Below are 72,089 nucleotides of genomic sequence, written 5' to 3'. Positions count from 1 at the left end.
AAGTGTGTGGTCTGGCGTTGTCCTGGTGGAACACTACACCCTTCCTGTTGGCCAATTCTGGACGCTTCTGGTCGATCTCCTGCTTCAAGCGGTCCAGTCGTTCGCAGTAGATGGTAGAATTAAGCGTCTGGCCATATGGGAGCAGATCATAGTGGATGATTCCCTTCCAATCCCACCAAACACACAGCAAAACCTCCCTGGCCGTCAATCCCGGCTTGGCCACTGTTTGGGACGATTCACCGGCCTTCGACCACGACCGTTTTCGCTTGATATTGTCGTATATGATCCATTTTTCGTCGCCAGTCACCATCCGCTTCAAGAATGGGTCGAGTTCGTTCCGTTTCAGCAGCATATCGCAGGCGTTGATTCGGTCCAGAAGGTTTTTTTGCGTCAAATCATGCGGCACCCAAACATCAAGCTTTTTTTTGTATCCAGCCTTCTGCAGATGGTTTAAAATGGTTTGGTGACTAACTCCCACAGGTCTCACAGGTCTTCCGCCGGCTGGCTTATCCATGGTGTCGTTTTCACCGGCTCTGTCTGAATCGTCGAAACCATTCCTCCGCGGTTCGAAGTGATAGAGTACCATCCCCCAAAGCACCATTAATCTCACGGAACGTTTCTCTAGCGAATTTGCCTTTAACGAAGGAAAACTTTAAAATAGCGCGAATTTCGGCGTTAGTGAACTCCACGTTTACACGTCTATAACTGTTGAACGCAATATCCAAACTAATCATGCATAGTCGTTTTGTAGGTTATGTCAAGACCTTTCAAATTATGTATAGTATTGCCAGATACAGATGCGAGCTCTGTAGCGCTTTGTATATAGCCGCGAAATTCAAAAGACAAAAAGGCGGAAGGGAGATATTTGCCAAACTAATATTATAATATTGTTATTTTGAACCTCTTTGACTAGTAGCCTTGGGACTTACTAGATAAATCAAACAGATCTATCGACCCTAACGCCCGAAAGCCGGCCAAAACTGTCACGCTCAAACTTTTGGAGAACCGTGATTACGTAACAGAACTTGCCAATCTGCCCCACAGTTCGTTACAAGACAGAATTCTTTAGGTCAAATAAAAGTCTTCGAATTCCCCCATTTACTTAGGGAGACTTTCGTCCAATAATTATTTAATAGCCAGTCTTCTAATCTTGTCATAGGGTGTTTATCAGGTATCGCATATTCCTATTACCTTTATTATCTACTACCCATAGTGGCGATGTTGACTATTGTTTGGCTATATAGACTTTTGAATTATAATATAATATATAGGATACATTGAATTTCATTGTTGACGACATTAGCTGACCCCATAGGATCAGGTTTGATCCTATTAATTTTTTGGTGAAAATAGTTTTTTAATCTAGATTCATGATGGAAGCTGCCACCGAAACATTGTAAATAACATAACCGTTGCAGTTTGCAAGGCATGTTTTCTGCCATTTAGCATTTTTTAATCGGAGCTTTTTGTTTTTAAAAGTTTTTGCCGGCCGAACAGAAGCACTGACCGACGGGCGAACATGGCTAGATCGTATCGGCTTGTAATCCTGATCAAGAATACATATATAATAACGAGTTCGCAGTTGCAAGTTTTGCAAAAAAAATATAATTTTTATTTCAAGACAAAAGTACAACTTTGATTCGGAGACAATTCACGTCTTAATGGTAAAGTGGATGAATTAAATCTGAAGCTGGAGTGCGAGTTGAACGCTTAGCTTGACTGTATTTGTTTATATGGCGCACAAGTGGCCCTCTTCTATGTTTAAGTGGACTGCGCTCTTTTAATAGAGTTGCACATGGAAAATTACCAGGCAGGGATTTGTGCTGCGTTAGCAATTTGGTTGCTTAGCGTGAATAACGAATTCGGTATCGGCGGATAAGTCAATTGTATATGTTATCGCGGCTTATGTGTTGCTATGCACACATAACATGTGTGTTTTTTTTTTTTTTAAATCAGGTTTTATTTGGGTTGATTGAGGATATACAAATATATACACGTTTGCTGGTGGTTGGGGAGGGAGGAGGAGGAGGGGTTCGGGTTGTTTGGAATAAAAGGAACAAGGTAGATCCTGGAGTCCCTGCGGTACTACCGCAAGGCTATGCTTCGCAGGGCCAGGGTGCGCTCTGTGTTACTCCGGTGGACGTATTCTGGCTCTTTCCCTCTCAGCTGCACGCAACCGCTTCATCGAGTCCGCAGCGAAATTGCTGAACTGGTCCCAGAAGCACTGGTCCGAGATCATGCGCTCCCCTAGGGTCGACGGCTCCATTATATTCCCCATTAAGCCTTCCCGGTCGCGGTCGAATCTCCGGCAATTAAAAATAATGTGCTCGGCAGTTTCCTCGACGCCGCATTCTGGGCAGTTGCGGTCCTCATCGTGGCCGAACCTGGTTAGGTAGCTTCTAAAACACCCATGACCGCTTAGGATCTGGGTCAGCCAGAAGTTACCCTCGCCATGACGTCTTAGGGTCCATCTGGTCACATCCGGGATAATCCTGTGGGTCCATCGCCCCTTCGTCGACTGCTGCCACCGACTCTGCCACCTTTCCAAGCTATGAGCTCTGGCGTTGGCTTTTATGGCTCGCCTCTGAGCAGTGCTGCACTCTTCTCCGATCTGCTTAATCGCGTCGAAGATCTCCTTTGCCTCTACCGCCAACAAGTCTATTGGGATGGTCCCAGCTATGACCTGGGCTGCGTCATCCGATATTGTCCGGAAGCCGGAGCACACTCTCAGGGCACACAGTCTGTGCGTCGCTTCCAGACCCCTGATGTAAGACTGCCTGTTGGTAGCTTCGGCCCATATGGGGGCTGCGTAAAGTGCTGTCGCCCTACAGACAGACTGTAGCAGAAGCCTGCGTCCCTGCCTAGGGCCCCTACAGTTGAGCATTATTCGTGCTAGGGCCCTAGCGACGCTCGCCGCCTTCCGATTTGTCTCCGCCAGGTGTTCTTTAAACGACAACCTGGTGTCTAGCATAATTCCAAGGTACCGGATTGCCCTTACCGACGTGATGGTGGCGCCACCGACTTGGATTGTGGCTGTCTCGACCTGCTTGCGGCTGGATATCAGCACGGCCTCCGTTTTGTGGTCTGCGATATCTAGCCCGACCGATGTGAGCCACTCCACTATGGTGCAGATAGATGCATTACCAAGGCCCTCGGCTTCCCGAACTGTTTTTGCCACAACTACTATGGCAATATCGTCGGCGAAGCCGATCACCTTGGTTCTTCCTGGTAGTGGTAATCTCAGCACCCCGTCGTACATTGCATTCCACAGCAGTGGCCCAAGTACTGAGCCTTGTGGGACTCCGCAGGTTACCCTGTGCTCCAGTGTGCCCCCTTCTGTGTCGTAGACTAGTACTCGGTCGCTGAAGTATGACTTAAGAATGCCCACTAATGCATCCGGTACGCCTAGGTTCCGTAAGGCTCCTATGGTGACGTCCCATCTTGCCGAATTGAATGCATTACGGATGTCTAGTGTCACCACTAGACAGTACTCCTTGGTGCCTCCTTGCCACCTGGTCCCTTGCACTGCCTTCGAGGCGATCTCCTTCACTGTAGCGATCGCGTCCACGGTAGATCTCGCCTTCCTGAAGCCAAACTGCATTGGCGAAAGGTCCCCTGCAGCGGAGATGGCTACCTGCAGTCTACTGCTCAGGCATCGCTCGAAAGCTTTGCCCAAGTGGTCAATCAGGCATATCGGCCTGTATGACGATGGACTCTCGGGAGGCTTGTTTGGTTTTGGAAGAAGTACCAGCTTCTGTCTTTTCCAGCGCTTTGGGAAAAGGCCTTCCGTGAGGCACTGGTTGAAAGCCTTTGCGAATGCTTCCGGGTGCTCGTTCATTCCTAGCTTGATGGCGATGTCCGGGATTCCATCTGGCCCTGATGCTTTTCCCGATGGCATATCCCTGGCTACCTTACGAATTTCGTCCGATGTGAATATCAGTGCCGATGCGTCCGCAGGAGCCGCGTCTGCAGCTTGCGGAGCCAAGGGCACTGCTGGGAACAGGTGTTCCACGATCGCCGTCATGTGGGCGGCGTCTCCGGCTTTCAGGGGTTTCGCTTGACTTAGCTTTTTTATTACTATTTTATACGCTGATCCCCATGGGTCGTGCTCGGCTGAATCGCATAGATCCAGGAAGCATCTCCTTTTTGACTGTTTGATGAGTCTCTTCAGGATCCGACGGTTTACCGCGTATTCTTGCCTCCGGAACTCGTTGTTGGGGAGGCCCTGCTCCCTTTGCTGCCGCCGTCTTGCCCGTAGGCAATTTCTGCGTGCCTCTGCGATCTCCTCTGTCCACCAATAGACTGGCTCCCGATGACGGTGATGGCTCCTCGACACCTTCATGCTGGCTCTACATGCCGTCTCAACTGCTCGAATGAGACACTCTACGCTGTCCACTGCGTTCCCGCCGATGACAGGATTCCCAAGTTCCCTCAGGAACGTATCCCGCTGGAGCGTCCTTGGGTTGAAGTGCCTTTGCGTTGGTGGGGCTGCGGTGCATCTTCTGGTGGTAAGTTCACAGATTATCGCTTTGTGGTCACTGGCCGTGTATACGTCGCTGAGGGACCACTGTGCGCGCTGGAATAGCGAGCTACTGCAAAAAGTGAGGTCCACTACCGACCCGGCTCCAGCTCTGCTGAAGGTGTGCTCCGATCCCGTATTTAAGAGAGCAACTTCCAGCGACGCGAACGCTTCCTGGAGGGTTCGTCCTCTTGCGTTCGTGTGGACTGAGCCCCATTCTTCCGCCCAGGCGTTAAAGTCCCCCGCGATGACCACGTTCCGTTAGCCAGATCCTCTAGGATTGCTGAAAACTCGTGAAGGGTTAGGCGTGGTGGTAGGTAACAGCTGTACAGGCACAGGTCACCAACCACCCCCCGGACATAGAATGAGCCGATGCGCAGGTTTCTTGGTCGGCTTACCCCGTTGGTCAGGATCGCGGCGCTCTTTGTCTCGTCGAGTATGTAGTCCATCCCCGGGGTTCTTATATATGGCTCGCTAATAAGAGCAACGTCGGCTTGAGTTTCGCGCATGGTTTGGCTCAGCAGGTGGTGCGCAGCTTCGCAATGGTTGAGATTAGTTTGGATAATCTTCACTTTCTCAGTGGCTTGGTACTCATAGGGCATCTTCTGCTACCCGCAATGTGCTTTGCGTCGGCTTTCCTGGCACTGGTGCATAGGAAGCATTTGGCCTCTTGTGTGCAGCTGGCTATCTTGTGCCCGGTTTGTCCGCACTTGAGACAGCAGTCGCTGCGATTTGCAGGGCTCTTGCATCGCACCGCAATGTGGCCGAACTCCAGGCACTTGAAGCACCTAGGTCTAGCCTCGCTCTCCTTGACTCTGCAGACTGTCCATCCCACCTTCAGCTTTCCCTTGGCCAGGACCGCTTGCGCCTCCCTACACGGCAGGCCTATTGTTGCCGTTTGGGTATCCCTGAAGGAGGGTCGAAGGCTTCTCAGCTTTATTGAGCTTGGGTCAATATTAAACTGGTCCGCCAACGCATTTGAAAGGTCCCCTGCAGCGACTAGTGGGTCCAAGTCGCTAACCGATAGGAACTGCATCCTCGAGTCCTTTGACAGCGCTCGCACAGTCGCAACTCCGTCCAATACTGCTTCTAGATCTCTCTTCATCAGCGTTGCTTTTCTGTCGCCATCCCTGTTCAGCTCGAGCAATAAGCTGCCGCTCGCTGTGCAGCGGACCTTGTGGACACTCTTTTCAAGCTCCTGCAGTTGACTGTCGCTTCGCCTCGTAACCAAAGCCAAGACCTCGCTGTAGGTCTTGCCTTTTGCTTCCACAATCACCGCGTCGGGTCTCCGCGTCAAGCGTGCTTTCTTCCTCGCCTCCACCTTCGTCCATGCGTCTAGCTTGCCACGACTCTGAGTTTCAGCTTGCTGTGCCGTTGCTTTCTCCGCTATCTTCGCCTGCCGCTTTGGAGGGCTGGCTCCCTTCTCCCTCGGCTTCACCCTCTGTGGTACTTGGGCTGCCCTGGGCTTCTTGAGTGCTGCTTCGGAATCTTCGACGGGTAGGGAACGTCCGTTTGTGCGAAGCTGTCTCTTTTTGGGCTGGGGTTTGTTTGTTGTAGTTTATCCACGGCTTTCGCTTTACTACCCCCGCACTTGGGGCATCCCTGCAAGGCATTCGTAGGTGCGTTGCCTGGTTCATACTCCATTTCCAGCACCCTGCTGGCGTCCTCCTGAAGGGCCTTCATTTTGGCGAACATCGCTTTCATCTGGACGTTGATGTGTCGCACCTGCTTGACATTGGTCAGGATCATAAGCTGGTCCAAGACCAGTCCGATTTCTGTCAGCTTACCGGCACACAGGAGCTGTCTATCGGCCTTCGTCCTTTTTGGGGGTGTTTTTCGACTCGATCCGGAGGGGCTGTTTGGGGTCCGAGCCCGCTTTGGCGTGTCCTGCATATCTACTCCCTCGGCAAGGTTAGCATGTGTGTGATGTTGTGTGTGTGTTTGTGGTCCTGTGGTACTCATGAACTACGTCTCTCTGTGTGTACGTATTTTTCAAGTTGTTCAATGGTACATATGTCACTATATACAGTTGCGGAGACATTAATAGCACCATAAGCACATTTCGTGTTTGTCCCAGCGTTTCTGTATTTTCTGACACTTTTTCATCATTTTACTCACTAAACTTAAATTCTACAATGACTTTCAATCGAAATTACAAAATTAGTAACAGATCTAAGGGTTTTTTTTTAAATAATTGGCAAAACAAAAAGAAAACCTTCAAATTTAGGCGATAACAAAAATAGCACTTTTTTTCGTAGTTTGCTAAAACTAAGCAAAAAAATAAGAAAAGAATTCAACAAATGGATTATATCTTAAGAACTATGTTTAAAGAATCTTAATATTTGGTTGCGTGACCTTTGTTGGCGATGACAGCTGCGCATCGTCCTGGCATGGAGTCCACCAAGTCCTGGCACCGTTTTTGAGGAATTTTGCTCCATGCATCCTTGAGCACACCCCAAAGTTCCTCGATATTATTAAGTTTGGCTTCAGAAACCTTTTTTTTCACGTCCGCCCAAAGGTTTTCTATTGGATTCAAGTCGGGTGACTGAGCAGACCATTTCATTACTCTGATCGATTTCTGCTCAAACCACTTTCGAGCTTTCTTGCTCGTGTGTTTTGGGTCGTTACCTTATTGAAATGTCCAAACTAACGGCATTTCATCCTCGGCATATGGCAGCATCACATTTTCCAGGATATCTGTGTAAATATGCTGATCCATGATGCTTTGAATCCAATGGATCGGACCTACTCCATAGTATGAAAAGCACGCCCATACCATTATGTTTGATCCTCCGTTCTTTACCGTCTTAGAGGTGAAGCGAGGATTATATTCAGGTCGTGGTGGATGCCGAACATAAGACCGAGAGCCTTTTCCACCAAACAACACAATTTTGCTCTCATCTGACCACAAAATGTTGCGCCACTTCTCCACAGGCCAATCCTTGTGTATCTTGGCATATTCCATTCGCTTTGCCACATGCTTCACAGTCAAAAGCGGGACTTTTCTGGGACTCCACGCATTAAAGTTGTTTTGTCTTAAGCGTTTGCATACTGTTTTCACGCTTTCAGCTATCTGAAGCTCCTTCTTCAGTTCCGTTGCCGGCTTAAAAGGCTCTTTCTTGCTTTGCCGAACCAAGCGCTTGATCTCCACGTTGGAAATTGAGGGCTTTCTTCCACGTGTTTCGTTCTTTTCGACAAACAGCAGTGCGTTGCGGATCATTTTGTTTGAACAACCGAAAATTCGATCAATTTTAGCGTAGGTTTTACCTTCAGAGACCATGTTTTTAATCAAATTTCTTTATTCGACGGTACAATGCCTTCCGCGACCCATGACTAGAGAATTTTTGGTCTTCGTTTGGAAAAAATTCAATTAAAACCTTTAATGCAACTCCTTTTTTCAAAATTTGTCAAAAAAAAAACCCAAAGCAATCACTCCTATTAATTTTATTCAGCAAATACGTGGTCAGTGCTAGTTTTGTTACCGCCTCATTTCGGGCGCTTTTGCAGAAAGTGCCCAAAAACAAAAAGAACCGTTACATTGAGAGAGTAAAAATTTCTTGCTCAGAGAGACAACATAAGGTACTTATTATTCATGCAATCTGACTTTAAAAAAATAAACATTCAATCATTTTTTTTAGGAAATAAACTTTCCACCTGCAGTCGTGCTATTTTTTTAGCCGCAGCTGTATATTTTATACCAATATATGTAATTACCTACGAGTAACGGCTACAATTATGAAATAAAATTCTGTTTACTAATACCAAACATTACATATTTATAGTGAGACAATTTTAATTGTAAAGCTAGTATTATTAATTGTGTTCTAAATTAGAAGTAATAATACTTCTAATATACTTTCTTTATATTAAATGTTATATCGTTTTTCTTTTTGAAATAAATAACTTGTAATTAAAAATTACATAATTTTTACAGGTTAGCAAAAATGTATTATTCTTATTCAGTATAGACAACTTAGCTTATTCCTCCGGTCCGGAGGTCTTCTGCGTCTCCAGACGCTGGGAATGTCTTCTCCCTGAGTCCTCAGTGTGTCCGGATGCTAAGCCAGAGAGTGATGACTTCTTATGGAGATTAGGATGAAGGGGGTGACTTTGCCCCCTTGGTCGATCGCTGGCCTTTTCGCTCAGCGAGAATGTTCTATATAAACAAATGGTATTTTTTCGGCCAAGTGCCGGAGTAGCTGTTCTTTTTTGTTAAAGAGCTAGCTTAAAACTGAATACAAAGAATCGAGAAAATATGAATTTACCCTAGCTCCAATGCATCACGCCATAAACCCATGGTCGGCAAGCCGACTCAGCATTTATGCAGCGCAATTCGGTACCCCGAATACTGGGTGTCCGATTGCCGCTGCTGACCGTTCTTAGCGCGAAGCGCTGAACTCAGTTGTGGCGTATCAGCATTGTTTGTATGAAGCTACTTAGTTGCTAGGGAATTATGAACGAAACTATGTGGCTGCTGACTCAAATATTATATTGAGCGCTCTATTAGTTGTTAACTGACATACATTTTGTCGAGGTTTCTTTTCAGTCTTTTTTCTTCTAATTTATAAAATGCATATCTATTTCTCTATTTCTTCTGTATATTTTTTTATAAGTTTTTATCATGTTTACTGTTAAAATGCAATTATATTATACCTAGCAGTTGTATCAAATAAAGCAAATATTACGTACGCCATATTTATAAGACTTTGCAGCTTCTCAAATAAAACCAGCCAGAATCTAAAGCAGTGGAAGGGGTTCAACCATTTCGTTGAACACGCAATAAATCTCAAGATGGGCCGCAGGGAGACCAAGGCCTCCGACAATACGACCAATGTGATCAACACCGTGGAGGTGGTGTTGCTGGTGCTTATTCAGATTAGTAAAGGCCTACAAGCGGTCAGTGCAGCGGCAATACACTACATTGGAAAATATTGTGTCCAGCATTCCGCAGCTGTGAGCAGTGACACTGCTGCATTTTCCCATAAGTGGCTTAGATACTTTACATGTAATGCAATTTTTAGACATATTTTCGAATCAGTAATAACAATAGACTTTGTCCAGCGTCTTTTCCCATCCAAGATGCATAATAGCTTCATGGACGTGATTTATAACGGCCCATCGAAAACCCCTTGGTATTACCGGCAAACATTTGGTCTTACTATTTCGCTGTATTTTTCTATGTAGTTTTCCCTTTCGCAAATCATATGTTTTATCCAGATTTGCTGCTAACTCATTATTCTTTAACTTTAAAATTATTTCTTGTATCTAAGTATCTCGCTGTTGTTTTGAAACCAACCAGTTATCAGATACCTCGGTCAAATTGATTCGTGTTCAAGCACTGGAGCCAATCGACAATGCCTTTTCTATACTCTATTTCGAAATCAAATGCCTGTAAAAACGCCCACCATATATGCACCCTCAGTGTTAAATCTAGTTTTGTGCGGATGGTCTTTAAAGAATTACAGTCAGTATAAACTATAAATTTACGTCCCTGCAAATAATGTCGGATGTCGGATTAATAGCATTTACCACTGCTGACGTCTCTAGTTCGAATGAATGGTATTTAGATTCGGCGGGAGACGTACACTTACTGTAATCCTCTACAACATGAGGTTTATTGTCAATTTTATGTAACAGGATCAGGTCAGTATGCAGCTCTAGTGGGTATTGCGGATCGAATATGATTAAAACTGGTGTCTGAGTCAATATAGTTATTATTTTTATTCGTAGCTGTTCATGCACTGGTAACCAAACAAAGTCACTGTTTGTCTTAGATGTGAGAAGAGGTTTAAGTGTTTGGGAGAAATTTAACACAAATTGCCGAAAATAATTATGTGGCTAAATCAATGAATTGCCTTGGCTGTGAGATATTTTGGGGTGGTGGTAATGTTTTTAAAGCTAGCATTTTTCGTGAATTTGGCCTGACTTCTCCATTGCTTATTTCAAATCCGAGATATTCTATTTTAGTGGGGTGAAAGGAACACTTAGTGACATTAAATGAAAATCCAGCCTTACTTAATGTCTCCAATACTCTCTACAATCTAACTAGCGCATCTTCTTTGCTTTCTGCAATTATGAGAACATCATCAATATACACAATTGCATAAGTGTAAGCTAAAGCACCTTAGGGCCTTCATTATAGCCCGCTCATGGACTGGAATTTGGAAAAAACCGCTTGCCATATTTATGCACGAAAAATATTTAGAACCCCGAAGCCTAGCAATTTGGTCTGAGATGAGGGGCAATGGATACTTGTCAGTCACTGTGTTTTCGTTTAGCATGCGATAGTCCACACAGTCGATCGGTGCCATTCTTTTATTTCACTAGCATCATGGGAGTAGCGAAAGGTGAACAGCTTGGCTGAATAATCTTAGCTTTTAATAATTCGTCAACTTTACCCCGCACTTTGATTTTCTCTTCTTCACTAAGCCTATATGGCCGCCGTTGTACTGTATTTTGCTGATCTATTAATCTAATTTCCAACTGCCCTGTGGTGACCCTAGTCTTTGGTATTTATCAATAAACCAATCTGAATAACATTTTAGAATTTTTTACAAGGATGCCTTATGAAGATCATCAAGTTCACGATTTGATTCTATGACATCTTCATAATTGGTCATTTCTAACGATTCTACTATTTTGGTTGTGTAAATTTGAAATTTGTCAGCGTCCATGGTTACGCCAAAGCCCTGGCCTAAAATTTCACGACCAATTAGTACGTCATATTTCAAATATTTGTCCATACTAACATGTAACAAAATCTTAAAATAGCATTGATCAATATTTATATTACATAATAGTTGTTGAGTGCTGCATGTTGAATCATTACTTATGCCGTTCAATTTAACAATGTTTTTAATTCTTTTACCACTAAATTTATCGGCGACGCTTTCCTTAACCAAGGAACATTCAGCGCCAGAGTCGAATCAAAATGAAACAGACTCACCGGTTGAACTTCTTATTGTTCCTGATGGTGGAGCTACTGTACATATGTCAACACGTTTCTCGGTTACATGGTCGTTTCCTCGTGATCGTCGTTTTGGACAAAGCGGATGCGAAGTGCCCAAGCTCGTGGCATTTGAAAAATTTGACTGTTGACCGGTCTTTTGATCCTTGCGTTGAACTTCCGTTGTGACTTTTTCCTTGATTTTGTGTCCTCTGCCGAGCACGACATTCGGCTGATTTATGTCCAGTCTTTCCACAATAATTGCATTACACTTGAGGGAGTTACTTAGACTTTTTACGCCCCGTGCCTGTTGTAGATGCGTCATCAAGGTTCCGTTTTTTAAAAGTGTGCGCTTGTAGTAGTTGTTGCATGTCATTTCGAGTTTTAATATTGTTTGTAAAAACCCAGCGCGACAATTTTCCATCAATTTGTGCCATGTGGGCCAGAGTAAGTGAAACCGCAATTTCCTCCAGATCAATAGATTTAAATTTTGACAAAGTACTTTAACAAAGTAACTTTCTCCAGACTTTGGTCGCCCGTTCAAAATTTTCATTAGTGTGGCAGCAGACGTTTCGATGCCCACAAAGCATTGAACGAAGAGTTCTTTAAATTGTGGCCATGTGATGCCAGCAAAGCATATTTGGGACAGCCATTGCGATGCACTTCCCTCTAGCGCCTTACTTAAAGTTATCATCAGGCTGACTTACCTTCGGGCATTTTATCAGCAAAAATTAGATCCACTGTTGTACACCAAACTAAGGCATCTGCACCAGCTCCCTCAAGATGAAATTTTGGGAGAGTTATATGTTTTCCCTTTTCATCAGTTGCCGATGCCTTTGGTGTCTGCATATTTTTGATGATCTCTAAAAGGTTGTTGTTTTGCACTTGTAAAGCTGCCAGGTATGCATCGGTGATATTTGTAGGCAGTGTCGCAGTGTTGTTATTTTCTTGTGTATGATCTGCCATGTTGAAACACAAACTTCTCGAGTGAAGCGAATTCCAACCGGCGTGTGCAATCGTCTGCATGCAACTGCTCACATTTTCTACGCTAGCTGGACTACACTTGACGACAGCGCGACAACGCCGTCGCCTCTCTCGTTTCGGTACTTTGGCGCCAGTCATATTCTGCGTCGTAGTCAAATTCTAAGAATGATTTCACAATGTACCAAACTCATTGCGCAGCTGCGTCTTGCAAACGCGGTGGTCAAACTATGTTCATAATGTGACAGACACGTACAGTGGTTAAAATACATCCATAATGCGACATATACATATATTCTCGTGCCAATTTTGCGTTCCAAACTTTGTTTTTATGGTCCGCCCTTTCTTACACAAGGTTAAAAATACTTGCCGGCCTAAGGCTACTAAGTAAACCCCCATATCTAGATACTATTATCAATTGCAAGTTTATTAACTCATTAACTCATAACGTCTCCAAATTTTTTTTTTCCCGTAATCGCTATCGGAACTAAAATTATTTTACGGCTCGTCCGACGTGCGCATATGTGGGACGAAATTAAGGAGTTGCAATCTAAGGGAATTGCCAAAAACTCAAGCTCTATTGCGTCGCTACTGCCCTTTCTGGATGAGAATGACACTTTACGCGTTGGCGGCCGTTTGGAAAATTCGTCACGTTCATACGATGCGACCACCCAATGATTTTGCCCAAACACCATCCTATATCCAGTGATGCCAATTTAGCCTTTTTCCGGACAGATCTGTCCTGTTTTTTACTGCTTCATCCGCAAAAAATGTCAAACAGCCCCAACCCGGAAATCTGTCCTTTTTTAAGTTTTTCTATCAGGAAATCTGTCCTTTTTAGACAATGTTAGAATTTTTAAATTTAATTTGTATAATTCCACATATTTTTGTTTGCGAACTATGTGGCATCTCTTTTAAGCAACATTATGCTAGTGTCTAATCATATGAATATCGAACTCACTTTGTCAAATTGCCTAAATAAGAATACAAACAAAATAATATACAAAAGCAAACATTTTGTGATTTCTGCCAAAATGCCTAAAGAAGGGTATAAACAAAAATTTCGCGATTTCTGGCTTGACCAGCCAGATTTTAAAAATTGGTTAACAAAGAACCAAAGTGATAAAAACAAAGGATTTTGCAAATACTGCAAGTTCAGCATAAATGCAAAAATTAATTAAATTCGTGCTCATAAGGAGATCGAAAAGCAAAAAAAAAAAAAATACCTTTTTGCCTGTTACGTCCGATGAAGTGTGTGGCCAGGAAAACAGGAAACACCTATGAAATGCCCGAAACGTATTTGAAACGCATTGGCACAATGGCAACGTATGAATCAAACGTTGAGGACGAATGCGTCGTGGACGAAACATTTATAATATTAAATTCAAAGTTAACTAAATAAATAATAATCATAAAAAAAAATCTGTCCTGTTTTTTCATCCTTTTTTAGAAATTTTCTGCCTATTTTTTCCGTTTTTTTTTTCTTAATCTGTCCTTTTTTTCTCAAAAAAATATTGGCATCACTGTCTATAACTATGCCTATTATTCGGAGCTTTCATGAACGGCAGCTGCACGTTTATTTACGTTTCGAGATCTGGCCTATTGGCGGGTTAAAAATTGCCTCAAGAATGGTTCGCAAATGCGTTAAATGATTTAGGACTGAACGCCAGCTTATTGAGCATATCGCAGTTACTGGTTTCGACTATTCTGGTCATTTCTACTACAAGTCGCACTAGACCGCCCACAAAGTGCAACATCTCGGTCTCGGAGCTGCTTACCCTAGTCTGCCGAATTTCTGCAATCGTTGATTCTAGTCCTTTAGTTTCGGTTACAGAAAACCCAGGCGACCTTTCTTCTTTGCGGACCTGCTCTTATAGAGCCTGACATGACTGCTTTGAACAGCGCCCCAAATGGCGCTCAACAAATCGATCTCTTTGCATAGATGATTTGGTGCTGGTCAAAAACGAGAATCTTCTTCCAATGCGTTTTCCACTGGCTCGAGTAGTCGGTCTTACTCCAGGAAAGGATGACGTATCTCGAGTTGCTAAGTTAAGGACGGCATCCGGCATCATTTGTAGAGCGGTCAGGAAGTTGTGTCTGCTGCCACTAGATGCTTCTGTTGAAAGCGAGTCTTCCAACGAGGGGAGCATGTCGACAGCAGCTAACTCTTTATGGTTTCTTAACACCAAACTCGAATTTCGTAAATACTTAATACTAAACAATGTTATTTCTACGCCTATTATAATGTAAGGCCACAGCCGAAGCATTAACAGTTCTCTCTATAATAAATATATAAATAAAGCGATGCATCAAGTCACAAATATATATTTTGTGTTTGAATTAAATTAAACAATTAAATCTGGAGAAATCTGGAAATTCGCGCTCAGCGATAACACCAGCGACGAATTTACCTCCTACCTCGCACGCTGTGCAGCAAACAAAAACAATACTAGCGTAAAAAAATGCGGTAACTGTGGAGGTAATAACACGGTAAACTACAGAGGTTTCTTAATTTACAAGACCCACAGCATGGCCTATACCCACCAATAACAAAGTAACATTTGCAAGCGCCCAAAAATCAGAAATTATGTCTCCTATCTAAAATATACCTAGTCAAATCTGGACACACAACAAACAGCAAACCGCAAGAAACAAAAGCTGAAGGTATGATGCAAGCTTTAGAACAGAGAACACCATGCAAGACATGATGCTTAATCAGAATCTAAATAATGGCATCCTTACACATATCTACGCGGAACGCCTCGTCATAGCAAACTTGAGCTTGCTCAATTTCTATACGAGAAGCACATTGACGTAATGCTTCTTTTGAAAACGCATCTTACAACAAATAAAATTGTCATATAAGAGAATATTACATCTGTTGCACAAGTCACTCTGTCACACTGTAGTTATGAATAAACTCAATTGGAAGACGAAGCTCGAACATGGCAAGTGTTTAAAGGTAAGCACATTCCCATGACTTGAGCATAGTATGTTTTCCCATAGTCAAATCGCCATTTAAAAGCCAAGTAAAGTACTCGATACTTCTTAGACCGCCGATTCTTTTGCGAGAAGTAGAGTAGTAGTAGCTGTGTAGATCTTACAGAGAAATTACCAAGTAAAAAGAACAAGTGATTAAAAAGAACTTTGTAAATTTTAAAAAGAACATTAAAAATAGTTTTTGTCATTACCTTACCCTTCAAATTAAATATTTTCGTTTGTCCACCTCTTTAAACAAATTTTTTTTCAATAAAACGTTTTCGTACCTTTCAAAAGTAGTTTTATCGATTGTCCACCTCTTAAAATTAATTATTTTCAAGAAACAACGTTTGCCCACACATTGAAAATAGTTTTTATCGTTTCCCTACCCTTAAAATTATTTTGTTTTTCACCTCATAAAACTTATTTTTTCAATAAAAAACGTTTTCGCACCTTTTAAGAATAGTTTTATCGGTTGCCCACCTCTTTTTAATAAAAGAACTTTGTAAACCAGAATAAATACTCTTTATGTTTAAGTGTATCCTACCAAAATATTTTATGCGACATTAATAAATTCCTTCATATATACTTAAATACAAGACGGCCGCTGCCAACGTTTGCGAGCAGCGCAGCCGCGAGCTACTTTCTAGTAAGCCCTCAATATGTAAAGCCCAAGATCATAACATAAAGAGAACTCGACAAGAGCTGCCATAGCTCATGAAACTAAAAACCTTTTTATTGAACTGTATGGAATGGATTAATAATTTTCTACATAGCGTGTCGAACCTTTTGTACTAAAAGACTACCTGCCAGTCTGTACTAATTAACCTCCTCCCAAACTTGGATTGATTCCAAATACTCAGCTAGTGATAGTGCGAACAAGAAATTATCCAAATTTCCTGACATATTGATTGAGAAAACAAGAATTAAATGATAAATATTAAAAAAATGTAACAAAAGTGTGTTCGTAGCAGTTTTGGGAGATTTGCGGTCGTTAGAGTGGGCGTGGCAAGAAGTTGGATAGAAATGGCAAATGGATAGAAAATTAAAAAATAAAACAATAAATTTTTCAAATCTGTGGGCGTGGCAGTTTCGGGCGTTAGAGTGGGCGTGGTAAACTAATTTTTGGTCGTTATTGATCCTGATCAAGAATATATATATATTATAAGTACTTTATATGGTCGGAATGGCTTCCAACGCTTCAGTACAACACCCAGCATTCAATGCCATCACCAAATTTGGAGACACGTTGGAAGAAATCATAGTGAACCCAAAGCCCGGTAAGGATCATACTGTCCTTTCATCGTACAGACCAATAAGTCTTCTCTCATGTCTTTCAAAACAATTTGATCATATTGTTCTTTCATCGTACAGACCAATAAGTCTTCTCTCATGTCTTTCAAAACAATTTGAAAAATGCTTGCTTACTCGACTCAATCTACATCTGAGGGCCCACAACAAAATCCCAACTCATCAATTACATTGAGTAGTCAACTGTCATAGACTGTCATTAAAGCTAAAAGGAATCTTCCACCCGAGTCTCCGGAACCTGAAAGACTACCCAAAAAATTCATGCTGTAGACAAAAAAGGAATATCTGGTGCACCTCGAGAAGCAGCGATTCTAAACCGGAGAAGGTCATCAGTGTTTTCATTTTCCCAAAGAAAACTGCTAAGAAGATCCCTAACTGAAGAACAAAAGGCTTAAGATCATTGCCCTAATGCTGGATGATGTCCGCCAAGTTATTACAGCTGACAGCTGTTCTTCCAAAAGGAAACATCAGTCTACTACCCAAAGATAGCACCACATAGAAAAATTGTCGCCCATTTTGACAGCTTGCAATTAGCATTTAGAACATATTAACTGATAGAGGAGAGAGCGGTCCGAATAGTTTTAAAAGGGATACATTTTTTAACTTCGACAAGCCACATTAAAAACTCGTACACAAGGTGCGTGATGACAAAAATTCCCTTTTAAGATTGAACAAGAGCCCTATGGCGATATTCTTTGTCAACCTTGAACCAGCCTCCTATAACAAGGATGCATTCAAAATAAATAGACTGTGACATGCCGTAGTTACTGAGAAATAATAAATTTAACGAAGTAGTCCAGTGTCTTCGATGTTAGGCTTTTGGTCACACCAGAAAATTCTGTAAGATGCAATATACGTGCGTAAACTGTGGTTAAGAGCCACCCATGTGCGGTAATTGTGGCAAAGAACACACCGCGTCTTATGGAGTTTGCAAAGTCCCAAGCCAAAGGTCCCCACCAAGTCGAGCACCACAGCCAACTTCTCAGGCCCCCAGATATATAGCAAATCAGCATGGAATTATGCAAATCAGGACCAGAAATTTAGCTACGCCAACATCTTTTGGGAAGGACTTCCACAATCATTTGAAAACAACCAGTTCATCAATCGGGGGAGTCTTGGAGACGACAGGAACTTGGAGCAAAGGCTCATGCGACGCATGGAAAACATGATGAACAGAATGTTTATCCAGTTTAAAAACATGATGATGGCCATCCTCTCAATTCAAATAAATACCAATCCAATATCCATAAATATTAAAATAACGGCTTGAGTAGTAGTAAGCCTGAAGTGGAACATTTTATAAAAAACAACCAGTTTGACATTATGCTTGAATCAGAAACACACTTTACCACCACATCATACTTTTACATCCCTGCGTACTTAATTGATGACAGACTTAGAGAGAGAGGAGGAGTCTGAGGAGGTTCTGACAGGCCACCAAACGTCGCAGTTACAAAACTGCATACAATAGAGTACGCAAAGACCTCACAAAATGCTTCTAGACCTGAAGCTTATCTAGTCGACCTCGAGCCTAACAAAGCTGAACGCAATCTTTGGAACGCCACCAAATACCTCAACAGGCCAGTGAAGAGAATAGCACCAGTTAAAACCTCTACAGGTGTATGGTGTCGCTCTAGTCAGGAAAAAGCAATCACCTTTGCTAAAAACCTAGGAGGCAGCTTCCACCCCAAAAGACCTAGACGAGACAACGCAATTTCTGGATGAAGCTAGACTTTCCCATACCTGAAATTGTAAGCGATGAAATTCAAGAATATATCATCATTCTCCAGGTTACTACCGCATAGACGCTACAGCTATAAAAGAGCTGCCACCGAATTGCTCTTTTAGATGTATCACACGCTTTCGTTGGATTAATGTTTAAAATCAAAACAGCTTTGCCCGAAAAAAAAAACTTTTAAATCTTTGATTTCTGACTTCTGAACGGTTGTTCTCCGAATTTATTTTTGCTTTTGCCAAAACTAGCTTTGCTCTGATTCTTTTTACTTTATTTATCATCGACCTTCCATTGGTAATAAAACATTCGCGTGTAGTTATGTATGCAGCCGATATTAATTTATGCCTGCAGTATAAGAACATTTCTTGCCATTCGGACTTACAAACCGATCTAGATAGCTTTCAAAATATAATGCTGTGATAACGTATTAAACTTAAATGGCTCCTAGTGTGAAGTTATAACCTTTTGTCGTGTCAACCCAAGACACGCGACTTACACTCTAAGTGGGTGCTATTAGGACACAATAACACGTGTTATTGATCTTGGTGTTCTTTTAGACCCTAAACTAAAATTTACAGACCATATTTTGTCTATTGCCAATAAGGCTAGGGGTGTGCTTTGTTTTATAAAAAGGTGGTCAAAGGAATTTATTGTTGATCCTTACATGACCAAAACCTTATTCATTTCGCTAGTCCACCCGATTCTTGAGTATGGATTACACGTTTGGAGTCCGCAACTCGGAGTTCAACCTGACAACATTGAATCGATAAAAAAAACTTTTTACTGTTTGCTTTATGGCGGCAAAATTGACATGCAAACAAACAAACATACCTCCTTATTCCAGTAGACTAATGTTTATTAATTTACCTTCCCAGAACAATGCTTGGAATAGTCTTTATTTGTAATCTAATTCGTGGTGAAGTTGATAGCCCAAATTACCTCTGTCATACCTCTGCGACAGGAAGTCCGGTGCAACACTGCCACTTATGCTGACCACAAAATAGAGGCTGGAGTCCCTCAAGGCAGCTTTCTTGGGCCTCTATACATAGAATTTATATAGACTTTGGACTCTATATATCCTTTACACAGCCGTCCTCCCAACAAATATAAGCTTAACGCCTAACGCCTAATATACGCTTCCTTAGACGCCCAAGGTCTTTGACACAAGCTACAGATCAACTTGCCTTGCACCTCAACGACGAAAATGCAAGCATGTAACATTTTTTGCTAAACAGGCACAGGGATTGCCCACCACTTTCATTGTGCTCCCAATATAAGAAGAGTTAACTAACCTAAGAGTACAATGCAGAGGCATATTAAAGATAAAAAGACTCATCGTAAACTAAAGGTACCGTGACCGTGACGATTAACAATAGATCACTTCGCAAAAACTGATAACCTTAATTGTACCCCTTACTCGTAGAGTAATAGGGTATTTGAAAAATATGTACAAGGGGTTTCAAATCACATAAAATATACATATTCTTTATCAGGATCAATAGCCGAGTTGATCTGGCCATGTCCGTCTGTCCGTATGAACGCCTCAATATCAGAAGCTACAAAAGCTAGAATGTTGAGGTTAAACAGATTCCAGAGACAAAGGAAGACGCAGCGCAAGTTTGTTTCCAAATGTAGCCAACATTCCCACACTTAAAAAAAAAACGTGATATTTTTATCATTTTTTATATATCTTATAGAATTCCATAGATTTGCTTAAAATATTTTGCCACGGCCACTCTAACGCCCACAAGCCGCACGAAACTAATACGACTACACTTTTAAAGAATTGGAAGCTTTTTAAAATTATATTCCCAAATTTGACCGATATTCCGGAAAATGTTGAAATTTCTCATTCGCACCTTCTTTAGCTTAGTAACGGGTTTTATAGTCGCTGAAATCAAATATAGCAATCTCTCTTGCTTCAAATCAGGAACCAACTCTTGGCCATCTCCGGACTCCTGTGATGCGCGGTATATGTTCGCAAACGCTGAGCGTACCCCCGTCTCCGCTGCAGTGTCGCGTACGGAACTCTTCCTCTCTAGGAGCTCTTGGTCCTGAACAGCCACAGGTTCCCAATCTCTTCAAATATGGTTTTAAAATCTATATTTCTTAGCGAACGGTATTCCTGACGAGGAGCCGGCTGATCTTTAAGCCGACCAACTTGTCCACCAATTATCGGCTTTCTGGATGACCCGCAGTGAGCGACATAAGCCACAACCCGACCGCACCTTCGACATCTGTTGACCAGACTTCGTCTTCGTTAACATTAGGAGGATCTTGCGACCTCAAATGGTGGTTGTGCCAGCCCCAGAACGATCATTCGTCAACATTACTTTTACTAATAAGTTTCTAACAGCTAATATAAATAATTAAAAAATGAGACTCACTAAATAAATAAATCAATGTGAATCGCTTATAAGTATAAATAAATATGCCTAAATAATTGAATCAAAAACAAAAAAAAAAGTGAATGAAAAACAACAAATTTCCTTTTAAATTTAAGCTGGGGAGATGGAACTGATCACTCTCACTAACCGTTCGTCAACTGGGTGACATAGGGCGCTCGCCCTTGATGATAGCTGCCAGTTAACTCACTGTTTCTTAATTTCCCACACAGATATAAAAATTTAAGGTGCCCTAGCTGCAACTTGATAGCTCGACGGTATGGCTACGATTGAGCTATGATTTCCATTTTACCATGCTCCCCGCCATATTCCTAATCCTTTCCCGACTTAGCTCATCGGATATGATCCATGCCGTTTAAGAGTAATCCATATCCCAAAGGGGGGCGCCACCAAAACCATCGCACTATCGTCCTGCCTATCGATAAGGCCCTATCATCATCGGCTCCAACTGCAACAGCTACCAAAGATTTCGAGAAGCGCTACACGGAGTTTTAGCAGAACGATGAAATAGTTGGTAGCTTGCAGGTCTGTAGTAATCATCGCGGCACTGATGTAGTCGAGCAGTTCGAACGGCGCCTTATGTGGGCTCTTCGGGAACGCGGTCTGGTACGGTACGCTGTACGGGAAGTATTTTTGTTCGGTTCCTTGACATTGTATACTTTGTTCTTCCGTTCTGCAGGCAACAACCGAATGTCCTTGACGTGATACAACGCCAGCATGCGTCATGGTAGGTCCTTGCTTGTCGTAGCGCTTGTCGAAGCTTATACTTCGCCTGCATTCCTGCCATTTAATGGCCGCTCAGAGATCTCAGCTGTCTGGTAAGCTTCAGAAAGCTTCATTCAGATAGATCTGACAGCTGAATACGGTGAAAAACGAGTAGCCGAGTGGACAGTATTCCGTATGGCCATCTGGATCTCCCGCTGTTTGCATCCCACTCTCTGTAATCCTCTTCGAAGCAGCTATAAATGGCCGCCAGCACATTTCGATTTAACCTCTCTGCTGCGTTGCTTTCTCCAGGATCTCCAATTTCTATGCCATTCCACCATGGACAGACGAGGGGTCTAAATGAGCACTTTCTACCTAGCTGCGTGTAAATTTTTGCGGAATCCACAGCTTCCATTCCGCTTCTTCCAGCTCATTCCTCAGGTTTGGATTTCTGATGCGCTTGAAGATGAGCCAGTTGTCGACTTTGAGGTTCGTTCCCATTTTTCTCGACTTCTAAGTAGTCTTCGGCAGCAAATTCGGTCGTCTCAAACCCCAATAAATTTGTTGCATCTGTCAGGGGTTCCTCGACGCATCGTATCGGCGACAATGTTTTCGCTTACCTTGCGATGTTCGATGCTCAAATGGTATCCTTGTAGCTGAAGCGACCATCTGGCGAGTCGTCCCGGCAGATCTTTCATCGTCATCAGCCACTTCAGGCTAGCGTGATCGGTGATGCATGTAACCGGCATTCCTTCCACGTACGGCCGAAACACCGATTGACCCGACTTCTGTATGTAGTTCTATACGACTTATCCACGCTCACGTTCCCGCTGCAAGAGCACATGCTTCTTGTCGTGCTCAGTCTGGGGACCATGACAGTTTCCGTCTCCATCATAGAGGGTCGCAGCAGGGTCCAGCCATCCACCCTGAAGTGTCGCACATGCACCCAGTACCAACCGCGGGTTCGTTCAGTGAGCAGCACGTGAAAGTATAGCAGCCACTTCGCCCAAAGTCATCCTAGGTGACTTGGCTGGAACCCACGGTGGTGGCAGCCTGTATTTGTCGGTCCTTGGGCACAGCGCCTTGGGAATCGTGTCCTGGGAACTTCGGAATTAATCCGATGCTGCTAGCTATCCGAAAGGTTTCCCTGTGGAAGCTGAGGTTGCACTCTGCCCCGTCTGTGTCTATATACCTGCTAGTTTTTCAAAATAATTCCCATCACTTAAAATATAATAACGAGTAAGGTAGCATACTAAAATAAAAATAAAAAAAATAGTCGAGTTCCCGACTTTCAGATACCCGTTACTCATGTAATGGAACTGCGAACAAGATATTCTATAATTTTAATAACATATAGAAATTGGGAAAAGCAATACTAAAAGGAAAAGAAAATGTAAACATTTTCAAAAGTGTGGGCCTGAAATTTTTGGCGGTTTGTGGGCAATTGAGTGGGCGTGGCAAAAAGATTAGTGTGATATCGATATAAGTTGGCAAGACATATAATAAATAACAAAAAAAAAAACATTTTTTACTATTACTTACTATTTTTAAGTAGTTTCACAAAGTATCTTTTGTAGCATATTAATCATGAATTTAAATATAACTTTTAGTTTTATATTTTAGTTACTTCTGTTACTTCACGCCATTTATTAGACTGCAAAAAGATCCGTTTTGTGATTTAGAGTGGGCAAAGTAGAAGTACCGTTCGTAATGAGGAACGAATACAGACGCCGCGGGATGAGTAGTTTGTAATGGGCAAGCTTATGTGAACTGTACTAGCATGGGATTACTGCAATTGGTATGATTTGGGAAAGGAGTTTTCTGACCGATTACGAAATTATCTCGGAGTCCTTTTTACAGTATTCCAGGATGGTTTAAGGAACATTAAAGATTTTAGCTAATAAGTTTACTATTACTTTTTCACATCTAACGTCAGTTACCCTACTTGTGCTATCGATATCCCGAACTTGAACAGGGACCCTGAACTAAGTTAAATAAAGTCAATCGGACAGAGTCCATGACTGAATGTCTGACGGCCAGCGACGGCAAAATCACTGCATTTGATCCGGTCAAATTGATCGTGCAAGAAAAGGGCTAGTACTAAAAAGAGGATAGTTTCTGATTACGGTGCTACCTGACGGTTTCCCATCCCCCCCTGCGAACTACATTGTCATACTCTATCCCTGGAGAGCAGCGACGTGATTGGTATCCCAATCGCATCAACGCAGATTATCGGCGGTCGTTTCCTAGCTTAAAAAGGTGTAGCAGGTGTAGGTCTCGGCAGCCCCCTTCCACATCCACGGCCGTCTACCAGTTTAGCGAAACGCCGCCTACCAGCTCAACGCTTTACTTCGGCTATAGCACACAGCCCGACGATAAATTATATCCATTCGGCTTCAAGGAAGGGTTTTTACTTTTGAAAATTAAAGTTTAGAAAAAACACTTTAAATTGTGAACAGAAAAAAAAAACAAAGACAAATGCTATCAACACAAAATTGAAAACCAAATATCAAAGCAAAAGAGGAAAGAAAAACAAAAAACAAGACAGAAAGCTATAGTCGAGTTTACCGACTATCAGATAACCGTTACTCATCTTGTGGAAGTGCGAACGAAAAATTTCATAACTTTCTGGAATATCGGTAAAAATTGGAGAAAAAAATAATAAAATGAAAAATAACTTAAACATTTTTTAAAAGTGTGGGCGTGACAGTTTTGTGCGGTTCGTGGGCGTTGGATAGGGAGTGCCAAAATTTGTTTTTCAAATTTATAAAAATGTATAAAACATATACAAAAATGAGAAGATATCATAATATTATTTTAAACTGTTGTACATGATAACAACAATTTAAAATAATATTATGATATATTATTTCCGTAATTTAAAAATCATCACATTATAAAAATCATCAAAATCATTACATCGATTGCAGACCATTGATTATTGCAGACATAAAAGTAACACCAATTGACCATTGAACATTAAATTTCTTAAAAGCAATAATCTATTGTATCTACGAATATTATGATAAAGGTCTTAAAAAACAACAACCACGCACACAAGAACGAGACCGAACTAATTATAACGAATATCTTTGCGTGTGGAATTACTTCTACTTCGATAAAAAAATTATCTCTGTTTTAGACATCCAGCACCCATATTCAAAAGCTTAAATACTTTTACGAAATGTTCAGAACAAAAAGACAGAATCAATGGAGAAGCGTGGAAAAATTGAAAAAACACACACCAACCGTAGGTCATCAAAGTCACATATTCCAGAAGATAATAAATATTTAACCATAAAATAAACAACACAAGTACATATGTATGTATGTACAAACATTAAGGCTCTCACACCGCATATGCATCGCAAGGCAACACCTCCAATATTGAGGTATAGATAGAAGATATACCAACAACGACACCTCATCCGCAACTAGACCTACACTGTACTAATCGAAGTTCACTAAAAGAAAATAAGATCTATCAATCTTCATAGATAGTCTGATGCACCTATTTTAAACTCTCCAATTAAAAACTCAAATATACTTAAAAAAAACAAATATATTAGTTTGGCAAATATCTCCCTTCCCCCTTTTTGTCTTTTGAATTTCGCGGCTATGTACAAAGCGCTACAGTACTACTCGTATCTAGCAATACTATACATAATTTGAAAGGTCTTGACATAACCTACAAAACGACGCTATGCATGATTAGTTTGGATATTGCGTTCAACAGTTATAGACGTGTAAACATGGAGTTCACTAACGCCGAAATTCGCGCTATTTTAAAGTTTTCCTTCGTTAAAGGCAAATCCGCTAGAGAAACGTTCCGTGAGATTAATGGTGTTTTGGGGGTTGGTACTCTATCACTTCGAACCGCGGAGGAATGGTTTCGACTATTCGGACAGAGCCGGTGAAAACGACACCATGGATAAGCCAGCCGGCGGAAGACCTGTGACCACAAATACCGATCAAATATACATCGAGTTAGACCGGCATGTGGCATCTCGTGACATCGCCCAGGAGATGGGAGTTAGTCACCAAACCATTTTAAACCATCTGCAGAAGGCTGGATACAAAAAAAAGCTTGATGTTTGGGTGCCGCATGATTTGACGCAAAAAAACCTTCTGGACCGAATCAACGCCTGCGATATGCTGCGGAAACGGAACGAACTCGACCCATTCTTGAAGCGGATGGTGACTGGCGACGAAAAATGGATCACATACGACAATATCAAGCGAAAACGGTCGTGGTCGAAGGCCGGTGAATCGTCCCAAACAGTGGCCAAGCCGGGATTGACGGCCAGGAAGGTTTTGCTGTGTGTTTGGTGGGATTGGAAGGGAATCATCCACTATGAGCTGCTCCCATATGGCCAGACGCTTAATTCTACCATCTACTGCGAACAACTGGACCGCTTGAAGCAGGCGATCGACCAGAAGCGTCCAGAATTGGCCATCAGGAAGGGTGTAGTGTTCCACCAGGACAACGCCAGACCATACACTTCGTTGATGACTTGTCAGAAGCTACGGGAGCTCGGATGGGAGATTTTATCGCATCCACCATATAGCCCGGACATAGCACCAAGTGATTACCACCTGTTCCTGTCCATGGCAAATGCCCTTGGTGGTGTAAAGTTAAACTCAAAAGAGGCTTGTGAAAAGTGGCTGTCCGAGTTCTTCGCAAATAAGGAGGGGGGCTTCTACGAGGGAGGTAATATGAGGTTGCCGTCTATATGGAAAAAGATTATCGAACAAAATGGCGCATATTTGAACTAAATCCGATCACTGTAACACTTTTTATAAAGCATTGAATAAAGAGCAAAATGGCGGAAGGGAGATATTTGCCAACCTATTATTTTGATATAAAATCTAAATATAAACGCGACACTAGCATAAAACTTAAACTTAAGCTCCTTACATAGGCAAAACACGGAATACATGTACATACATATATAGGCGGAACAGAGCGGGAAGTGTTTGAAGACGGGCATGGCGTCGTTGCTCCCGGAAAAACTCCCAAATTTCGCACTGCGCCAGCGTGGACGCTTTAAGGGTCGATCCCCTATATTGAACCGACAGAAGGGATCCAGGTGCATCCCGAGCAGCACAAGATGTCGTGGGAGACGAAAGTGAGCCCCTCGAAACGACAGGCGAAGACAACGGAGCAACTCACGCCACAGCCAGCTAAAATCCTTAGCAGCTTTTAACCAACTACGTGGACGCGGACTGAGACGAGAACAAAGGCACGCTTTTTGCGGAGACCCGATTGAGTAGTAGTCGATGCTAAAGGAAACACCTACAGCGAGGTCTTGGCTTTGGTCACCAGGCGCAGCAAAGGACCTGAAGACCTGAAGTCACTTGCTGAGCCAAACCATGTGCAAAACTCAAACCGACGAGCATTATTAGCGAGCAATACAAAAAAAATTCTGTGGATGAAATACATACTGGACGAGTCGCGATCCTGACGAATGGGGCCGTCCTAGAAACATATGCATCGGCTCCTTCCTCGTTCGGTTGGTGACTTGTGCCCTTACCACAACTCCTTTCTCTTCAGGAATTTTCAGCATAACATAGCAAACATAGATGAGCTGGAAAATGACGCAAGGGGAGAGCGGAATGTGGCCATAGCTGGTGACCTTAACACTTGGGCAGAAGAATAGAGCTCAGTCCAGACGAAGGCAAGAGGGTGAACCCTCAAAGAAGCTTTTGCGTCTCTTTAGCGTCTCTTAATAAGTCAAAGAGGAAATGTTTCCTGGAACTATGCGATTCATCTGAGTCCGATCCATGGGGATCAACCTACAAAATAGTCGTTACAAAAATTAACCAAGCAAAAACCCTGAAACTCTATGTCGCCACCCAGATGACGGCGATCGTGGAACATTTGTTTCCATCAGTGGTGCAGTGTGATCCGCAGCTTGCGCATGCGGCTCCAGTAATCGCCGATAATTTTCCTGCCGCAAGAAATTTGCAAGGTCGCCAGGGACATGCCGTCGGGAAAAGCATCAGAACCAGATGGACATCGCTGTTAAGCTAGGAATGAACGAGCACCCCGAAGCATTTAATCAGTGTCTCATAAAAAGCATTTTTCCGAAGCGATGGAAAGTAGAGTCGTAGAGACTGATATACCTGATTCACCACATGTGGTCACAGTAGACATCAGAAATGCATTTAGCTCGACGAATGGGGCGTCACCGTAGCAGCTTTACAGCACTACTTTACTAGGAGTACCGGACGTATTGGTGGGCACAGTCAAGTCCTACCGCGTGTTTCTCTATGACAAGGTTTGAGAGGGAATGGGTGTTTCAGGAGCTACCTCATCAGGCTTGGTCGCGACGTGGACAGCAGCTGCCCAGAATGCCGGGTCAAGGAAACCGCTGAGACCTATATAAAGTATATATATTTTTGATCAGGATCAAAAGCCGAGTCAAACTGGCCATGTCCGTCTGTCAGTCCGTATGTCAGTATAAAACGCCTCGAACTCAGGAACTATAAAAGCTGAATATTGAGATTAAGCAAGTTTGTTTCCCACAAACCACCCAAAACTTTCACTCCCACAATTTAAAAAAGTGTTTTGATCTTATTTAATTGCTTATTAGTCTTTTAAATTTCTATTATCTTGACGAATAACTTTATGCCACGCGAACTGCAACACCCACAAACCGCGCAAAACTATCCCGCCCATACCGGACAAAATACTAACACACAGTTACCAATGTACCATCAGGCTCCACGACTCCATTGGCTGCCAAGCCATAAGCAAGACCAGAACCTATGGACGTTGATAAGTCCAAGATAAGTAAGAAGTGTTCAAACAAGAAAAATAAATTAAAAAGATCGCCAGACAAAGAAACTTTAGCAGTCAAAGAAGCACAGATGTACAAACAGACACAGATCATTCCAACAACACACTTGACGAATACGAATAATTAATTGCACGACCTTGACGAAAATTTTGAGTATTTTATCAAGCGCATTGAGGAAAGTGACAAGGAATATCAATGCGACTTCACTTTTAGAGTAACAAACTCCTCACTACCCTATTTTCAATGCATAGTGAGGAGTGGCCAAGTGGTTAACATATTAATAGATACCGGTTCCAATACAAATTACATCCAGCCCAAATTTGGCCCAAATCCATTACAAAACGAAAATACATTTCAAGCAGTCTCTCTAGGAGATAAGCTTGTAAAAAAATTTACTAAGCTTTTTTCAGAGCAAAATTTGTATGAAAACTAGAGATGATTTAAACATTGGCATGTCCTAGGATATCATAGATATGAAAAATATCACAAAAGCACCACAAAAACAGTGCAAATACCTTTTGCTAGTCCCCGGCCCTTTTACCTAAATATTTTGTCTTTGCATGTCACAAATTTAAAGTTTCTTACGATGCCTACGCGCTCGCCGACTGAGAGTGTCGGCTATAAATGAAATAGTTGATGAATTTCCTTCAAAAATCATTAAAGTTTTATCACTATGATTAAGTACATTATCATTGCCATTTCATCGCTATAAATTATTAGGAGACAGATCGCACGCGAGAGAGTCGGTAGAGCGTCGACTTTGCAGCCGAGGCTGTTGGCTCTACTGGCGTAGCCCATGATTTTATAATTTAAAAGAAAGCGACATAGGGAAAAAAGCATTTTCCATAATTAACGGAATATATGAATTTACTAGACTACCTTTCGGATTAAAAAACCAGGATTTTAAACCAGGACGAAGAAACACACTGTAGACATCTTGACCTAATTTTTGAAACTCTAAATGCAGCTAATATAAAAGGTCAACTAGACCTAGAGTTGTTATGGATTTGTTATATACAACAAAGGAATAGCAAAAGGAGAAACAATAGCCAGCCAACTATTCACAACAAAAAACAGTTAAAGAATTTAGAACATTTCTTGGATTATCGCGTTACTATAGAAACGCGCCGCGAAGAAGACGGTCGTATTTCCAAATTAGATTCAGCTAGAAAACAAATCCAACAAAACGATGAAGCCATTGAAGCGTTTGAAAATCTGAAAAGTAGCCTAATATCCGATGGTGTAATTTAACAATCTCCCGAATTTAATAAAGAATTTTATTCACAGCTGCCTCAGACTAGGCAATAGGATCAGTACTTTCACAAGACGATAGACCAATATCATTCCTATATAGAACCCTATCTGTAACAGAGGAAAACATTATTGAATGCTATAGTCGAGTTCCCTGATTATCAGATACTACTCGGCTATTGATCCTAATTATGAATGTATATACTTTATATGATCGGATACGCTTATTTCTGCTTATTACATACTTTTCAACAAATATAGTATACCCTTTTACTCTACGAGTAATGGGTATAATTATGAAACAGATAAAAAAGAAATGTCAGCCATATGCTGGGCCGTAAAAACATTCAAAGGCTATTTGGATGGGGGGCAAAAGTAAAAATGTATACAGACCATGAACCGCTTACACATGATTGTATCTGGAAAGGAGAGCAATTATGAGATGGAAGACGAATATTACAAAGAACTTCCCTATGGACCAGGAAAGGAAAATATAGTGGTCGACGCCCTGTCTAAAGCCCCTAAAATATTTAAAACAAATTCAATCACCACAACAAAACATAGCGCTTAAAGCTTAGACTAAAATCTTATCCCCAGTATCGTGGTTCCTATTACCGCATTTAAAAACGAAATATTTTTTCACAAAGAAAATCCATCCGACTACAAATTAATACTTCCATTCCCAACATCACACAGACATATAATGGGACAGACTCAAAAATTACAATGTTAAGTATGCAAGGAAGTGATATTCGATGGGCATCCGCCAAATTCAGAAATAACAGAAACACCAATTCTGGAATATCTGGATTATACAATTCATATGAGCCATTTTATTTCGTGTTTTTTCATTAATACCCCCAAAAGAATAAAGTAAAATTATTTATAGTAAAACACTATAAGAAGCCTTCTATTGAATGCTTCCAGCAATCTTCTTTCTTGTGGAAATAACATTTTTTCATTGTTCTCTGAAAAATGAATCGCCCTTGAACGCATTCCCGAACTTCCGACCGGATGGAAGACAGTATACTCGTAAATACAGAGTGCGAAAAGTTAACATCACCTGACCAGAATGCGGATTATATGCCGCTAGCTCTGGACAGATTCACCGGTCGGTGAGCAATGGTTTAGCATCTCTACATTAACAACGGAACCAACTTTATATGATGAAGACGTTCTAAGGCAAGCTCCAGGTGGATTACGAGATCATAGCCCCCAAGCTTGCTTCGCAGCGGACCATGTAGCACTTCAATCCTCCTCAGTCGCCTAATTGCAGCGGGCTGTGGGAGGCTAATGTAAAGTCAGTGAAACATCACCTTAAGATAATAACCTTTGAGGAGTTGTCAACAGTGCTTATAAGCATAGAAGCACGCCTCAACTCACGGCAGCTTTGCCCTCTCACAGCTGATGCAGACGATCTAGAGGTGCTCACACCGGCTCATTTTTTGACTGGGAACCCCATGTTGGCGCATTCGGAATATCGACTACAGTCCAAATCCTTCATGGAGCAGTTTCTCATTCATCAAAAATGATGCGAAATTTCTGGAAGGATACATTTCTGAATACGACATCTAAAGCAGAAGCCCAAGTGGTGCCAGGAGACAGAAGACTGAAGGTTTTCAACTCAACGACTTTGTCATCATCATCATCGCGTTGCACCCAGCGACAGATGCGTTAGTCCGAGTAGTAACGCTTAAAACCAAACAGGGTCATTTGACCAGTGTCAAATGTGTCACAGTCTAAACTGTGCCCACTACCAATCTGTTCCAAAGCGCTCTCACTAACACATAACACCCAATCATAATGAATTGCTTCCTGTCACACTTCTTGTCGCTTTTTCTCCATAATAGATTCTACCCCACCAACCAGAATAGACCGGACAAGCGAGATGTTTCATTCTAGGTCTTACATTGGCGAACGGCATGTTAAGCTTCCTGCTTGTCCTAATGTGCATATGATCAGCTGATCGCTCGTTTCTGTGCAGTGCCTACGGTGGGAAGATGGAGAAAGGAGAGCACAAAATCAGTCTGAATTGGCGAACGCCCACCTTCGGCCTAACGAACTATCTTTTTTTAAATACACACCCACAGGCGCCTGTACATAGCCATAATTTAAAGTAAATCAGTAAATAATTATAGCGACCTGTGTTTACTCTTGCTTGGGAACACCTCTTACAATGACCTCTTACTAACGATATACAAGGGAACAGAATTATACAGTTTTGATATTTTTTCATTTTTTGTTAGTCTTGTAAATTTCTATCGACTTTCCAAAAAACTTTATGACACGCCCAATTTAAAGCCCACACAAATCATAAATTTGGTGGGACGAACAAACAAACTCTCACAGCCAAGATTAAAGAGAGCAACGCCGTGTCCAAGAAGCAGGAGGAGACTCAGTTCGGAGACACGGAAAGTACGGCATTGTTACTTGGAGCTGGAGGGCGATTTCTGACGAGAGGAAGGGGGAAGACGATACGGGGTATCGTAACTCCCAGTAGGCGAGCAGAAGAAGGTGTCGAGCGCGGAGCAGAGGCCAGTAGGACGCAACCGCACCACGGGTACGGTCACCAGCCCCAAGGTAAGATAATGCACCGGCGGAGGTAAAATCTCAGTCATGGGGAATAGAAGCGAAGGCCTTGTAGACGAAAGCTGACGACGAGTTGTTACTGGCAGCAAGAGAGTACCACAGATGTAGAGTAATCCTTGGCGGGATCGCAAGGTGTGTCGTCCGTTAGGTCGAACCAGAGGTCTACCGTAGCAACACCCGGAAGCGCACGTTTGTTAAAACTGCTCCTGTCACTGGACACCAACCACTGACTCCACAATCCCTTCTGACCACACCAGGTTCTTGTGTTCTCCCGTGTCCCGTGGATTTCTGCGTTGCTCCGCTCCGTCACTTGCAGTGACCGTCCTTGTATGTCCGCTTTTGACACTCACTGGCTCTCTCTCCGACTGATTCCTTACTGCGTCCTGCGCGTTCTCACTGACCGGAATCTTTTCTACGGGTTTTGCAATTTACTGCGTTCCTCTTGCTTTCTGACTGTCTGTGCACGGCCGCGTCGGAACTGGGCGACTCGCGCCCGTACTCTGCCCGATTATCCTCTTGCATGTATGACCGCGTGTTGAGCTAACTTGTCCTGAGCTGCGCTTGTTTCGTCCCTTTATAAGCCGCGGCGATCCCGTTATATCCCTTTCTGCGCACGGCCGGCTCGGATCTGAGGTCCACATATGTCCCGTTAATTCACGGTGGGTCCTTAATTGGGCTTGAGGGTCCACACAGTTACCGTTCGACCTATCTGGCCTCTCCCGACTTGAGTCCAAAGTCCACCGCGGAACGGTTAGTTCACGGTCTATCCGCTTTGCCGTGGACCGCGGTCCATTATTTCCCGTTTGACTTGGCTGCCCTTGACTCCTACCGCTTTCCAGCCTTCATCGCTGTTGCTAGGCCGCTCTCCTGCACCTCGATGTGTGGGAAAATTTAAGACTCCTCACAAAATATATTCTTTCAAGTATAACACTCAAGAGGTCAATTAAATATTTGAACATGTGAAGTGCGCTCTCCTATTATTTGTGTATGAAAACTCAATAAAATAATCTTCCAGGATTGCTGGAATACAAGTTCACTTTTTGTATTGAAGTTTCACATAAGTCAAAAATTCCAACTGCCTCTCTGTTTCTCTGTTTCTCCCTTTGTGTCTGAATACTTTCCAGAATCAATTATCCGAAAAACTTATATTGAGTGATTCTGAATGTACTGTAACTAAACTATTATAACTAACAAAGTCCCGTTAATAAATAATTAATTATTTATTTTATTTATCTATAATAGGTCTGAATAAATGTCCATATCAGTTGGCGTATTTTATCTATGTATGGTTTATTTATTCTTATCGTGGTTAAGCAAAGGCAAACATCAGATATATAATGTAATTGTAATAGGAATAATTACAAACCAACAAGCATTAGAAAATGTAAAATTAAATTAGCTCATTATTTATAATTTTATAAGTTTTTAATGATGTTAACTATAAAAGTGGAGAAGAAACAATAAAATGAAAAGGAAATGAGTCGAAAATAAAATAAAAACGCATAATTTAAGTGAAATCAAATATGTATTTATAAATGTGTAATGTAGGTAATATTCTATTATTATTCAGAATTTTAAAAATGGTACAAAATATATTTGAAAACTATGCAAATATTTTTGCAAAAACTTGGTGTAGACGAAACATGATTTCAGCTTGTACCCTAAAATATACATTGTAAAGATATGAGCCATTTTATTTCGGATTTTTTCATTAATACCCCCAAAAGAATAAAGTGAAATCATTTATAGTACAACACAATAAGAAGTCTTCTATTAAATGCTTCTAGCAATCTTCTTTCTTGTGGAAACAAATTTTTTTCATTGTTCGGTGGAAAATAAATCGCCCTAGTAACTTTCATTAGTACCGCGAAAGACCGAAATAACAGAGATAAAGCATCTTTTCAATTCAGTGTTTGATTTTTCAGTAGACGACCTGTTTATTAATGGGTTCTTGCGGGCACTTGGGCGAGCTGTGATATAATGCGATCTTTTTCGCTCTCTTTGTTCTTCGTATATTTAGTAAGAAATTTCTTATTATTATATTCTATTTTATCAAAATTATATATTCTGTCAAGTATGACATACAAGATTTTAGTTATCTACAATAGGGCTGTATAAATGTCCATTTCAGATGGCGTATTCTATTTATATAAGGTTTATTTCTTTTTTTCGTGGTTGAGGAAACCAACAAAACCAACAAGCATTAGAAAATATAAATTTAAATTAGCGCGGTTTTTATAATTTTTTAAAAGAAAAACGCATAATTTAATTTAAATCAAATCCTTATAATATAGCGTCAGGCAATGTATAAAAACATACACGTACACACTATTATGGAAAATAATTCATATATACAATAAATGTATATGGTTCGTATTATGTTTATTACCACATTAATGAAAATTATATATAAACACATATTTATGAAATCATTTATATTAGGTATGCGTTACTAAATTTATAATATTATTCTGAATTTTAGAAATTGTACATTATAAAATTAAAATATAATTGAAATTGATGCAAGGTTTTTGTTGACAAAGCATAATTTCGGATTGTACCCTATAATAAACAATTGTAAAAATAAGAGGCATTTACTATGATGTGCTCATTTCTATATGATGTGCTCTTTGGGACTTGGATATAATCGATCTGTCAAAATCGTGCAGTTAAGCCCGAAGTAAATATCGATAACAATTTAAGGAAATTGATTTTAATAGTTTTGTGCATTCGGTAAATTATCAAAATTAACGATTGGAAACATTGGTTGAAATGGCTTCCGCAGGTTAGAAATTTTTTAATATCTTTGAGTTTAAAGTTATAAAATTTTGGTTTATGATTGTTGAAAAGTTATTGTATTCAATGCGTATTCATTTGTATTGGTCCACATGGTTTTTTTCTTGACACGTAATGTAACACATGTCCGCATGTATATGTTTACACATGCATATGTATAATCTTACTTTTCTTAATACCAGCACCTTACACGTATATTTTTTATTGTTTTTATATAAATTAATTTTCACGGGTTATTTTAGTCTATTTCTGCATATGTTTTTAAATTAAATATTTTTAAAATAATTTTTTTTAGGAAAAAAGGGAAAAAAGAATAAAGGAACTGTTATATCCTTGCAATCATTTCTGTGTAATTCTGATGCACCAGTCGGAACAACCCAAGTCTCAAAGAAAATTCGAAATTTAGATGGCGAAGATAGCGATGATGGAAGTGGTACATTGCCGTTGGTTTATCAGCTTCCAACCGCTCCGAGGGCAAATCGAATATTTGACGATAATTCTATTCCTCATAAAGCCCCATTTATTGCTTATATCAATAATTTACCATTTGACGCAAATGAAGATGACCTCTACGAATTTTTTGACGGTATTAATTTAATTTCGCTGAGACTACCTAGAGAAGATGGCGAAAATGGTCGCTCCAGAGGCTTTGGCTATGTTGAGTTGGAAAATCGTGAGGATTTGATTCATGTACTTAGTTTACCAGACCCCTCTATTAAAGGTCGTCGCATTCGTATTGAGCTATCGAATGAAAACGACCAGCAAAGCCGACAAAAAAGTAATAGGCGGTTTGATGGCTTTGGTAATAATGGAGATAATAGAGACTCTGGAAATTGGAGGCGAGATAGTCAAAATAATGGAAGTAGCTTTGGAAGTTCTTCCCATTTTGAAAGAAGCTTTAATAGAGAAAGAAAACCTTTACCAGAAAGAGAAGATGCGAATACTCCTGGATCTTGGCGCACCAACGCTAGACCGCCATCTATTGATTCATCCCCTACGCGGAGGGAAGTTGACCAAGTATCAGAAAAATATCGAGAAGGTCGCGGCAGAACAGCAGATCGATATTCCCGTGAAGATACATCCAAAGTTGAAGAAAGGCCAAAATTGAATTTAAAACCACGAACTTTACCATTGCCAGAAGTAAAGAGAATTGACTTTGAAAAAAATGATGTTGATGAGGTCAATTTGGATAAACAAGGCGGAACTTCATCATTAAACGTTTTTGGGTCTGCAAAACCGGTAGATACAGCAGCAAGGGAGTTGGAGATTGAGCAAAGATTGGCTCTCGCTCGAAAACAGGATAAAAGTCGCAGAGAAGAAGAGCTTTTAAACGAAAAACTTGCCGAACTCCAGGTGGATAAAAATGATAATGAAAGTGCAACAGTTAGTTGGCGCAGGAATCACGACTACAAGGAGAGCGACAAAATTAATAAGTGTTCAGGTAACTAAAATCCAGTTATTTGTCTGAATGTAAGAGTAAATGCGATGATTTAATCGGACATCTAAATAAAAAGCATAAGGTTTAAAATAAAACAATAAATCTTTATATGTCAGAGAAGGAAATATACAAAAATACAGAAAATAAATAAATAGCGTTATTCACATTTACGACAAGTCTCTGTTGCCATTAAGTTGGAAGCGTAAAAACCTGTTTTAAACACAATAAATAAAAAAAGAGAGAATGCTATAGTAGAGTTCCCCGACTATCAAATACCCGTTACTCAGCTATAAGGAGTGCGATCGAGAAATTTCTTCATTTGCTGGAAAAACATTTTTTTAAAGTGTGGGCGTAACAGTTTTTTTTTTTTTGCAAAATCGATAATAAATTTACAAAACTAACAAAAAAAAATAATTTTTCAAAAACCTTGCGGGCGTGGCAGCTTTTGGTCTTGTGGACGATGGAAAAAGTTTTTTTAGGCAAATCTTTAGAAATTTACAAATTAAAGAATATCAAAGCACTCAAGCCGAAATCATTCTTTATCGAAGATATGTGTTTATTTACCAAGCAGTATGTGTAAAATTTGTGGACGATGAAAAAGTTTTTTTTAGGCAAATCGATAGAAATTTACAAATTAAATAATTTCAAAACACTCAAGACGAAATCATTCTTTATCGAAGATATGTGTTTATATACCGTAGTTGAGCTCCGGTGGAACAAAAAATGCTTTACCAAGCAGTATGTGTAAAATCTTAATTAACTTGTATGATTCTACTAATAAATTTTGATTACCACAAATCATTAATTGTATTTTCATATCGAAAACTAAAAGTCAGTTCTTTGCACGTTAGATACATTCTATGTATATAATGTGCACATATTTTAAATTAAATAATATTATTAATAATATAATAAATAATATTTTGATTAAAATACTTAATATAGTTATTGCAGTTATTTAATATATTTTACAAAAAAAAACAATTTTTTCTTATATGCTTAGGACGTTTAGTTTCTGAAAGCAGTGCCGAACTACGGATGTCTCCATTCCATATCCTATCACTCACCCTCTCCATTTTTCCCCAGCTCTCCGCTCCAGGGCATCTGAGCTAGGCTTAAGTTAATTTGCATTTACAATTGTAAGCATTCGCACATCGCGGAATATATAGAAAAGTTTTCATCAAATTCCCAGCGATCATGCTACCTCCAGCCCATTTTGAACGTTCAACCGAAGTATTTTTTCGCTCTCGGATTTTCTCAGGAGATTGAAACATGGGGGCTTGTATTAGTTCCAAATATTTGAATTTCTAAGCATATCATACATTTACAACAATATAACATAATATTTACAGCAAAACTTAAATCCTTCGTCGGTCTGACCATATTCATAATTATGCATAACTAAGATATTATTTATATTAAATAAATTTCCAACTATAGATTCGAACAATAATTAATTTGTAAATCATACATCGTGTACAAGTGTGACCGCAAATGAAAATGATGAATTATATTTTATATTTATTGTATTATTCTTTGTGAAAATTTACATAGATTAATGTACATCATTTATGTTGGTTCCTAAGTTCCAAGTTAATAATTAACTAACGAAACTAATTTTCATGCCAATTAGGTAAAACAAAATTTGTACATCATAAGTACACCATAAAAAAATTACTTTTTGTCATGGCACCATCTGCAAAGTCTGCTTTAAATACATGTAGTACTGCATTCAAATATGTGACCAATTTTGGACACAACATTAAAAGACTCGGCGTACTCTTATAAATACAATAGTTGTTTAGGCAACTGGGCCGAATTTTTGTCGACATCCCTAGTCTTACCACTGTGAAAATGTTTTTTAATTTATATGCCAAAAATTATTATAATTTTTTTAGCACGTGCATAAGCTCATTTTCATACTTTCAAACGTCGCAAGCTGAATGATAAACTATCAGTTATTCTAACATGAAGTAATTCGTGAAATGTATTATTAATATGAAGTACATCATCCCAGCATGAACAAATTGGCGATAGGTTCGTGCATAAGCACATTTTCATACTTTCAAACGTCGCAAGCTGAATGACAAACTATCAGTTATTCTAACATGAAGTAATTCGTGAAATGTATTATTAATATGAAGTACATAATCCCAGCATGAACAAATTGGCGATAGGTAACATTGTGATTATTATAGCCGTTACTCGTAAAGTAAAAGGGTGAGAAATATGTAAAGGTATGTAAAAGAAAGCATTTCCGACCATATAAAATTTATATATGTAGCTCAAGTTTGTTTTTAAATGATGCCATGCTCACTGCCACGTCCACACTTAAAACATCTTTTATTTTTTTTCATTTAATATGCCAAAAAAATTTGAAAACTTCGCACTTCCGCTAGCTGAGTAACGGGAATCTGATAGGCGGGAAACTCGAATATAGCGTTCTTTCTTGTATTGTTTTTTTGGTTCGTTGTCGTTACAGGCGTGGGCTGAATGTTTTTGGCAGTTCAATAGAAATTGACAAGTCAAATAAAGTAATACACAAAATTCAAACCATTTTTCAAGTTATGGGTGTGATAGTTTTTAGCGTCTGCGGTGGTCTTCTGAAACAAACGTGCGTATTAGCTTTTATAGTTCCAAAGATCTCAACTTTCACGTGGACAGGGTGATCCTGATTTCCGCAGTTGAGCGAAGGAGAAATTTAAATATTTGGTTTTGATCATATTGATTCTTATTTGGTTTCTGACTTCTAAGCGAACGGTGGAAATTTTTTGCCAAAACCAGCCGTGGTTTTTAATAAATTCTTGATCTCTATTTGTATATTATTATAACTATTATTATAACTCAGTTCTGTGCATAATTTAAAATAAATTTATAAAACCTTTTGAGTTTCTTCTGTTTTGTTTACTCTATTTTGTAAGATGACTGTAGTGCTGTTTGGTGTTGTTTTTGTATGCACAGAAACTGCACTGTGCACCCGCTCTGAAATCACCCAAAATGAAATCATTCATGCGCCAAACTAGCTTCAAGGGATTGATAAGCAGTTTTGACATAGCAAGGATAGTTTTTGACGAGCTGGTGATCTCCTTTCCTTGCAAGACTCGCCACTAATATCCTTAAAGTGTCAACAGGATCAACAAGACTTCGTTGCGGATTTAGGTGTCGATCCCTGTAAACCCCCAAACGTTACTAAGATCGGAAGCTTTCAAGATAACTTTCCCTACGAGCTATTTTCATCTAGCTTTTTTATTCCCTATTTTCCGCGACATGAAAGACGATTTTGTTTGTAACGATTTTGAATTATTATGGTTTATTTTTTGTTTGTTCCAAGAGATTTTGCATCGATGCGCATATGCATAAGTAACGAAAGCGATTGATTCGAGCGACTTAAATGCAGAGCGAACAGCATATCGCTAACCCAACGTTGCAAGCGCGAGAGAGACGTGCTTAGATAGAACGCGAGAGAGACGAACTTAGATAGGGAAAGATAATCGCACAGCTGATGTGCCTCTAATGTTGGCAATGAAACCCGACATCAGTAATGTTTATTTTTGACGTAGATCAATATTTTAATAGTGTCTTAAATAAGAAAGAACAAAAATTTGTTTATCTTATCAATCTCAGTGCAAGCACGACGGCACAGTTATAAGCATACACATACAAATGCACTGCAAAGACATCGACCGCTATTTTTCTCAAGAACTACATATAACATCTTATTAGGCAATAGCGTGTCCCACGGCTAACCAACCAAGGGGCGCTGCCGTGTATTGTACGGCTCGATTCGCGAAAAGATAGACGGGATATAGCAAACAGTAAAGGAACAAGAAAATATATAAATATTAGTAAGATCTAATTATGTGTTAAAAAATTTAGTCCTGATCGCTTTAAGAGTGGCAGAGAGTGAGAATTAGAGGAATGAGGATAGTCTATTATAAAAGGTCATAACTTTACGCTTGGAGCCATATAAGTTTACTACGTTATCACGGCATCTAGTTTGAAAGAACATACATACATAGATCGGATTGCAACTCCGAATGGCAAGAAATGCGCGGCATTCTGCCGGCATAATTTAACATCGTCTGCGTATTTAAGTACACGCAAGTAAGTACGAAGCAAGTAAGCTTCAAAAGGTTAGGGGTTGTAATTAGTGTTTCATTATACAAAGGTGCTGCAAATGAGGAGTGATACAATTTTTAAAAAGATAAGATAAGATAAACAGTGAGAGAACAGAGAGAATACTATAGACCCCGACTATAAGATACACGTTACTCAGTTGGTGGAAGTGCGAACAAGAAATTTCTAAATTATTTGGAATATAAGAGAAATTGGGGAAAAAAATTTAAAATAAAATTTTCCAATAGTTTGGGTTTGACCAAAGACCCTAGAATGAATAATAAGATGCGTAACGGCCATACATTGGTTTTGCACTATGCAGCCACATTTTTGGTGACGGCAATAATTACTCTCTTCCGGCTCGCGTAAAATTGAGAGCATAAAAATCTAAAAATAGAATTCACTTGCTTGTGTGAGTGAAAACAGTAAACAAAAAAGTGTGCATGTGTGCGTAGTTGTGCTAGAAGACGATTTTCGGTCCGAAATCAATTTTGATCTAAGCAACGAATTTGATTAATATTTGGTCAATTTCATTGTAATATGAGCTAATAAAATATTATTTAAAAATTGATGCCCTGACTATTATTTTTTTTTAAGAAGTTTTAATATTCTTTAGTTAAAATCGCCGCTCGAATTAGCTACCGTTTACATATATTTTTATTATTAATTATCTGTAATATATGTAATTTTTGGTACCCAGGGAACACAACGGGGAGGCCATTACAATTGTAATAGGGTCGTATATTTATTTGACCTTCGAACCGACTTGAAATAATAAATGTTAAACATTAAAATATTGCCATGTTCCCCAAATAAGCTAGTTTTCTAACTATAGCTTTTCGATATAATTAGCTCCTTTTTTTTAAATTCATTTTATTAAATTTTTGTACTATATATTTATATATTATGTATATATTTATTTTTAGTCGTAACTAATTTTTCATTTATGAGATAGGATGCAGAGTTTTGCTTGCTTTTTTTGTATATCAATTTAAAATATCAATTTTATGCACATAACAGTCATTATTTGAGTGAAACCATAATGGGAAATCGCTACTTTCATTTGTGCACTTAATGCATTGCTCTACAATAAATTGTTTTATACACCGTTGTTTTTTATTATTTTAAAAAATATTTTTAATAACTTTAATGTGTATTTTGCAGATATTAAAAAAAAAATCAGATGGTGCCTTTAGTTTTCCGAAGTCCGATTCTATCGAGTAGTTTTTCTCATGTATGAAAAGCTCAGATGGAGCTGTTAAATGCTCGCTTCCTTTTAAAATAACCGATCTGCATTTATCGCAACAGGATCTCTTAGCAATATATCCAACAAAATATCTACTCAAAGTTAATTCAATGGGTACATCATTACACAAAAATCATCCATATTTTGGTCAAAGTACTTCTCATTGCCTTGTACAATTTCTGAAAATGATACAGAATAATCTTGCTGTATTTCCTTTTTTTCAACGCAAGGCTGATATATAATTGAATCGAACTCTATTGGCAACATAACATCATCATCTGATTCGCAATTGCACTTTTGTGAAAATTTAAAAATGTGTAGGGATATTAGTTTGGCAATTATTATATTAAATTCGTTAAATGAAGGATTTCTACAGTTACCACATTTTGCTCGAACGCACGCAAATCTATTTTCAAGGGGATCCTGGTTAACTCCTCTAGTTAAAAAGAAAAAATGGTCCGTGTGGTCCCTAAATATATCTTTGACGAGTCCAAATATAGCTTCAGTAGTTTGGATCAAACCATCAAGACAATATATACTATTCCCGTGGTATTTAACGCTCCTTAGGTATGCATTTCCTTCAGTTTATTCCAAACAGTGTTGTTAAGTTGAAGCGCACATTTCATGGGGTTTTTGTCAGTTAAAACTCTGCTATTCAAGCGATCAAAGTAATCAAAGTAAACTTTTTGGACAAATGCAGCAGTTGAGGCTGCAACTTCGGGACTATTGCGATGAAATTGCAATTAATTGCCGCTGCAACAGTGTGACTAAGCGTCTGAGTTGCCAGACATACCCGCATAAGCTCAAATCTAGTTGGATTAACGTGACTTCGTGTTAATTTAGTCATTCTCGTTACTGATTTCTGATCTAATTCGTATACCTCTCGGATGACATCAAAGTCAACAAGTCCGTCAGGGGTTTCAAAATTAGCTTTCAGAAAATTATTCCTTATAGGCTTGAAAAGATGCGGATTGTCATAAAACATATAATATTTTTTATTATTAAAGGTAAAGTAAGGTTTCTCATTGGTGACTTCAAATAGTGAGGTACATTTTCTATTGTTACCTCCTTGATCATAAACTAGACCCCTCACTTTGAAACCAATACTTTCAACAATACTAATTTTTTTATAAATAATTTTTTTAAGCAATCGCCTTTAATATTTGTTTCGGGGACGAAATAATTTAATATAAATTTCCATTTTTTTAAAATACTCCCAATAACAGATACGCAAATGTGACTTCCCATTTTATTAGAGCGATCAATTAAATGCTCTAGTCCATCTATTAAATCAACAGATACATTGTAAGTAAGGTTTTTTTTTTATTGCTACTTCATCACAAGTTAATATGCATTCAGATTCAGATTCATTCATTTCTTTAATAGTTTCGTTAAGGGCTGAGTACAAACATTCGTTGTCTCCCGGCTGTAATTTTGTTATGCTGTTCCACTTTTGTAACGATGATGGACTGGGAAAATTTAATTTATGCGAGTCCCTTAAAAACGTATATGTTGAAGTGGAACTGTAATATATGCTCTAGAATAAGCTCTAAGAAGCGTTTTCGCCAATATTTTTTCATTTCCCGTTAAATTAATTTTTTCAATTTGAGAAAGTAGGTTTTTTTCGGACTTTGATTCCAACCTAATTACCTTTCGTTTCAAATTTGAATTTTCTCTTCTCAGCATTCTAATTCGAATTTGTCTTTCATCAGACAATTTTTTATAAGCCAAATATTTTTTTTTAACATTTTTAATGTTTTTGTGTTTTTATGGCACTGACGACTAACTTCACCAGGGGACTGTGAACGAAATCTTTTTTGTGGAGGCGATCTTACAGCATTGAAATCTATATCATCATTTTTGCAACTCTCATATTTAATTTGGTTGCGATCTGGAATTGTTCCTTTCCTTAGATATTTTACTCCAATATCATCTGGCGAGAAATGATCTTGGCATAAAATGATCTTGATGCAGTGCTCGCCACAAAATCTTCTGTAAACTGTCACTTTTCCGACCATTTCATTAAAATTGTTGGATCCTTTTCAGGATCGCGCACAGATTTCTGACAGTGGGGAAGGCTGCACTTGTTCCCACTGATATTTGATCTTTTTTTGTCGGCCATAGCCAATTTTTTTACATAAAACAATTAATGTTAAATTCAAAAGTTCAAACCTTTATCAAAAAGCATCAGTATTAGCACAACGTAATATAGGCGCGACAAATTATGAAAATATGTACACTTCTAAAATTTTTTTTTTATTTTGTACTACTTGGGACAGTAACTTATCGCACTTTATCGCATATTGTGCTTTAATAAATCAGAAAATCAATTTTTTTAAATTTAAAAATGCGTTTATATTATTATAATTTGGAGAAACAGTAGCAAACGAGGAGAACTATGTATTTGTCAGCTTTAAGCAAACGAATTAAGAGGAACTAAAAGAAGAACGAATACATTTGGCGCGCTTTTTTACCCACCAAAAATTGCGAGGTTTTTACAAATATCAAATTAGAATATAACAGAAACATTCAACAAAATAATATTTGCATTTCAAATACTGAAAATTGATAATTTACAGAAGTATGATTATTTTTTTTACTTGTTTACTAGTAATTTGTACTAATAAATATACTAAATAGTTAAAAAACATCATATGCAACCTGTGCACTGCAAAATTGAATTCTTGAGGCAGGACCAGCGCACCCAAGAATCACTAACTTCAAATATATTTTCCACGTCGCGAGCTAAATACTCTAACGACATATTTTCTAGTATAAAGTAATTTATTTAAATAATTCGGTATTATTATATACATGTATTCACCTGTTACTATTTCTATGATTTATTTAATTAATTATCATGTTAAGGCAATGCAAAATTAGATTTTTTTACTTGGTGGCAATCGAGTACAGATTGAAAGTCCACAAACTTCTGAAGTGAAGGGCATATTTTGTCAAATTTACAATATATGAGCATACGTGTGCACACATACAGTGCTCGGCTGTCGCTGTATGCGTACCAGAGAGCTGCTGGCTCTAGAACGCTCTCTCTCTGGCTCTTGAACAAAAATTCGAGAGAGCCTGGAGCCACTTCTAGAGCCAGCCGGAAAAAATCGTGTGCAAAAAAATCGTATGGCGTTACGCATCATATTATTCTAGTGTTTTTGGTTTGACACTTTTGGGCGGCGTGTGGACGTGGCAAAAAGTTTTTTGTTTGCAAATCTATTAAAATTTTTAAGATATATAAACAAATGAAAAAATATCAAAATATTTTTCAAAAGTATGGGCGTGGCAGTATTTGTCGGTTTATGGGCGTCAGAGTGGGTGCGGCAAAATGGTTCAAAAAAAGTGCGCTGCGTCTATGTCTCTGGAAGTTTTCTAGCTTTTATAGTTCCTAAGATCGAGATGTTCATACGGACAGACGGACATGACCAGATAGACTCCGCTATTGATTCTGATCAAGAATATACATACCTGATATGGTCGGAAACGTTTTCTTATGCGAACTGGAACTTACAGTGTACGGTATTTATACGATAACACTGATTATTAAGAACGGTAAAATCTTAACCGAGCACTTAAATATTTAGAAAAGATATATTGAGAGCCAGTATCTATATTTTCTATAAAGTCTGTACTTTACATAGGTGTGTCAAATCTTTATTAAAGCAAGGAGGTTAAAAAAGGCAAGAGTTAAAAAATCAATTGATTGCCGTATAATAAAATTTAAGGCATCCCCCATTATTTCGCAGGAGTAAAGATCGGACCAATTAAATCCAAAAATAAAATTAGTTTTCCTCAGAAAGTTAGCCTTGCGAAAATAATAATATCGTTTGGTTTACTTCTGTTTTTTTTATTACGGTAAATGCAAAGACAGTAGAATAAAAAGATGCGTAACGGCTATACATTGGTTTTGCACTATGCAGACACTTTTTTGGTGGCGGCAGTAATCGCTCTCTCACCGCTCGCGTAAAATTGAGAGCATAAACATATAAATTTAAGATACGAATTTGATTAATGTTTTGGTCAATTTCGTTGTAATATGATCTAATAAAAAATTATTTAAAAATTGATGCCGTGACTATGTTATTTTAATATTCGTTACATAAGCCTTTATTTTGAATAATTATACAAAATCCTTTATTTTGCACTACTTAGAACAATTACTTATCGTACTTATATTATTGTGCTTTACTAAATCAGCAAAAATCAACTTTTATTGAATATAAATGCCGTTATATTATTAAAATTTGGAAAAATAGTAGCAAACGAGGAGCTCTATGTATTTGTCAGCTTTAAGCAAACGAATTAAGAGGAACTAAAAGAAGAAACAAATTTCGCGAGCTTTCCTACCCACCCAAAATTGCGCGGTTTTTCAAAATATCAAATTAGAATATAACAAAATCATTCAACTAAATAATAGTTGCATTTCAAATACTGAAAATACATATATTTATTTACTTTGATACTAGTAATTTGTACTAATAAATATACTAAATAGTTAAAAACCTTTATATCCAACCTGTTTATTGCAAAATTGAATTCTTGAGGCAGGACGAGCGCACCTTAGAGTCAATAACTTCAATAACTTCATATATATATAATATAATACATAATATAATATATGAATACTCTAACGACATATTTTGTGGTATAAAGTAATCTATGAAATTAATTAGGTATTATTATGTATATTTATTCACCTATTACTATTCCAACGAGTTATTTAAATATTTATCATGTTAGGGCAATGCAGAATTAGAGTTTTTTACATGGTGGCAATCAATTACAAATAAAATACACGTAGATTGTAGATTGAAAATCCATAATCTTCTGAAGTGAAGGGCATATTTTTGTCAAATTTACAATACATGAGCATACGTGTGCACACATACCGTGGTCGACTTTCGCGTACAAGACAGCTGCTGGCTCTAGAGCGCTCTCTCTGTGGCTCTTGAACAAGCTCTACAGCCAGCACAACAAAATCGTATGGCTTTACGCATCTTCTTATTCTAATGTCTTTGGTACATGTGTTGATTGTCACCTCAAAAGTTGGATGATAAGTTTTGAACAGAAACACACTATCAGGACTTATTACAAGAAATAGATATAATAATCGATCAAGAGAGTTTCGAATGTAATTTACTTTCGAGAACGATATATTGAGCAAGCCGTCATCAAAGTAGTGCAAGTATATCAAAATCTCCTAGAACTACTAATTGGTCCCTATCGGGCAGCTTATTTGAGACGGATTGGATAGCGCACAAATGATTTACATATTCTGGAAATTCAGAAGACGGCGGAATGTTAGAGCACGTAATACACTGCGCGACAACCGATTAGCACATTCTAACCTATCAGTTTAAAGGAAAAAACCTCCCTACTCTGAATATTTTTCATGCGTATTATATTTTTCCTATTATTCTGTATAATTTTCGCTCATTCTAAGTATAACTGTGAGCTCTGGAAGTGTACCTTTAGTTTGCTTTGCTTTTTTCTTTGAAGTGCGACAAAAATGTATGCATGTTTTTTGCGACAGCCGATTAGCACATTTTCGCTTTCATGTCACTTTTTGCGTGTAAGCTGCCTTGATTGGGTGTTTACGTTTATTATTTATTTATTGGGACTAGTTATCAATAAAATAAAGTAATAATGGGCAAAGGGAAAGCGTTAAACAGGTCTGAAAAAGGCAAGATAATGGCTTACACGGAGTGCGGGAGTTATAGGTCAGGGTGGTCTCTTCTGACTAATTCCTTCTAGTCCGTTTGGTCTAAGTATTAGTGTATTGCACTCCAATCCAATATATTTATAAGATGGTTTGATTCTTGTTTTTTAGGTATTTATTTGAACAATAGATGTGGTTCAGTCGCTCGTCAAACTCAGACTGAGAACTGTACAGAAGAATGATATTATATATTCATGTTTGGTTGTTATGAATCTGCTGACCCAGCGGATTTGGTGAATGCCTCCGTTTTGCTGAGCTGTTTCCGCCCACAATGTTACACTATGTTGCAACTTAAGAGGGCGGACGCGCTAACAGTTCTGGCGTGGAGGTTTAGGGGGCGGGGGAGTAGACGTCGAGACTGTTGACGTGGTAACTCCTCCCCCCTTAGAATGAAGTATAAAATAATCAGGATGACACTCGATGCATATGTCAGGAATCGAAGATCGACCGTAGAATCCTTGACTTGAAGAATCTTGGCCTTATTTTCTTGAAGGTGTAATGCCATTTTGCTTAGGCTTTGATATTTTATTGTTGTATTTATCGAAATGCTCTTTGTCGTTGGCAATGATAATTTGATCTTTGCCTTATAAAACAATTCGGTGTCATCGTACCTGGTTCCTTCCAAAACTATTGAACAATTTATGTGGTTTATGATCGTGGTTCCTTCAATGAGGAATGGTTCTCCGCAACTTGGTTCAACTCTTGTTTGGTTTTTCCTGATCGTTATCATCCATTGTTGCTCCGGTTCCACCACTGTTTCGTTTGTGCCCATTTTTTGGACTTCGCATACAGAGTTCATTTCCTGTATAATTTGCTTTACGCATTCCTTGTTATCCATATTGTTTTCCGCTGTTCTCGGGTCGCAGATGTATGTGCCGTGTATCTTCGGGCATTTTTCTTCAAAACTTATCATATAGTCAAATCTTTTATCATATAATATATACTTGGTAGAGTGAGAAATTTAGTGCCATTAATTGGTAGTTTAATTAGGTTTGAGAGTGTGTAAGTGTGTTTATCAAATATAGGAATTTGTATGTGAAAAATGATTTGTGTTTGATTGGATTCTGTCTCTATGTTGAGTAGTCTGTAAATATGCTCTTCTGAACTGATCGAAAAATTTTGATATTTAAAGATTTGTGCTATATCTCTTAGTTCTTCTGTGGGCAAAATGAAATTTGTAATTTAGCCAACAACATGCTTTCAGCTATTTCTTGCATGTGGGTCTGTAAAATGTCTATATTATTACTTATTATATTTAGTATTTGTAGGTTTTTAATTTTCCTATCTTCTAGTCTTAATTATTTAGATATACCATTTTTAAAGTTGTTTATGTATTCCTCAATTTTTTCCTGTTCTTTGTTGAAATGGATAGACATATTGTTCAAATTTACAATTATGTCATTGGTGTTAGTTATCTGTTGCCACAGGTTTTTGTTAATACTTTCTTCATTTTCAAAAACTCTTTTAAATTTAGTGTCTATTGTCCATGCGTCTTTCGCATCCATGTTCCCAGTTACATTCTTAATAACACTACCCAGACCGTCGATTAACCCTCTTTTTTTTCTTTGGTTCGGGGTCAAGGACTGAATTTGTTCTATTTTCCTTTGTAGGGGTGCTCCTTGCTTCTCCCAGTTTTATTTCTGCTAGGGGGGTATTTTCCTTAACATGTTGAACATAGAGCAGTTGAGCTGATATCATGTATAATCTGTAATGATGATATTATTTATTTTTATAGTTTTTATATTATATATTGTCTCGTCTAGTAATTCTCTTAATTTTTAGATTTGTGTAATTTCTGTTTTATAGTTGTCACTCCGTTATCACTATTTTATGTTTGGTAAATCTAGGCGTTAGTTTATTCCTTCTATTTTCCTTTCTGAAAAGTGTCTCCCTCCTGTACCGGTTTTGGTACTACTCTGTCCGCAATTAGTTTGTGAATTTTACTTAATTTTTGTTTCTCAAAATCTTCTTTGACATCTGCATACAGTTTGGTTCTAAAAGTGTCCATTTCTCTCAAGTAGGTTTGCTGGCTATCAGCCTTGTAGGCCTGTTCGAAAATGTGGGTTCGTCCTGTAAAAACTTCATGTGGCGTTAATTTTGTGGTTGAATGGATGGCGTTATTATATGTTATAAGGGTTTCCGCTAAAATTGAATCGAAAATTATCCTATAGATTTCTGTCAGAGATGAATGTAGCCTTTCTACTGGGGCATTGCTACTGGACTGTTGAAAAGAAGTTATGTGTAAGGTTATTCCGTATTGGTTGCAGAGTTCTTTGAAAAGAATTCCCTCGAATTCGAGGCCTTGATCGCAAACTATTGTCTTAGGGATGCCATGGGTCTTGAAATAAAACATCACGTGCTTAGTAATATTAATGGAATTTCGAGATGGAATGGTGTGAGAATTCGAGTTCCGAGAATTCGCTGAGGGCTAGAATTTCGAAAATTTGTCCAATGCTGTTAAAATGCCTAGCGGTTTGTTTGGTGTATCCGTTAGTTGAAATATTAATTTTTGTGGTTGTGTGTCATATTTGAGGGTTTGACAAATGTCATATCTATTTATAAACTGGGTTGTTTTCTCTTTCAAACATGGGCAGTATACATGTCGCTTGATGTGATTAAGGGTTTCGTCGATTCAAATAAGTATGGTCGAAAATACTTTAATGACCATACTATTGTCAGTAGTTTTTTTTTTATGGTGGCATAATGTGTTTCGGATTCTGACAATGTTCTGCTAGCGTATTCTATTGGTCTATCATTCCCTATAGTTCCCTATAAGTTGGATAAGCCGAATGGCATTCGGATAAACTCGAAATGTCCGCCTACAGCAGAAAAAGCTGTCTTTGTTCTATCGATAGGTTCTACTTCAATTTGGTGATAACCATTTGCTTAGTCTAGGGACGAAAAATACTGGGCTCTACCTAGTTTATCTAAGATTTCGTTAATTTGTGGCATTGGGTATCTATCTTTGACTGTTTTGTCATTTAACTGCCTGAAATCTACAACTAGTCTCCACTTCTTTTGGTTTGAGGCATCCAGTTTCTTGGGAACTAGGAAAACTGGAGCGCTCCAGGGTGAATGGCTGTGTCTAATTATGTCTTGCTCTAGAAGTTTATTAATTTGGTCCTTTATTTCTGTCTTTTCTGAAGGGTCTTTTGTGTACCGGTACAGCTTAGGTGTTCTAATCGTAAGTTATTGTTTGTCCTTATCTTGGTGTCGGAGTCTATATTACCATAGTCTTTGCTGAATAATTCTGCTTTCCGTTTTTCTTGTTGAAGTAATTTAATAGTGAAATTGGGTGTAGTTAATGTCTTACATGGTATGTTTGTTGTCCCTAGGATTTTATCCAATGTATTCATTCCTATAAGGTTATGAAATTTGAAAATTAATAATAGAAAAGTATCGTTGCAGTTGTATTCCGTGAATAGGTTAACTTTGGTCATTTTATTTATTTTGTGGGAGCCTAAGGCTGTGGTGATTAAAATTGGTGTTTCTAGCGTCTCTTGGTTATATTCCTCAATGAGGTCAGAATTAATGAAAGAAGAAGTAGCACCCGTGTACTTCTAGTAGCGGGAATAAGTTTCTCTACTTTGGCAATCTTAGACATTTACTCTAGAGAAATCCTTGAAGACTTGTTTAAGAGTGTGTGTTTAGATCTTAGATATATTAATTAAATCTTGTATGTGTGTTGTATTTATGTGTACTTAATTAATGTGTGTAAATTAATTCGATGTTGGTTGTTGGGTATTTTATTGTTGTTGATGGATAAACAGTCCTTGTGTTAACTGTAATTATATATGCATGAATATAAGTATACTTGTATTTATATGTATATATGTGTACTGAGAGAGAGAGATACATATATTTTTTTTATATATATTATATTATATATTTCTTTTTTTAAAATGTTTTTTTTTTATTTCTTTTTTTTTTTTGGCATCTATTATATTTTGTGTATATGTTGGTTGTTGTTAATTTGATCAACCAGGCATGCTCATTCGACCTGAATAAAAGCCGCCAGCTAAATCAATCTGCAACAACATATTGGTATGGAGAGAGCCAACCACGCCACGAGTGCGCTGAACCAATTGTTCGCTTTGAACAATAAGCGCAACTTGTTCGACATCAGCCCAACAGCTAGACACGCCAGTAAATCGTCGCTATTGAGCTGTACTCGAACTCGAACTTGGCCGTCAGCAAGCCGTTTGAGTCGATCTTACACACCGTTTGACGCGGTTCACTTCACCAAGCTCACGTATGAGAGCCTCAACTATGCACTGTAGAAGCATTGATTTACCACATAAGTGCCGTTTTTGTTCCACTTGGATTTTTGTGCTTTTATTTATTCTGGTTATTATAATCGTTCTCTTTGAACTTTTATGTAACCAGACACTTGTTGAATATTTCAGCCAATGTATTCGTTCTAATTGAATTTCCTACGTGGCTAAAACATTATGGATTTGAATTTACTTGGTCAAACAAAAAAAAAATCTCTCATTAGTTATGTATTATTATTTTTTTTTACTTTATATTATTGCATCACAACGTGTGTATGTATTTAAAAAAATTATTTTATTCTATTATAATATATATTTTTTATATTTCTTTTTGTATTTGATTTTTTTATTCTGTGTAAGTGTTGGCATTATTATTTCTCTCACTCTACTCACTTGTATATAACGATAATGTATTGGAGCTTCATTTGGTCCGGTTTCCGACTGCGCCAGTTATAGTCAGGGTGGTCTCTTCTGACTAATTCCTTCTAGTCCGTTTGGTCTAAGTATTAGTGTTTTGCACTCCAATCCAATATATTTATAAGATGGTTTTGATTCTTGTTCTTTAGTTATTTATTTGAACAATAGATGTGGTTCAGTCGCTCGTCAAACTCAGACTGAGAACTGTACAGAAGAATGATATTATATATTCATGTTTGGTTGTTATGAATCTGAGCCAGGGCCAGCAGCGGATTTGATGAATGCCTCCGTTTTGCTGAGCTGTTTCCGCCCACAATGTTACACTACGTTGCAACTTAAGAGGGCGACGAACTAACAGTTCTGGCGTGGAGGTTTAGGGGGCGGGGAAGTAGACGTCGAGACTGTTGATGTGGTAACTCGGGCACTCTATTCTTCAAATATCATAAAATATTAAGCGCAGCCGTAAAGTTATATTAAAAAAGGAAAAAACTGGTGTTAAAGCGTGCGTTCGGACTGTGCAAAGAGTTATTTCAAATGCTGAACATATAAAGCATCTAAAATTAAAAAAAAACCACCTCTAAACTAACTTAGAAAGATGCAACCACTTAATTTCTGTCGATCAAATATGACCTGGACTAAGGAGTGAATGGCGTGTAGTATTTTCAGTTGAAAAAAAGTTTAATGTGGAGGGTCCGGACGGCTATGCCCACTACTTTCATGGTCTCAGAAAGGAAGAGCATACTTCGATTGCACAGCCGTGCGGGTGTGGGGAGCTATAACATACTTTGGCACTATAGAACTGCAGTTTCTTAACAGCCGTATGAATGCCATTGCGTACAAAGGTGTACTGAATACGGCATTCCCTGCAATCAAGGATATTTTTGGACCCTTGAAATGGAAGTTCCAGCAGGATAACGCAGCTATCCACACAGCCAGGATTGTAAAGTCCTGGATTGATGGTCAAAACGTGGAATTACTGACTTGGCCGCTATACTCTCCCGACCTAAACATTATAGAAAATGTTTGGGGATGGCTGGCACGAAAGGTGTACTACGAGTCCGGCAGGCAGTATTCAACTGAAGCAGAACTCCTTGAAGGAATAAAAAGGTCCTGGCAAGTTGTTTCACTCAATTATATACAAAAATTATATGATTATATGACCTCAGCGGATGTACGAAGTCATACTTAACCGTGGAGGCTCAACACATAATTAATTTGTTTTCAAAATAGGTTAAAAATATTTAAATTAATATATTTTATAAAAAACAATTTGTATGAAGTTTGAACCCATTTTCTTTTGTTATTTTAAGTTTTCAAGTGACTGTGCTAATCGGCTGTCGCAAAAAAATAGTGAATTTGGTATGTTATGTTTGTTTACATTAATTTAAAATGTTATTAATAAAGTTAGTATCCTATCTTCTATTAATTTTCGTGTGAAATTATATATTCTTTTAAGGGGAAAAAATGTATTTGAAAAGCTTTTATAGTTTTCCTGATATTAAGTTGAACATTGCACACTGCAAAAAACACATGATATTCGAATTAATCGTGGTTGGTTATAGCATTCTGTCTTATTTAATATCATTTAGTTAAATTGTCTACCAGACTTTTTAAATTGCTAAGGGACACTTGCGGACACTTAATTTTCGTCCTCTTTCTCCGGGCCAGAAGGTATTCGACGTTTTGGCCTAAGTTCACTGTTTGAAATGTTGGTATAGCTCCAACGTCTCTTAAAACTGAAGAAAATCATTTTTGAGTTCAGTCTTGTACGCAGTGGCAGACTTGAGCTTGCATGTTCCATAAAAAGATATGCCTTTTCATAACATTACTACGCATGGGCAAACTTTTGCTTGCATTTTCCATTAAAAGCTATGACTTTCAAAACATTATTTTTTTTTGCAAATCGTGGGCATAGTAAATAAATCTTTCCGGTTCATTGATATTAAACATCTTTTCGCCGGACTTCCCAACCATCATCACGTTGTGTCCTCGGGCACGATCAAAGTGTAATCCATATATGTATGATGTACTGGTCCGATTTCACCGTTTCAGAGTTTTCAACTAACTATGTACAATAGTAGCTTTCGGTAACTTTTAGTACATTTTGGAGGTTGTAATTTCTAAGCATATATAATTTCTTAATTACAGAGGTGGTCAAAAGTATTTACACAACGTGTAAAAAATAACTGTTGATGGGCTAAAAATAGAAGCATTGAACTGATGCTTGTCTGTTGTCAGAAGTATTTACACACAATTTTTACACGTCAAAATTATTTACACACAGCTTTTTTAATTGATTTTTGCGTTTTTTATTGAATTTAAACGAAATATTTTATATTATTTTAATATGTGATTATGTTAAGCCAACTAATATCTAGTTAATCCGCCTTTGGCATCAATGACTGCTTGGAGCCTTGCTGGTATTGACCGGACTAAGTTGTGCGCAAACTCAAGAGGTAATTTTGACCAAATTTCCGTTATTTCGGCTATAGTTTCATCGCGCTGGCGATCTCTTTCAAATGTCCTCTGACTCTTAACATAAGCCCAGACATTTTCGATAATGTTCAGATCGGGGCTTTGTGCGGGCCATGGAAGTACCGCCTGATTTATGACTTTCAAGAACTTGGTTGGTACTCGGTCTTGTGGCATGGAGCATTGTCCTGCTGCAAGATCCAGTCATTCGTGGAGAATAATCTATTTCCTGAGGTTAATGCGTGCTCACTTAAGATATAAAGGTATCCTGTTTGATTTAGTGTACCCTCTATCGGTACCATGTCTCCAAATCCATAGTAGCTTAAACAGCCCCAGAACATCACCGTGCCACCACCAAACCGATTGATTGGCTGGACGGCATTACCCTTTAGTTGTTTTGGGAGATGCATAAATTGCTTGCTAAATGATCCCTGAAACTGAAACGCAACTTCATCAGTCCATAAAACATCAAAGCAGAACTCGAGAGGCTTCTCTTTATACTCCAAGGCAAATGTGAGACGTTTTTCCTTGTTTCTTGGGGTAATATCAACTACTGCACGAACAACATAGGTGTTGATGTCAACTTCCTTCATTCTGCGACGCAGTGTACTATCGCTAATATGTTTTTCAATTAAATTTTTCGAAGCTGCAGCAATTTTAACGGTACTTATGGTGGGATTACTTAGTACAACTCCTATAATGTGTCTGCAGTCTCTTGGGTTCATTGCAACTTTTCGGGCAGTTCTCTTTTTATTTTCCAAATTTCCCAGTGTGTCCTTTTTTTTTAACTAAATTGTACACAGTTTTACGTGATATTTTGTACAACTCAGCTAATTTGGATGCAGAAGTATCAGCCTGAAATTTAGTGACAATCTCGGCTCGATGATCAACTGATAGCTCCTTTGTTTTTGCCATTTTACAAATTAAATGCTTAGTTTAATCTATTAATTTAACTGTTAATAGTTAGTTTAAGTTCCAATTAAGCGATCAACATCAACTAGAACTTCACTTACTCAATGCAAATCAAAGACTAATCTTCAATTTGCAATGTGTAAATAATTTTGACGTGTAAAAATTGTGTGTAAATACTTCTGACAACAGACAAGCATCAGTTCAATGCTTCTATTTTTAGCCCATGAACAGTTATTTTTTACACTTCTTTCGTTTGCTTCTGTATAGATGTAGAAGCACGACAAATATGTCGTTATGTTCGTTTCTGAGTACAAAAGCAGCAGCAATAAGCGATCAAAGTTGACAATTGAAAAAAAAGCACGTTGTGTAAATACTTTTGACCACCTCTGTATATAAACCATTTCCCTTAGTGTGTGGCAAACTTCTGAAATCAATCAATATATGAAATCAATATACAATCTGCAAGGATATAAAAGGGGTTATTTTTAAAGAATTCTTATTTTAATAATTATAATTATAATAATTATATTATTATTTATATTATTATTAATTATTATAATAATAATAATTATAATAATAATAATTATAATAATTATAATATATAATAATAATTAAATATATGTAACTTGTTTTCGTACAGATAGAACTCCCACCAACTTTACCCAAATCATAGGGAAATTTAGAACAAAATTGGCAACAGTTTATACCCGTTATTCATAGAGTAAAGGAGTATAGTGGATTCGTTGAAAAGTATGCAACTGACAAAGGGAAACGTTTCCGACCACATAAAGTATATATATTCTTGGCCAGGATCAATACCCTAGTCCAACTGGTCATGTCCGTCTGATAGTATGAACGCCTTGATCTCAGGAAACATAGATCTTCCAAACATAGACGCAGCGCAAGTTTGTTAAATGAAGTTGCCAAGCCCACTCTAACGCCCACAAACCGTCCTAAACTGCCGCGCCCACCCTTTTAAAAAATGTTTTCATATTTTTTGAATTGTTTATTAGTAAATTTCTACAGATTTGCCAAAACTCTTATTGCTACGCCCACTCTAAAGCCCAAAAACTGCCCAAAACTGCCGCGCCCACACTTTTGAAAAATGTTATAAAATTTTCCTTTTTTTTTTGTTAGTCTTGTAAATTTGTATCGATTTGTCAAAAAACTTTTTGCCACGCCCGAAACTGTCAAGCTCACACTTTTGAAAAATTTTTAATTTTATTTCTCATTTTATAATTTTTTTCCGCAGTTTCTACCGTTATTCCAGAAAATGTTTAAATTTCTCGTTTGCAATTCCACTAGCTGAGTAACGGGTATCTGATAGTCGGGGAACTAGACTTAGCATTCTATCTTGTTAAATGTTAAAATAGATGAAATTTTAAAGTGCTACCAAATCATTATCACCATAATCAGATATATTATTTGCAGAATATGTACAAGTACTTACCATAGTTTGTTCGATGAAAACGCCTAAAAATCCCCTAGGAGACCCGGAGTATTTGTGGAGCTCTATCGCGGGAAATATATTTTTTAAAGCAAATTCGTTTAAAGATAGGGGCAGATTTATTTTCCATGGACCCTACATCAACGTTATTACGGATAGACAAAGTCTTTATGTGATGGTTTCAGGCTATTAGATTCCCATTTTTGGGCTATTGCGAACATGATATTTTCAAAAGTTTGGGAAGTTTGTGGGCATTAGATTGCCCACAGCCCAGGCGGCACTAGAGTCTGCATGTCTAATCTCAACATACTTCTTTTATAGTTTCCGAGATCTCGACTTTTATGCGGACGAACCGCGCACGATCGTCTCGGGTATTGGTCCTGATAAAGAATATAGGGTCGGTAAGAATATATTAGTTTGGCAAATATCTCCCTTCCGCCTTTTTGTCTTTTGAATTTCGCGGCTATGTACAAAGCGCTACAAAGCTCGTATCTGGCAATACTATACATAATTTGAAAGGTCTTGACATAACCTACAAAACGACGCTATGCATGATTAGTTTGGATAGTTTGCGTTCAACAGTTATAGACGTGTAAACATGGAGTTCACTAACGCCGAAATTCGCGCTATTTTAAAGTTTTCCTTCGTTAAAGGCAAATCCGCTAGAGAAACGTTCCGTGAGATTAATGGTGTTTTGGGGGTTGGTACTCTATCACTTCGAACCGCGGAGGAATGGTTTCGACGATTCAGACAGAGCCGGTGAAAACGACACCATGGATAAGCCAGCCGGCGGAAGACCTGTGACGACAAATACCGATCAAATCGTGGAATACATCGAGTTAGACCGGCATGTGGCATCTCGTGACATCGCCCAGGAGATGGGAGTTAGTCACCAAACCATTTTAAACCATCTGCAGAAGGCTGGATACAAAGAAAAGCTTGATGTTTGGGTGCCGCATGATTTGACGCAAAAAAACCTTCTGGACCGAATCAACGCCTGCGATATGCTGCGGAAACGGAACGAACTCGACCCATTCTTGAAGCGGATGGTGACTGGCGACGAAAAATGGATCACATACGACAATATCAAGCGAAAACGGTCGTGGTCGAAGGCCGGTGAATCGTCCCAAACAGTGGCCAAGCCGGGATTGACGGCCAGGAAGGTTTTGCTGTGTGTTTGGTGGGATTGGAAGGGAATCATCCACTATGAGCTGCTCCCATATGGCCAGACGCCTAATTCTACCATCTACTGCGAACAACTGGACCGCTTGAAGCAGGCGATCGACCAGAAGCGTCCAGAATTGGCCAACAGGAAGGGTGTAGTGTTCCACCAGGACAACGCCAGACCATACACTTCGTTGATGACTTGTCAGAAGCTACGGGAGCTCGGATGGGAGGTTTTATCGCATCCACCATATAGCCCGGACATAGCGCCAAGTGATTACCACCTGTTCCTGTCCATGGCGAATGCCCTTGGTGGTGTAAAGTTAAACTCAAAAGAGGCTTGTGAAAAGTGGCTGTCCGAGTTCTTCGCAAATAAGGAAGTTGCCGTCTAGATGGAAACAGATTACCGAACAAAATATTTGAACGCATATTTGAACTAAATCCGATCACTGTCACACTTTTTATAAAGCATTCAATAAAGAGCAAAAAAAGCGGAAGGGAGATATTTGCCAACCTATTATATACTTTCGGAAACGCTTTCTTTTAACTGTTAGATACTTTTCAACAAAAGAATCTAGTATACCCATTCACTCTACAAGTAACGGGTATAAATATAGATCTTTTGAGTGTTAAATATGTTTGGAGTTGGGAACATTTGATATATGGTCACGAAACTGCAAAGTTATTGCTTATACATTGTCAAATAGTAAAAACGTTGAATAATATTGTGCGTTTTTATTTCAGGTGAAAAACTGGGTGACGAAGAAATCAATAAATTGAATCATCCGCGAGGCCAGTTTAACAGGTATATTAAACATGCATTGGAGGAAAAAAATGCATCAAAACATTTGAGGTCAAGAAAATAAGGTTTAAAGAGTACACATTAACAAAATTTGGTCTGGTAATCCGCGTAACACACATTTAAATCTTTTATTGTTTCTTACGTGCTTCCGTGCATTTTACCAAAGCACTTGAATCTTATTCCTCAATCTACATATTTCGTGTTTATTATAACGGTAGATTGATTCGTTGAAGAGTATGTAACAGGTAGAAGGAAGCGCTTTCGACCCTATAAAGTATTTAATAGGTTGGCAAATATGCTCTTTATTCAATGCTTTATAAAAAGTGTTACACTGATCGGATTTAGTTCAAATATGCGCCGTTTTGTTCGATAATCTGTTTCCATCTAGACGGCAACTTCATAATACCTCCCTCGTAGAAGCCCCCCTCCTTATTTGCGAAGAACTTGGACAGCCACTTTTCACAAGCCTCTTTTGAGTTCAACTTTACACCACCAAGGGCATTCGCCATGGACAGGAATAGGTGGTAATCACTTGGCGCTATGTCCGGGCTATATGGTGGATGCGATAAAACATCCCATCCGAGCTCCCGTAGCTTCTGACTAGTCATCAACGAAGTGTGTAGTCTGGCGTTGTCCTGGTGGAACACTACACCCTTCCTGTTGGCCAATTCTGGACGCTTCTGGTCGATCGCCTGCTTCAAGCGGTCCAGTTGTTCGCAGTAGATGGTAGAATAAGGCGTCTGGTCATATGGGACCAGCTCATAGTGGATGATTCCCTTCCAATCCCACCAAACACACAGCAAAACCTTCCTGGCCGTCAATCCCGGCTTGGACACTGTTTGGGACGATTCACCGGCCGTCGACCACGACCGTTTTCGCTTAATATTTTCGTATGTGATCAATTTTTCGTCGCCAGTCACCATCCGCTTCAAGAATGGGTCGAGTTCGTTTCGTTTCAGCAGCATATCGCAGGCGTTGATTCGGTCCACAAGGTTTTTTTGCGTCAAATCATGCGGCACCCAAACATCAAGCTTTTCTTTGTATCCAGCCTTCTGCAGATGGTTTAAAATGGTTTGGTGACTAACTCCCATCTCCTGGGCGATGTCACGAGATGCCACATGCCGGTCTAATTCGATGTATTCCATGATTTGATCGGTATTTGTCGTCACAGGTCTTCCGCCGGCTGGCTTATCCATGGTGTCGTTTTCACCGGCTCTGAATCGTCGAAACCATTCCTCCGCGGTTCGAAGTGATAGAGTACCATCCCCCAAAACACCAATAATCTCACGGAACGTTTCTCTAGCGGATTTGTCTTTAACGAAGGCAATATGGCATAATGTGTTTAAGATTTAATTTGTCTAAATGCTTCGATAGGCATGAGAGCAGGCCAAATGATCTGTATGACGATGAAAAATTATTATCTTATCCTGCATCATTGGCTTTACGTGTACCTCAATTAACTATCTTGGTCTCTCATTGATGAGCGAATTTTAGGTTGAGCTTTCCACAGTGGATATTTTCTGATACCAGATATCACTTACAAAGTGATAATTTTAAAGTTTCTTGCGTCAGCTTTCTTTTTGAGTCAATGTTCTTAAAAGCTAGCAGTTAATAATTTTTCTAGGTTGTTCATAAATTAGGCGAGTGTTTAGACGTTAAGTCAGGTTTATCGGCAAAGGTAATTTAATCTGGTAGTTAATTCGCGTCAGTTACATAATGACATAATGTAAGCCTTCCTTACGAGACAAAGTAGTTCAGGGATTATTTCAATATATTTTGTTTGTTTTTTTTTTTTTATTTAGAAGACGGAATCCCATTAGGTGTGCTTCGCAGACTAGACCTTAGAAGATGGACCAGATTTAGGGTTTCGGCGTCGTCTGGCTCGTTGCTACTGCACCGAAGAGCCTGGTCTTCAGAACGGCCTCCTTTGCGCATTTGTGTTCATCTTCGAGGTGACAAACTGGTGCTCGCACGTTCCATAAAATAAATGGCTCCCCACACCATTACTCCACCTGCACGACTGTGATGTCGACTTAAGAAACATTCTTCCTTTCGCATACCGTGGAAGAAGTAATTATTAATAGTAAATAGATTATCAAGGTTGAACTTCTTTTCGCCAGAGAAGGCCGGAGTCTTCCACTCCTTGATCCACGTCATGTGTTTTCGGGAAAATCTAAGTCGGTTTTTTTTCGAGAATCATTAAGTAGTGATTTTTTTCAATCTCTTCAAGGATATGAGAAACGTGGAAACAAGCATTAACCCCGCGATTTTTTATAATTGTACCAACAGAATTGGATGAGTCGCCTCTTCGATGCTGTGTACGGAGAAAATTGCTTACAACGTTTCGACTTCGTCCAATTTTCTTGGCTATTTTATAGTGTTTTTATCTTGATTCATAAAACCTTTTTTTTCCCTTATATAATAATTCCCTTGTATATAATGAGTAAACAAATAAAAGCTAAAACATTGTGAATCGGAAGGCCATCGCAATCACCGACAGAATTTGCTTTTTTAGAATGTGTTTTCGCGCATGAAGATAACGGATGACTCACTCATCTCAAAATGCCCAGTCTGTATATCAAAAGTAAAAATTAAGGAAATATCATTTTCTAAATTTCTCTCGATAGTGAACTCGATAAAATTGGTTAAATTTCTCTTTATTTTCTTTCACGACCATATACTCGTATACATATAAAATATATAAAAGTAAGGGAGAACCTTTTGGCCAGCCCCCCGTCTATCAGATACCCGTTACCTAGCTAGTGAAAGAGGGAACAAGTAATTTCAATTTAAAATTGGCAAAAAAAAAATGTTCAAAAGTGTGGGCGTGGTAGTATTATGTTGCTTGTGGGCGTTAAAGTAAGCGTGGCCAAATTTTGTTTGGCAAATTGATAGAGCAACACATATTAAAGTGAAAAAATATCACATTATTCAAAAGTTTGGGTGTAGCACTTTTTGTTGTTTTGTTGGAAACAAATTTTTGCTGTGTCTTTGTAATCTTCATGCTTTATCTCAACTTTCTGACTTTTATAGTTCCTGAGATTTCGATGTTCATACGGACGGACAGATAGGCGGACGGACGGTAGTTAGAAGGCAGGTGGCAAACAACTTTTAGGCAAATCGATTGAAATGTATAAAACTAATAAAAAAAAAAAAGAAAACATCAAAACTTTTTCCACAGGACACCAAGGACGCCACAATCCCTTTCTCCCCACGCCAGGACCTTGTATCCTCCTTTAGCACCCCTTACTGTGCTGATCTCAACGTTTCAGCCTCAGCCTTGTAGACTCCCTCGTCATTCAGTGTCTATGCTCTGTTATCTTCATCCACGGATTCTCGGTATCACTTCTTGGTCAGTTGCGGTGACTGTCCTCGCACTTTTGATTCCACGTAATCTGACTGACTTCCCACGTCTTCTTACATGTGCCCCCGAGTTTCGCTAACGGTGTCGATTTATAGGCCGCGGCGGTCCCGTTATTTCCAATTTTTTTGCATGTGCTCGGTCCAAAGGTTCAGCGACGTCCGAAGTCCGCAGATTCATCGTACGACTCTACTTCCGCTTTACGGGGGTCAAAGGCCCATTGCTTACCTCCACATTGCAGCCTCCATTTTAAGAAGGCAATTGATTAAAATTTTCGTGTGTTGTAATTTTTTCAGAAAAATGTCTTAGGGCAGCTGTATCAAGTTTTTTTTTATTTAAAATCATAATTATGTACTCAAAGTTAAAAAAAGAACACTTTATAATAAAAAAGAACAAAACTATTATGTGATTTCTTATTATTTTCAATTTATTTTCCGACTGTTCCGGCAGCATTATTGGCGTTATTTTTTATTAAATTAAAAGCTACATTATATATTGTCAAAATTTATATAATTTATTGTATTAATTATTCCAATGTAGTGGTCCGACCCGGCTTATATTTTACCTGCAATATAGAGAATACTTTTGAGAAAATGTCATGAAGAAAGCTGTATAATTGAGGCAGAAGTTTGCATAGAAACGGAGAGTAGCTGTTGTTAGAGATAAAAAATATGGGTTTTTTAACGGTCGCAAATAATTGCTACCACAAACTATTGGTAGTTTGGACTGTTGGTGGCAAAGTTTTTTTTTGCTTAGTTAAAAAAATGTTTATAAACGGCTTCAAAAAGTTTTTTAATTCAACAAACATAAATTATGTTTTGATTTTTAAATAAATTATTAAATTTTCGTTTTAAATTTTATTTTTAGGCCTGAACTTTTAAGAGAAAAAGTTCATACGAACGGGGAGAGCAAAATTTTGGACGAAAGCAAAATCAAACGAGATTCTCGGAATGACCGTTCACTGCCGAAGAAAATTTCCCAAAATGAAATTGTAAGTAAAATATGTTGTCATTTTGTTGTAGCCTGAACAAGTAATCACATAGTTGGATAAGTTAAACTTTTTGATAATAAATATAACATACTGCCAGACTTTGTGGAAAGTCATCTAAAAGCTCAAACGTGATAATATCTTTATTGTTTTTAATGTAGGACAAACAACTTACTACAAATTTATTCTACTTTAACATAATTTTTTTTGCAGCATTTCGATATTTTAGGACCACAATAATGTCATAGTGTCATATACAAATCATAGACAGACCGATTTTAATAAAATGTAATTTAAAATTACATTGGGTCCTTCCCTATTTTCATATGTGAATCTGTTTGTAAAAAAAAAATGATTGAATTGACTTGAAAAGAGTAGGTCTGGTTTTCTACCTTATACACATATATTTGTTAATTGTGAAATTCGATAACCTATCATTGGATCGCATCTGAGCTAAGCTTTCTCTTATCTGGAAAAAATAAACAAACATCTACACCACTGGTAATTATCAGGACTCCAAAACAGAAAATTATTGCTTATAAAGTCGCAGATTTCATTTCTTTTAAACTATAATGCTGCAGTTCTATTTAATGACAACCACATGCTTTATAGTGAATAAGGATTACCAAAAATGCTCCAATAGCAGATAGCATGACCGCGTTTCTGGCTAAAACAATTGTTACTTGAACATTATAAAGAGCTCCTCGTTACAAGTTTTATAGCCGATCCTGAATGATTTCGCGTACAACGGCAGTATATCAGGCAACGCTTAAGCCTCCCACGAGTCGTATTTGTTGCTGTTACTCTGCACTACAAATATTTATCACTACCTATGACATAAATCACCGTTACTCTGAACTAAAAATATTTATCAATACCTATGACATCTATGGCCGTTACTCAGAACTACAAATATTTATCTAATATTATTTATAAATAAATTTTATAAATATTTATCAATTTATCAATTACCGTTACACTACCTTCTTTATAACCATTAAATTAATATATCCAGAACACTCATATTAAAATTATATAAGATGGATCGAATAGCCCAAAGTTCGCCTGTGGTATTTAAATCAAAGTCACAGAGGCTAAAGTTAATTTTCTTCAGATATAAATACATTTAATTTTCACTAACAACAGAAACGGCACAGCTCCCTTGTCTTAGTTTCTTTAAATGATTGATTGGCATATAAGACTAATTTAAAGGAGTAACTTTTCCTTAAGAATTTCTCGTTTAGTGGCTCTTCAGGACCTGATATTAAGATAGGTCAAAAATTTATGAAAAAAAAATTAATATGGACAACGATTTTCAGTCTGACTTTGATAAGGTGATCGACTATTTTCTCCAATCTGCCACGCAATCATGTACCCCATATAATGTACTAATCTGTAATTTGCCACATTATCCGATTATTACCCTGCGGTCTTGTACACACTTCATATTTGCATATTGAAAGATCATAAAAGATTTTCTTATCGGAATTTAGCAAGTTGAAACATCTTACACCTATAAAATAATTTGATGCGCATTTGTGTTGCCGTTTATAAGTTGGTGTAAGTTTTGGAGTTGGTGTGGCCTCGGTGGTTATTTAATCATTCTTTAATTTAATTTAATTTCTTTAGGCGGGTTTGGGTGCTGGGTTCAGTGTGTTAATAATTTGAAAACATTGGCTTGAAGTTAGCAAAATATTTCTTTTACTAGCGGGATGTTCAGATCCTTGCGGCTGGAACATGGTGCTGATGTGTTTACTGTGTGGCGTTGTATTCGTATTTCCAAACCAGCTCCTTAGTGTAGATTTATTATTTATTAGGCAATACCCGCTTAGCATTTATGTGGTTAAGGTTGAAGTTTAAATGTTGTTTAGTCGAATACGCCAATCGTCCAATCGTATGTCCCTGTTAGTTTACCGCAACAAGGGAATGTTGAGTACGAACTACCTGCACAAGTTTGCACTTCAGAAACACAATCTGCAGTGCCGAAACCGAGTGGTTCCAAACTTCCAACTCAGTGGTTCCACTAAAAACAGAAATTTCCGTTTCTCGTCTTTGCCTTGATACAAACATCATCTGATGTATTGTCTTATATACAAGAAAAAACAAAAGCAGAAACATAAAAGTGGAAAATTTATCTTTTATTAAGCTAGGGACATTTCATATTTCAAGATAAATGTCCCTACAAGGTATTTTCATTTAGACAGTTTTTAAATATGCTGCCGTGATAACGGCTCTAAGTATAAAGTAATGAGTTTTTGATCATTTTTTTAAAGGGTTTACACGCCCAATACGCCCGACTTACACTTTAAGTGGGTGCTCTTTGATCAGAATAACACGGGTTGACGGATGTTAAAAAATATTTGATGATCCTTACATAACTAAACCTTATTTATTTCGCTAGTCCGTCCGATTTTTCAGTATGGATCAGCTGTTTGGAGTTTAAAAAGACTTTTTACTTTTATATACTATGTTATATAATATTATCCCCTTATTCTTATATCCCTAGGTGCTACGATGCTTCGAGCAGCCTCTTTGTATCTTATTTGGTAGTGGAGTTGATAGCCGGGACTTGGTTAGTCGGCTAACCTTTTTTTGTTCAAAGTAGATTCAATACGTACCCCTAATATTAACTAAATTTATGACCCTTACTATATGACCCTCTGACTATAATAAAATTTATCTTATTAGCTGAAATTCTGTCAGTTTTAAGGAGATCATTGCTAACTTTTTTAGCACGATTAGATCTAAAATATTATTAAATATTCTTCTTATTATTATTATTATTATTATCCCTTCTATACTGTTTTCCTAACCAGCGTCTATTTTCTTGAGAATTGAGCCCCACGGTCGGTTGGGCGGGAGGTATAGCCGTAAAAACCACGTTCTCAAAAGACACTTTAAGCTTAATGTAGCAGTTATGTCTCATCTGGTTTTTATCCTGCGATATAAACGTCGGATAAGAGTAAAATAGATTCGTTAAAAAGTATGTAACAGGCAGAATGAAGCGTTTCCCACCATATAGAGTATATATATTCTTGATCAGGATCAATAGACGAGTCGATCTGGCCATGTCCGTCTGTGTATGAACGCCTCGATCTCAGGAACAACTAGAATGTTGAGACTAGGCATGCAGCTTCCAGAGACATAGACGCAGCGCAAGTTTATTTCCAAATGCTGGCACGCTCACTCTAACGTCCACAAACCGCCCAAAACTGTCACGCCTACACTTTTGAAATATGTAATATTTTTTCAGTTTTTTATATATCTTGTAGACATTTACAGATTTGCCAAAAAAAAAACCCACTCATGTCAAGGTCTGGGGATTAATATCCTTTGATGGTTCGGTTAATTAGAACGACTATAGCCAGTGGAAGTGCAAACGAGAAAGTTCAATAAATTATCGGCATAGGGATAGAAATTGGCAAGAAAAGGTAAAATAAAGAAGAAATCAGAAAATCGTAAATATGGCGGGCGTGACAGATTTTTTCGGCTTGTGGGTGTTTCTAATATGTGGTTGGCATATCGATGCAAATTTTCAAGATAAACAATGAAAATAAAAAAATAAAACCTTTTGCAATTGTGTCAGTTTAGGGCGGTTTGTTGGCGTGGAAACGTTATAAAATATACTTAGCTCAAACACATTTTTGGCTCAGGAAACTGGAAATGTTGTTGTTCCATTATTGGTAACTGTAAGCAGACTTCTTCTATCTTCTCTAGGCTGTCTAACATCATTGTGATACTTATTTGTGATTTGTCCTATTTGATTTTGTCCTATCGTTTAACCTGCTAAAGGTTATTACGAAACACACATATTCGGTCAACGCCTTTTTATATCTACTATTAATATTATGCTATTGTATGGCGATATTCACTTTTGAATTATATTTTTGGTTAGGCCTTTTTTTAAGGAATTTTTTTGCTGACGAAATTAGCGGCTGTATCGTTCGCTTACCACAACTGCCTAAGCTGTTCAGAATCCATTCCTCTGCCTGCTGGAGGGTCTGGTCGTGTGTTTATTGTTGTTCAGGCTGTAATAGGTTCTTTACCCTCAGGATTTGTATCGCTATCCAAACCGTCTCAAATATGATATCCGATAGGGACCAATTGTTAGTTAAAGGTGATTAATATACCTGGTACTACGTGGTTCGCAGAAATCAAATATATTTCTCTATAGCACAACATGACTTTATCGACGTCTTGCTCGACATATCGTTGTCTCAAGTTAATTATATTCGTAAGTCTCTTAGTCGATTACTGGACATACATATGCTTTCAAGTGTATTGGCAGTGTATTTCTGTCCAGAGTAGCAAATCATACTAAACCTGAAAGATCCATATCATACTACTTGAGGTAAAAATCGACACAGGGACAGTAATAAAAGAACATCAAAAGAGTCAAAAAACGCGTAATTTTTCAAACAGCGTTTTCTACGTTGCCTCATTCAAAACAGCAACAAACTAAACGCGGTAGCTTAGTCGAATATTTCTCGCTATGTGCTTAGGTTCTTTGCGAAATCCTTCAGATTTTCCCCCTGTAGGGAAGGATTCCTTTGTGATTATTTTCCATAAAAAGGTATTCATTTGGATGCAAGAATTACAGAGGAATCTCTAAATTATCGGCAAATTATCCTAAGCCTTTGGAAAATGTCACTCCCTATTTGCAGTTCCTTTGTAGGTCAATTATATCACCATGTCAACACGGTTTTATAAAACGCAGATCAACAACCACTAAACTTTTGAAGCTTACTTCCTTCGTAATAAAAGGCTTTCACTTTCAAACACTGACTTTAATTAAGACTGTGACTCTGTTAATCATTTACTTCTGGTAAGCAAACTCGATTTATAAAAAATTGTTTATACCCGTTATTCGTAGAGTAAAAGAGTATACTATATTCGTTGAAAAGTATGTAACAGGCAGAAGGAAGCGTTTCCGACCATATAAAGTATATATATTCTTGATCAGGATCAGTAGTAGCTGAGTCGAACTGGTCATGCCCTTCTGTCCGTCCGCCTGTCTATCCGTCTGTATGAATGTCGAGATCTTAGGAACTAAAAAAGCTAGAAAGTTGAGATTGGGCATGCAGACTCCAGAGACATAGACGCAGTGCAAGTTTGTTGCATGATGTTTCCACGCCCACTCTAACGCCCACAAACCGCCTAAAAATGTCACGCCCACACTTTGGAAAAATGTTTTAATATTTTCTCATTTTTTTTATTATTGTATATTAATTTTTATCGATTTGCCAAAAATTTGTTTGCCACGCCCGTTCTACCGCCCAAAATGTTTTCGAAATTTCTACCAATTTCCAGAAAATTAAGAAATTTCTCGATCAAATTTCCACCAGCTGAAAAACGGTTTTTGATAGTCGCGGAACTCGAATATAGCTTTCTCTCTTGTTTGACGAATTACTGATGTAGCGGTAAATTCGATAATAAAGGTGTTTGTATCTCGAATTTCCTATAAAAATATACAATTCTTTTATTAACATTTCTTTTCAAATACTCTCAAATTTCTTCTTGTTCTTGTTTGTGATTGCACAGACAAGTGAAATCCAGCGCGCTTACTAATTATGTTGCCTATGTAACTATATAAAACCAAAGACACTAGAATAATAAGATGCGTAACGGCCATTCATTGGATTTGCACTATGCAGCCACTTTTTTGGTGACGGCAATAATTGCTCTTTCCCCGCTCGCGTAAAATTGAGAGCATAATCTAAAAATAGAATTCACTTACTTGTGTGAGCAAAAAAATGGTGCATGTGTGCTAGAAGACGATTTTCTACCCACCCAAAATTGTGGGATTACTAGTAATTTGTACTAATAAATATACTAAATAGTTAAAAAACTTTATATGCAACCTGTTTATTGCAAAATTGAATTCTTGGGGCAGGACCAGAGATTATTATGAGAGAGAGATTATTATCGTCGCGAGATTATTATGAAATTAATTAGGTATTATTATGAACATTTATTCACCATTACTATTTCTATGATGTATTTAAATAATTATCATGTTAAGGCAATGCAAAATTAGAGTTTTTTACATGGAGGCAATCAATTACAGATAATATAGATTGAAAGTCCATAAACTTCTGTAGTGAAGGGCATATTTTGTCGCACATACAGTGATTGACTGTCGCTGTATGCGTACAAGGCAGTTGCTGGCTCTAGAGTGCTCTCTCTCTCGCCTGGAGCCAGTTCTAGAGCCAGCACAAAAAAATCGTGTTCAAAAAAATAGTATGGCTGAAAAAACCCTGTCTTTGACACAGAAAATACCTTACTCAGTAGTTTCCAGCGGAAATGGTAAACATAGGGAAGGAACAGAAACATTATGAATATCGTGCTATTAAGTCCCTGAAGTCCTTGACATTATGAAAATATATTTGAAAGGCCTGTCACGCTCTTTATAGTATTTACATATATTAAAAGATTTCCAGATTGAAGACTATAATATATAATATCGTCTTAAATAATAATTCGTGTTTTTCTAATTGTTTGCTTAATTTTATTGTAGGTTTTGCAGACATCTAATAAATATTCCGGACTGGACAATGAAGGATCGGAATAAAATATTTGTGTTTCTTATAAATAAATAAAAATAAAGAAAACATATAATAATAATTTACAATCAAATGTTAAAGTGAGTTCTTGGCATTGTTGATAAACGTAAAAAGATATTGACATCTTTGTGTAAACATTTTTATAAATAAAATATTTCGAGCAGTATATGAAACGTATATGGTACATAACTCAAAACTCAGCACAAAAAAAAATTTTCTCGAAAAAAATATTTTTTGTGAGACAAAGACATCTGGTTAACATAAAAACTGGAGCAGCACTGTTTGAAATTAGCAAGACTAAAAATGAAATCGAAAAAGTTTTTTACCGTGTGGGTTTTTGGTATTTCGCAGCCGTTAGTGTTGATACTTGCACAACGTCACTACTAATAAGCAAAGTGCCGTACCTCTAGGACTTTCCAGTTTATTTTAATTTAATATTTCCTCCGTATGCCAACAACATTTTGGTTAAAGCCACCGTTACGTAATGTATATCAACATGTCAAACAAATTTTGGCCACGCACCCTCTAACGCCCGTTATTACAATTAAAATAAAAAAGAACGCTATAGACGAACTCGTTGACTATCGGATACCTTAACAGGTAATGCTAATGGAGTGTACGGAATAAAGGGTATATGGGTAAGACGGACATGTCAAGATATACTCGGCTAGTAGCAAGAATATATATAACTACTAATTTCATTAAGCCCTTAATTTTATTGAAGATATCGTTATTTTTGTTGTGCCTTAGATTGGTCTTCAAAATAAATTTCTGATATCTCCCCAAACAGGGTGAGCATATGAGCAAAATATAAGTTTGTCAAATATCTCCCTTCCGCCCTTTTGTCTTTTGAATTTCGCGGCTATGTACAAAGCGCTACAGAGCTCGCATCTGTATCTGGCAATACTATACATGATTTGAAAGGTCTTGACATAACCTACAAAACGACGCTATGCATGATTAGTTTGGATATTGCGTTCAACAGTTATAGACGTGTAAACATGGAGTTCACTAACGCCGAAATTCGCGCTATTTTAAAGTTTTCCTTCGTTAAAGGCAAATCCGCTAGAGAAACGTTCCGTGAGATTAATGGTGTTTTGGGGGATGGTACTCTATCACTTCGAACAGCGGAGGAATGGCTTCGACGATTCAGAGCCGGTGAAAACGACACCATGGATAAGCCAGCCGGCGGAAGACCTGTGACGACAAATACCGATCAAATCATGGAATACATCGAGTTAGACCGGCATGTGGCATCTCGTGACATCGCCCAGGAGATGGGAGTTAGTCACCAAACCATTTTAAACCATCTGCAGAAGGCTGGATACAAAAAAAAGCTTGATGTTTGGGTGCCGCATGATTTGACGCAAAAAAACCTTGTGGACCGAATCAACGCCTGCGATATGCTGCTGAAACGGAACGAACTCGACCCATTCTTGAAGCGGATGGTGACTGGCTCGAAAAATGGATCACATACGACAATATCAAGCGAAAACGGTCGTGGTCGTCCCAAACAGTGGCCAAGCCGGGATTGACGGCCAGGAAGGTTTTGCTGTGTGTTTGGTGGGATTGGAAGGGAATCATCCACTATGAGCTGCTCCCATATGGCCAGACGCTTAATTCTACCATCTACTGCGAGCAACTGGACCGCTTGAAGCAGGCGATCGACCAGAAGCGTCCAGAATTGGCCAACAGGAAGGGTGTAGTGTTCCACCAGGACAACGCCAGACCACACACTTCGTTGATCACTCGTCAGAAGCTACGGGAGCTCGGATGGGAGGTTTTATCGCATCCACCATATAGCCCGGACATAGCGCCAAGTGATTACCACCTATTCCTGTCCATGGCGAATGCCCTTGGTGGTGTAAAGTTGAACTCAAAAGAGGCTTGTGAAAAGTGGCTGTCCGAGTTCTTCGCAAATAAGGAGGGGGGCTTCTACGAGGGAGGTATTATGAAGTTGCCGTGTATATGGAAACAGATTATCGAACAAAACGGCGCATATTTGAACTAAATCCGATCACTCTAACACTTTTTATAAAGCATTGAATAAATAGCAATAAAGCGGAAGGAAGATATTTGCAAACCTATTATTTCGGAGAAAAGCTTTGTGTCATTACTTAACATGAACATCACATTCAATATTC

The 72,089-nt window shown here is 38.5% G+C and overlaps 1 protein-coding gene across 3 annotated transcripts; it reads left to right on the top strand.

Moving 5' to 3' along the window:
• The first annotated feature begins 34,876 nt into the window (after positions 1–34,876).
• LOC6542498 (eukaryotic translation initiation factor 4B) lies at positions 34,877–70,066 on the top strand. Of its 3 annotated transcripts, XM_001970919.3 has the most exons (5): positions 34,877–35,009; positions 35,316–36,461; positions 58,976–59,036; positions 63,262–63,385; positions 69,900–70,066. In XM_001970919.3, the coding sequence occupies exons 1-5, from the start codon at positions 34,997–34,999 to the stop codon at positions 69,951–69,953; spliced, it is 1,398 nt and encodes a 465-aa protein (XP_001970955.2). In that variant the 5' UTR covers positions 34,877–34,996; the 3' UTR covers positions 69,954–70,066. The 3 variants fall into 3 exon arrangements, with proteins under 3 accessions (XP_001970955.2, XP_026839323.1, XP_026839324.1); XM_026983522.1 differs by lacking the exons at positions 58,976–59,036; positions 69,900–70,066 and having other exon boundaries at positions 34,878–35,009; positions 63,262–63,295; XM_026983523.1 differs by lacking the exons at positions 58,976–59,036; positions 63,262–63,385; positions 69,900–70,066 and adding an exon at positions 43,047–43,081 and having other exon boundaries at positions 34,878–35,009.
• The last annotated feature ends 2,023 nt before the right edge of the window (positions 70,067–72,089 follow it).

Source organism: Drosophila erecta, unplaced genomic scaffold (assembly GCF_003286155.1).
Source record: "Drosophila erecta strain 14021-0224.00,06,07 unplaced genomic scaffold, DereRS2 tig00000305-arrow-arrow-pilon, whole genome shotgun sequence".
Taxonomy (NCBI): Eukaryota; Metazoa; Arthropoda; class Insecta; order Diptera; family Drosophilidae; genus Drosophila; species Drosophila erecta.
Note: the sequence above shows the minus strand (reverse complement) of the source record. Positions and strands in the feature narration are given on the sequence as shown.

What these genes read in the sequence shown, in the direction of transcription:
- LOC6542498 (XM_001970919.3), top strand. An exon ending in CCGCGAGGCCAGTTTAACAG is followed by an intron (nt 59,037 to 63,261) that starts GTATATTAAACA and finishes TTTTATTTTTAG; the next exon opens with GCCTGAACTTTTAAGAGAAA. An exon ending in AAATTTCCCAAAATGAAATT is followed by an intron (nt 63,386 to 69,899) that starts GTAAGTAAAATA and finishes ATTTTATTGTAG; the next exon opens with GTTTTGCAGACATCTAATAA.